General features: G+C 47.0%; 1 protein-coding gene and 1 long non-coding RNA gene across 4 annotated transcripts; both read left to right on the top strand.

The window, feature by feature from the left end:
• Positions 1-15,519: 15,519 nt before the first annotated feature.
• Positions 15,520-18,117, top strand: LOC136311025 (uncharacterized). Its single transcript, XR_010726654.1, has 3 exons — positions 15,520-15,579; positions 15,966-16,171; positions 17,712-18,117. It is a non-coding gene; the product is annotated as an uncharacterized lncRNA (long non-coding RNA).
• Positions 18,118-22,533: 4,416 nt separating this feature from the next.
• On the top strand, positions 22,534-46,575 carry HERPUD2 (HERPUD family member 2). 3 transcript variants are annotated; one of them, XM_066239294.1, is made up of 9 exons: positions 22,534-22,861; positions 23,041-23,454; positions 34,475-34,552; positions 38,073-38,186; positions 40,533-40,672; positions 41,065-41,187; positions 44,074-44,397; positions 45,232-45,340; positions 45,729-46,575. In XM_066239294.1, exons 2-9 carry the CDS (start codon positions 23,308-23,310, stop codon positions 45,888-45,890), a joined length of 1,197 nt encoding a protein of 398 aa, XP_066095391.1. In that variant the 5' UTR covers positions 22,534-22,861; positions 23,041-23,307; the 3' UTR covers positions 45,891-46,575. The 3 variants fall into 3 exon arrangements, with proteins under 3 accessions (XP_066095391.1, XP_066095390.1, XP_066095392.1); XM_066239293.1 differs by having other exon boundaries at positions 40,533-40,687; XM_066239295.1 differs by lacking the exon at positions 34,475-34,552 and having other exon boundaries at positions 40,533-40,687.
• The last annotated feature ends 24,395 nt before the right edge of the window (positions 46,576-70,970 follow it).

Raw genomic sequence — 70,970 nt, 5'->3', positions numbered from 1 at the left:
GTTTGGGGGTGGGAAAGAGCAGATACGACTGAGGCTAGCAGTTAGCCTGCTGGCTGGACAAGATCCCCCGGGCAGCTGTTACAGCTCAGCGGCACTTGGCTCTGTTGCTAGGATGGAGGACTAGAAATTTTGGGCAAATCCTGAGAAAATTATGCTCCTTTGATCACTGTTGAATATATCACGGATCCTCTCAAAGATTGAATGTTTGCTTATAGCATAAGAAGGAAGGCCAACGAGCCATTCATGAGCTCAGGTCGTGTTTACAACGTTCAGTTCCATTCTAAATAGCTTCCGTTTTCAGTAAAGTCATTCGTATCTGTTGGCAAAAATCTGATCTGACACAAGACTTATATAGTCTATCGCTACAACTGAGACATGGTTGTTGTTTTTTTTCAAATTATAAGAGGAAGTTTATTTAGAAAGTCACAGAGGTCGTAGAAGTGAGCCAGCTGGGCTGTGCAGGCTCAGGAAACAGGCACAGAAGCAAGAGGGCCGTTGGAGCTCAGGAGGGATGGTGGTAAAGGTAACATGTGGGGGGAGGGGGAGACACAGGTGTGCTCCAGAGAGGGAGAGCGTGCTGAGACAGGGTTATCGGTTTTTGTGTGTGTGTGTGTGTGTGTGTTTTTGTTTTTTTTTTTAAGGACAGAGAGAGAATCAGAGAGAGGGATAGTTAGGGACAGACAGACAGGAATGGAGAGAGATGAGAAGCATCAACCATCAGTCTTTCGTGGCGACACCTTAGTTGTTCACTGATTGCTTTCTCATTATGTGCCTTGACCGCGGGCCTTCAGCAGACCGAGTAACTCCTTGCTGAAGCCAGCGACCTTGGGTCCAAGCCGGTGAGCTTTTTGCTCAAGCCAGATGAGCCAGCGCTCAAGCTGGCGACCTTGGGGTCTCGAACCTGGGTCCTTCCGCATCCCAGTCCGACGCTCCATCCACTGCACCACCGCCTGGTCAGGGGGGCCTTCAGCAGACCGAGTAACTCCTTGCTGGAGCCAGCGACCTTGGGTCCAAGCCGGCGAGCTTTTTGCTCAAGCCAGATGAGCCCGCGCTCAAGCTGGCAACCTCGGGGTCTCGAACCTGGGTCCTTCCGCATCCCAGTCCAACGCCCCATCCACTGCTCCACCGCCTGGTCAGGCAGGGCTATTGTTTTTATGTGCTGACCGTCTTAGTTAAGCTAACAAGTTAGTTACATTCACAATGGAATTAATTAAATTCACAAATTCTTTTGTGAAAAAAATTTATTTAGAAATTAAATTTAATGGGGTGACATTGATCAATATGAGTACATAGGTTTCAGGTGAACATCTATTTAGCCTGTGAACCGTTGACTCTGTTGTGTACCCAGCACCCCAAGTCAGATCATTTTCCCATCACCTTATATTCGTCCTTCTTCACTCCCCTCCCTCAAACTCCTCCCCTCTGGTCACCACTGCACTTTTGTCTGTGTCCATGAGTCTCAGCTTTGTATCCCACCCATGTGTGAAATCATACAGTTCTCAGCTTTTCCTGATTTACTTATTTCACTCAGTATGATGTCCTCAGGGTCCATTCATGTTGTTGTAAATGGCAATAAAATTCACAAATTCTAACTTATGACTTTGCCCATTGTTTGTTCTCAGCTAAAGACTTTAACCTATGTTTACTCTTCAGTCTTGATGCATACATATATGCATACATAAAGCCTATTTTTTTTTGTATAAAGAAAAAGATTACATCAGTATTCAGTTGGTAGTTATTTATACTAAGTTAAATGTACACTTTAGTGGAAGATAAAAATGTGACTAATTGAAATGTTATTCCTAGAAAATGAAATCTCAACGAAAAGTTCTATGAATCGCAACACTATCTGTCAAATTTCCTTCAGATTCCCTGCACCTTATGAGTGAATATACATCAGTTCCTTTTGGTTGAACCTAGCCAGACTAATAATAACAGATACAATTGCCCCCACTTCAGAATGGAGTTAGCATGATTGATCCAGTTCACGAGCCTGTACCACCAGCAAAGCACAGAATTAAAATTGACCTTGGCTTAAAATGACTTACATTTTTTTTTTTTTTGTATTTTTCTGAAGCTGGAAACGGGGAGAGACAGTCAAATAGACTCCCGCATGCGCCCGACTGGGATCCACCCAGCACGCCCACCAGGGGCGACGCTCTGCCCACCAGGGGGCGATGCTCTGCCCCTCCGGGGCGTCGCTCTGCCGCGACCAGAGCCACTGTAGCGCCTGGGGCAGAGGCCAAGGAGCCATCCCCAGCGCCCGGGCCATCTTTGCTCCAATGGAGCCTCAGCTGCGGGAGGGGAAGAGAGAGACAGAGAGGAAGGAGGGGGGGGGTGGAGAAGCAAATGGGCGCTTCTCCTATGTGCCCTGGCCGGGAATCAAACCCGAGTCCCCCGCACACCAGGCCGACGCTCTACCGCTGAGCCAACCGGCCAGGGCAAATAAATGACTTACATTTTAATTCGGTGATTCAGTTGCGGCAGGAAAGTTGGACACACAGCCTCGGCCATCTGGCCTGCCCTGTCTCCGTTCACACTGACCCTTCACTACCTCGGCTTACCTACTGCGCCGCTTCTGCCTTCTCAAAATCGCCCCCACCACCCTGAGTCAAAGCCCAACATGACTTCAGCGGCGGTGCTGGCTGATCTGGTCATTCCGGGTGCCCAGCCGCTGACCGCTCACCTGTGCCAGCCGCCCCGTCATTCCGGGTGCCCAGCCGCTGACCGCTCACCTGTGCCAGCCGCCCCGTCATTCCGGGTGCCCAGCCGCTGACCGCTCACCTGTGCCACCCGCCCCGTCATTCCGGGTGCCCAGCCGCTGACACGCTCACCTGTGCCAGCCGCCCCGTCATTCCGGGTGCCCAGCCGCTGACCGCTCACCTGTGCCAGCCGCCCCGTCATTCCGGGTGCCCAGCCGCTGACCGCTCACCTGTGCCAGCCGCCCCGTCATTCCGGGTGCCCAGCCGCTGACACGCTCACCTGTGCCAGCCGCCCCGTCATTCCGGGTGCCCAGCCGCTGACCGCTCACCTGTGCCAGCCGCCCCGTCATTCCGGGTGCCCAGCCGCTGACCGCTCACCTGTGCCAGCCGCCCCGTCATTCCCGGCCCAGCCGCTGACCGCTCACCTGTGCCAGCCGCCCCGTCATTCCCGGCCCAGCCGCTGACCGCTCACCTGTGCCAGCCGCCCCGTCATTCCCGGCCCAGCCGCTGACACGCTCACCTGTGCCAGCCGCCCCATCATTCCGGGTGCCCAGCCGCTGACTGCTCACCTGTGCCAGCTGCCCCGTCATTCCCGGCCCAGCCGCTGACCGCTCACCTGTGCCAGCCGCCCCGTCATTCCCGGCCCAGCCGCTGACACGCTCACCTGTGCCAGCCGCCCCGTCATTCCCGGCCCAGCCGCTGACCGCTCACCTGTGCCAGCCGCCCCGTCATTCCCGGCCCAGCCGCTGACCGCTCACCTGTGCCAGCCGCCCCGTCATTCCAGGTGCCCAGCCGCTGACACGCTCACCTGTGCCAGCCGCCCCGTCATTCCGGGTGCCCAGCCGCTGACCGCTCACCTGTGCCAGCCGCCCCGTCATTCCCGGCCCAGCCGCTGACCGCTCACCTGTGCCAGCCACCCTGTCATTCCCGGGCCAGCCGCTGACACGCTCACCTGTGCCAGCCGCCCCGTCATTCCCGGCCCAGCCGCTGACACGCTCACCTGTGCCAGCCGCCCCGTCATTCCCGGCCCAGCCGCTGACCACTCACCTGTGCCAGCCGCCCCGTCATTCCCGGCCCAGCCGCTGACCGCTCACCTGTGCCAGCCACCCCGTCATTCCAGGTGCCCAGCCGCTGACACGCTCACCTGTGCCAGCCGCCCCGTCATTCCGGGTGCCCAGCCGCTGACCGCTCACCTGTGCCAGCCGCCCCGTCATTCCCGGCCCAGCCGCTGACCGCTCACCTGTGCCAGCCGCCCCGTCATTCCCGGCCCAGCCGCTGACACGCTCACCTGTGCCAGCCGCCCCGTCATTCCCGGCCCAGCCGCTGACCGCTCACCTGTGCCAGCCGCCCCGTCATTCCCGGCCCAGCCGCTGACACGCTCACCTGTGCCAGCCGCCCCGTCATTCCCGGCCCAGCCGCTGACCGCTCACCTGTGCCAGCCGCCCCGTCATTCCGGGTGCCCAGCCGCTGACACGCTCACCTGTGCCAGCCGCCCCGTCATTCCGGGTGCCCAGCCGCTGACACGCTCACCTGTGCCAGCCGCCCCGTCATTCCGGGTGCCCAGCCGCTGACACGCTCACCTGTGCCAGCCGCCCCGTCATTCCGGGTGCCCAGCCGCTGACACGCTCACCTGTGCCAGCCGCCCCGTCATTCCGGGTGCCCAGCCGCTGACACGCTCACCTGTGCCAGCCGCCCCGTCATTCCGGGTGCCCAGCCGCTGACACGCTCACCTGTGCCAGCCGCCCCGTCATTCCCGGCCCAGCCGCTGACACACTCACCTGTGCCAGCCGCCCCGTCATTCCGGGTGCCCAGCCGCTGACACGCTCACCTGTGCCAACCGCCCCATCATTCCGGGTGCCCAGCCGCTGACACGCTCACCTGTGCCAGCCGCCCCGTCATTCCCGGCCCAGCCGCTGACACACTCACCTGTGCCAGCCGCCCCGTCATTCCGGGTGCCCAGCCGCTGACACGCTCACCTGTGCCAGCCGCCCCGTCATTCCGGGTGCCCAGCCGCTGACACGCTCACCTGTGCCAGCCGCCCCGTCATTCCGGGTGCCCAGCCGCTGACACACTCACCTGTGCCAACCGCCCCATCATTCCGGGTGCCGGATCCCGCCCAGCAGTCTCTGCCAGATTTGCTGCTTACTGAGCCACGCCTCAACCGCTCCTGCCGCGTCCTCTTCTGCCACCGCGTGTTCTCTGATGGATGCTCTTGCCGTCTGCCTATATTGGCAGCTGTTGGCTCAGCGGGGGCCCTCACACGCCCCATGTACTGATGGAGCCAAAACACAAGGTAGACTTGGCCCTATCTCGGCTGATTCTGCTGCTCCCTCCAACCCCTTGGACGTGACATTGGCACTTGATCTTTTGTGGATTCCAGTCTTGGCTTTCTACTCTTCCTTGGAGAGTTCTTTCCTCCTTGATGCCTCCGGGGGGCGCACCTCTGAGAACTGACAGTGGCAGTGATGCATCTTGCTTCACACAGCTTTCTCCTTCCTGCTTCTGAGCCGGGCCAGCCCAGCTGGTCCCCATGGCTGGCCCAGATTCACTTGGATGCTCCTGTCACCGCCTGCTTATCTACCCCACACAGTTGCAGCGCTCTTTAGACAGGCTGATGATAGCGTTGCCTCTGTTCACTGCCTAGGGTTTGAGGCAAAATATGCCTCCAGATCAGGACGGATGTGACTGAATGTATGTGGGAAAGAAGAAACTTATGGTGAGGAGTGAGTTATGGGAAAGGAGATGGGGTCAGAGAATCGAAGTGGGGTTATGAGTAGGAGTAAGTAAGAATGAATATGATCCCGGCCAGGGCACACAGGAAAAGCAGTCATCTGCTTCTCCACCCCTCCCCTCTCCTTTCTCTCTATATCTCTCTTCCCCTCCTGCAGCCATGGCTCAGTTGGAGCAAGTTGGCCCATGCTCTAAGGATGGCTCCATGGCCTCCTCTCAGGTGTTAAAATAGTTTGGTTGCTGAGCAACAGAGCAATGCCCCACATGGGCAGAGCATTGCTGTGTAAGGGGCTTACCAGGTGGATCCCAATCAGGGCATATGTGGGAGTCTGTCTCTCTGCCTCCCTGCTTCTAACTTAATGGGAAAAAAAAAAGAATGAATATAAAAGAAACAAAAGACTTTAGTAGGGGGAATGTGAGGGATTGTAAATATTAAAGAGAGCTGTACTTGACCATGAGATCTTACCTACTCAGAGCCTGCCTTTTTGACTAGTACCATGCCTTCCACACTTAATGGAGGTGGTTTAACAACCCATCCTACTTAATGACTAGATGTCCTAGGAGAGTTAGAGTAAAATTAAGAAATGAAGTCCCCTGGTTTCTTAAGCCTAATTTGCAAAGTCTATGGAGGTATGGCTGTTCTACAGAGCAATAAAGGAAATCTATAGTTTTCAGGTGAGCTTTTAACATAATTTTAGCATATTCCCAAAAGGTAGCACGATTGGTGTCTAGGAATGCAAAAATCTTGAGAAACAACAGGCTAGAGTGTTCTATTATGAGGATGGTTTTCCACAAAAGCGGACAGTTTCTTTCTGAAATAAGGCAAAATAGAGCAACTTCTCATAGCAATAAACTAGGATTGTTCCTGCACTGAGAAAAAGAGCAAAACAACCTGTTTCATACCAAATCGTCCCAATAATCCATTATGCCCATGAACTTACAGGTGCCTGGACAATTATCAAAGTGCATTTTTGCAGCTTTAGCACCTATGTTGTTTCTGTCCCTGATCACACTTAAATTTACTTCAAGGTCAAGGATGCATTAAAAAGGGTTTTTGATTGTCACTTTTGAGACTGTGGACAGGAGTTGGTCAGAAGGGGAGGGTGAAGGATATCTTGGTGTTACTATACAACTTCCAAGGTTACAAGGAAGATTATATATTTGATTACACACAGCTATTTTCTACACTAGGGGTCGGGAACCTATGGCTCGCAAGCCAGATGTGGCTCTTTTGATGGCTGCATCTGGCTCGCAGACAAATCTTTAATAAAAAAAATAATAACGTTAAAAATATAAAACATTGTCATGTATTACAATCCATTCATTTCCTACCGCTCATGTTCATGGTTACGAGTGGCTGGAGCCAATCACAGCTGTCCTCCGGGACAACACCAAATTTTTATTGGATAATGCATAACGTACACGGGTTGTTGTATGGCTCTCACAGAATTACATTTTAAAATATGTGGCGTTCATGGCTCTCTCAGCCAAAATGTTTCCCAACCCCTGTTCTACACTGATAGGTATTTATATCTACAAGAGGAATTTGAAAATCCTCCAAAATGACTGATTGTATTTTTCTGACACAAGATTGAGGGAGGATGCTGAAGATTGTAGCTTTAATTACAGAGTCCTCTCCTTGTAGTTGAGTAGGGCCCAGGAGTACGTAGTAACTAAAACTGCCAAATATTCTGCAGGTTCTCATATCCAACACCCACGGCTACAGTCCTCAAAACAGGCCCACAGAGAGGCCCCACGATGTGAGCTGTGGAAAGGTGCATGATGAAATGCATTGTGGGAGAGGACCCTAGCTTCCCGTAAGAGCAATGTCATAATTGGAGCAAGGACCTACCGCTAAGGACTTGGAAGTAAGTAAGTTATAGAAGTGAACAACATGTGTGATGAAGCAAAATGATAACTATCCACCTAGGTATTAACTTCAATTGTTTACTATACCCTGTCCTTAAAAAAAAAAAAAAAAAGGCATTCATGCACTGTGCATCTTCCTTATCAAAGTATTGCAATAAAAATTTACTTCCTACCGAAAATGAAATTCCACTAAAGCATGTGACTTGAATGTTCAGGCTTTATCATTTTTATTTAAGTGCATTTCACAGATCACCAAAAATCAGCACCAAGAGGACCTGCTCCAATTGATTCATTTTATAGATGAGGAAAGTGAGAGGCCAGAGAAGTTTAATAAGTTACCAAAGAGCAGAGTCAGGACTAGACTGCAGACTCAATAGCTCTTAGGACAAGATTTCCCCTTGTTTTAGAGCCTACCTGCTCAGTGATGTGTTCATTGGTCTTCATAACACATTGAAGAACTTTTGGGGCATTACTTGAGTATCTCAGATCATCCTTAAAAACTATATGGGGCCTGACCTGTGGTGGCGCAGTGGATAAAGCGTCGACCTGGAAATGCTGAGGTCTCCGGTTCGAAACCCTGGGCTTGCCTGGTCAAGGCACATATGGGAGTTGATGCTTCCAGCTCCTCCCCCCCTTCTCTCTCTCTCCCTCTCTCTCTCTCCTCTCTAAAATGAATAAATAAAATAAAAATCCAGCCTTTAAAAAAAAAAAAACCTATATGGGAAAGACTGAAACTATACCTTTTCACTTTTTCATTTTTAATCAATTTTTCCATGATAAACAGATGGGATTAAAATTATGGCCGTTTCAAAAAAAATTAGCAATTCCTCATTCTCTGCTGCTCAGTGAATAAGCAAAAGCAGAGAAAACGGAGCTTCAGTTCTAAGTTAAAATAAATGAAGATCAATAGTGAATGTCGCAAAACAGATACATTTAAAAATACACTGTTAAGCAGAAAAAGCAAATTGCAGAAGGCTACATCCAGTATGGTGATATTTTACCAAAGGAAAACATCCATCTATATATATATTTTTTAGGAATCCGTGCCTTTGTTGTCCAAATATAGAAACCTGCCCAGGACGATAAACACGGAGCTCACGCACGCACATGGTTACTTCCAGGGAAGGCTGACGGGACTGGGTTTGGGAGAGGTGGCGGCACAGGGATCTCATCTGTATCTGAGATGTTTTTACAGCTTCGAAGTAAAGTGCTCAGGCAGATAAGGAAGATGTTAAAACCTGACTTGGCTAAATGATATGTACCTGGAAGCTCATTACAGAATTCCTTTCCGTTTTCTGCATTCTGGGAACACCTCATTATTCAAATAACAAGGAGGACAGAACAGTGGACTCAGGTTGCAGAAAGAAGGGACTTGACCTGCGCACAAACGCCTGAGGCATTTGGGAATAGTAAGATGCATTTTTGATCTAAATCTTTATCGACACTGTCTATTTATGGATGAAGAGGATTTTAGATTAAGCCCCATTCACGACTCAGATATAACTCAAATGCAACCTAAATAGATATTGGTATTCCATGGGGCCCAATCTCATTCAAAAAAAACCTCCAGCCTAACCCCAGAAACCTTGGGAGAGCAGGAAACCCCTGCAGCGAGGGTATTTGGATCCCACACTCTGGACACATCCCTGTACTTGACAGGGGGTATAGCACCATTGACTTATGTGAAGGCAGAACAGGGATTTGACCCACCCTAAGGATAGATGACCTGCCTGGGCTTCGAGGGTTTTGGGTGGATTAATCTTCTCTTGGTCAGATGACAGCTGAGATTTACCTTCCTCCCCGATCAGCAATCGTATTCTTTACCCACCTCCCCACTTCCGCAGAGAATGCCGTGGATTCTATGACTTTAAATCATTCCCAACTCTAGGATCCAAGATCCTGTATTACTTTTTCTTCCTCACTTATTTTAATATATTTAAAATGATTTATTCTCCAACTCATGACTGCATTTTTTTTTTTTCCTGATAAGGTGAACTTGATATTTTAATGCTATTTTCTCACTTGGAGTTCTGTCATCTACACCAAATTCTGGTTTTAGTTCCTCTATTTATAGTTGGTAGAATCAAAAATATGTTCTCTCTCTTATTTCACTGCTGTTTGAATTCAAATGTCTTTCATCTGATTCCACCATACACTAGTGTCCCCAGGCAGATAAATCAATCAGTCACACAGCTAATTTATTAAGTGACAGTGATTACCAGCTCAAGTGTTGAATTGTATTCACATTTAGGGGCGCCTCAAACTCTGAACCATTTATGCTAGATTTCTGGAATTCCTTTCCTCTGATGGAATGATTCAGGGCTAAACTGGAATTTTTAAAATAATGACTCGCATTCAAAAGTTAAACACTCAGCCTGACCTGGTGGTACAGTGGATAAAGCGTCGACCTGGAATGCTGAGGTCGCCAGTTCGAAACCCTGGGCTTACATGGTCAAGGCGTATGTGGGAGTTGATGCTTCCTGCTCCTCCCCCCTTCTTTCTCTCTCTCTCTCTCTCTCTCTCCCTTACTTAAATGAATAAATAAAATCTTAAAAAAAAGTATACACTCAACCTAGCAAATAAAAAGGGAGAGAGAGAAAAAAAAAGACTAGGAGGCCCTGGCCAATTGGCTCAGCGGTAGAGCGTCGGATTGGCGTGTAGAAGTCCTGGGTTCAATTCCTGGCCAGGGCACACAGCAGAAGCACCCATCTGCTTCTCCACCCTTCTCCCTCTCCTTTCTCTCTGTCTCTCTCTTCCCCTCCTGCAGCCAAGGCTCCATTGGAGCAAAGTTGGCCCCGGGTGCTGAGGACGGCTCCATGGCCTCTGTCTCAGGTGCTAGAATGGCTTCGGCTGTAAAGGAGTGACGGCCCAGATAGGCAGGGCATCGCCCCCTGGTGGGCATGCTGGGTGGATCCCGGTTGGGTGCATGCAGGAATCTGTCTGACTGCCTCCCCGCTTCTCACTTCAGAAAAAAAAAGGGATAGGAGATGGCAAAAGGAACCAAGAACAGAGAAGAAAGTCGTAAGTTGCAGGTAGAACAGTTACACTACAAGAAGGCAAGCTGGAGAAAACGCTGGTCAGAAAGGCACAGAATACAAGTGTAGCGACATCTAGAAAGAAGTCGAGGTCAAGTCTATATTATGAGCAGACCCAAGGTGAGCATCTGCGACCCCAGGGAGAGCAGCCCTAAGATCCCTTACCCAGAGGCCAAAGGTCAAGTCCATGTCCTTGCGGGTTACTCTGTCTCTCTCTTCTATTCACTAGTCCTTCCCAGAATACAGTGGCATTTCACAGAGGTAGCAGCCACCAGCAACACAGCTTTCTACATTTCCAAAAGGAGCACATGGTATAATCCTGTCTGGTGGTAATTTTTGCTTTGTTTTGTTTTTACCTGAGTTATTTTAGCACTCTGAAAATGATAGCTATAAAATCAGCCAAGATGTCACAAACGAAGACTTTTTGGCTCTGTTTTAAACATCAGAACAGGAAATGAGATGCTAAGGAAAAAATAAAGCTTCCTCCCACCTCTCCTTGGCAAATCGAATGCCCAGTTATTGAAGAACATAGGAAAATATGGCATACATGAGCAGAAGTACTTCTAAATAAAATGTCTAGGATGTAAATGCTACACCAGTTTCCAGTTAAGCAGTCTCTAAATAAAGCCTTGCTTTTCATCTGCCTTCATTGGAAACTTCCATCATCAGAGATGGAGTGAAGCAGTGGAGCCACCCAGTGGCCAATGTGGTTAACTGCAGCAGTAGTGCGTTTCCTGGTGCATTACATCCGTTTCCTGTTTTACAAACGTGTATATTTTCTCTTGCAAGTATGACACCAAGTACCTCTAATAAGAAATTTAATCATGTAATAGTAAACATGAGATCCATAATTTGACTATCACTCTCAAATTAGGTCTTCATGTAAAAGACTGAAGAATTTGTGAGCAAGCATCTTTTAAAATAGAATAAAAGGAAAATACCATTCAATCCTACCTGAATTAGTTTAAGAACTTTTTTTAGTTTTTTTTAAAACATAAAAGTAGGTTCCCTTTTTTCAAAACCAATTTTGGTTTCAGAAAAAATTCTTTAAGAAACTAAAACTTAAAACAAAATTAACGTAAAGACTGAAAATGTCTCTCTGACTCCACCCAAATTGTCAATAAACAAAATACAACAATATTTCAGAATAGAAGGGCTTAGGAAGCAAACTGGTTGTCCCTGTAAAAGGTCTTTTTTTATTTAAAAAAGAAAAAGGCAAAAAACTGAGAAGAATTTAAAGTTTGCTTTACTGAATAACTTAAAAAAATCAAAATTGCAAAACAAGTTCATTTAGAAAAGTTAGAAAATATAGATTAGAAAAGAAGTATAACCCTCACCACAATTCCACTACTAATACTTTGGTTAATATGTTTTCCAAAGTTGTGTTTTTATATAGATATATAATTTTTCAGAGAAAAGCGATATTTTACTGAACATAGTTTTTCTTTTTTTAAAAAATTAATTTTAATGGGGTGACATTAATCAATCAGGGTACATAGGTTCAGAGAAAACATCTCCAGCTTATTTTGACATTTGATTATGTTGCATACCCATCACCCAAAGTCATATAGTCTTCTGTCACCTTCTATTTGGTTTTCTTTGTGCCTCTCCTCTCCCTCCACCCACCCCCCAAACATAGTTTTTCTAATCTGTTTTTCACTTCATGTCATAAACAACTATCTCACACAGCAGTAGGCATCTGGCCCATTGTGACTGAGAAGGGAAGCCCCACCCACCCAGGTAGGAGTTAACACAAGTGGGTTAATTTTGGGGATACTAGTTGGGTCTCAGTACAGGAACGGGCTGTAGTTCACATATGTTTTTGTAGTTTCTTGTCCCTTTCCTTGGGCCAACCGCTTCTCAGTGTCAGGCTGATGCAGTGCTGAGCCTTGATGTGAGTCTAAGAGGAAAGGAGCTTATGTAGAAATAAAGTTGTCAAGTAGAAATAAAAACAGCTCACAAAAAAAATCCACTTGGGATTGAACAAAGAAACTTCTTAAGTTGTATAATCGGACTATTGTTACAATGTTATAAAACTATATATATGAATTTATTATAAATGTGCATGAAAATAAGACATTATAAAAATAATAATAGTTGCTACCTTAAGATGATGAAGTTATAAAAATTAGACATTAATTTCTTATAAAGTTCAAAAAATAAGTTTTAAAAATATATATTTTTACAAATTTTATTTATTGATTTCTAGAGAGAAGAGAGAGAGAGAGAGAGAGAGAAGGAGGGAGCAGGAAGCATCAACTTATAGTAGTTGCCTCTTGTATGTTGACCAGGCAAGCCCAGGGTTTCGAACTGGTGACCTCAGCATTCCAAGTCGACGTTCTAGCCACTGTGCCACCACAGGTCAGGCAAAAAAAAAAAAGTTTTAAATAAAAGAAAATCATAGCTTAAGAAAAAGTTCTGTGAAGTAGCAATCTAGAAATGGTTTCCATTGATAATAAGTCAAAAGGAGACCATGTGTCCAAACTGGACATTTCTACAGAGATTTTAGAAAAAAACAAAACAAAACTGGAGAACCAATACATAAATGGTGGGAGCAAAGAAGACCATCTCTCGTATGAATCTGAGGAAAAAAGTACCAGTGTGTGCTGAGCCTTCTCTTCCTTCTTTAAGCTCATTTACTTCCCTACGTCCCTCGGCATCCTCCCAATGTGGGGGCTTTATAACGAGAGTGCCTCAGAACCCCCTTCCTGTAGTGTGACTCTGTAAGCTGCGACCCGGACAGGAGTGAATAAAACGGGGTTACGCTGACCAGAGGATGCCTTTCCCAGACCAAATAAAAAGCTACAGGCACATAATAATTGCAGAGGAGTCCTGTCGCGTGTGCACTAACAAATAATAGATGAAAATGCGGAGTTTGGCGGAGGAGTGAGCAGGAAAATGCCTGTGGTGCGGCCAATTATGAAATGACAGAAGAAGAAAATGGACAAGAGATAAGAATCAGGTACAACGCTGAAATTCTTGTGGTTGTTTTTCTGGGGAGATAACAAGCGAGGTGCAGAGGGACCCTGCTTTTAGCTACCGGAGATTCCTAGCAGATGTCTGAAGAATGACATGTCCCCTGCCCGTGATGATTCTGTAGCTTTTTTTTTTTGTATTTTTCTGAAGCTGGAAACGGGGAGAGACAGTCAGACAGACTCCCGCATGCGCCCGACCGGGATCCACCCGGCACGCCCACCAGGGGCGACGCTCTGCCCACCAGGGGGCGATGCTCTGCCCATCCGGGGCATCGCTCTGTCGCGACCAGAGCCACTCTAGCGCCTGGGGCAGAGGCCAAGGAGCCATCCCCAGCACCTGGGCCATCTTTTTGCTCCAATGGAGCCTTGGCTGCGGGAGGGGAAGAGAGAGACAGAGAGGAAGGAGGGGGTGGGGGTGGAGAAGCAAATGGGCGCTTCTTCTATGTGCCCTGGCCGGGAATCGAACCCAGGTCCCCCGCACACCAGTCCGACGCTCTACCGCTGAGCCAACCAGCCAGGGCGATTCTGTAGTTTTTTGCTAGCCCGGTGACACATCCCCAATGCAAGCCAGGTTCCTATCCTGGAGTTCTCTCAGACACTCCACTGTCTAAGATTGCACCACGAGGGAGGACGTACCCTGTTTCCCCGAAAATAAGACCTAGTGCAATTTTTTAAAGCTTAGAAATATAAGGCCTCCCCTGAAAAGAAGACCTAGTGCGTCTTTAGGAGCAAAAATTTTTGCTACTGTCTTATTTTCGGGGGAAAAGGGTAGATTGTTGTACATGTGGGAAGAGAGTCACCAGAAATTCTTGATGGAATTCAGAGTTTGGCTGGTTGTGCTGGTGTTTGTGATGACGTGACTACAGTATATTAATAAATGTTGATTTTTTTTGTTCAACAATAAATGTGAATTTTTGTTCATGGAAAAATGAGACGTCCTCTGAAAATAAGACCTAGTGCGTCTTTAGGAGCAAACATTAATATAAGACACTGTCTTATTTTCGGGGAAACACGGTAGATAGTAATACAAAAACCCTATAGAAAGGGAAGCTAGAAGCAAGGCTAAGTAGACCAAACAGGAAATGTCATAAAACCCATGGGTTTTTGTCTCAACAGCTCTGTCGGTTATTAACTGGGTGACCTTGGGCGCGTTATGTGATGACTTCTCTATCGCCCATTTCCCTTCTTGGTGACATGAGCATTATCGTTTAGTCGAGAGTATTTATTGTTATTAGACAGCAGGAATTGTGCTGGGCAATCGTAATGAAAAATGGTGAAGGCATAATGCCCCACCACAGGGAGTACCCAGTGAGCCAGGCCCACCGGTCCAGGGTGGTTCTCCCACGGTGAATGCAGCAGGCTCCTCTTGGAAGCGCCAAGAACACAGCTAAGGATGGGCGGGGCAGGGGGAGTTCAAAAGTGGGGGCTTAGGTTTCATCTGGAGGGGATGCAAAGAGCTGACTGTGAAAGCACCTCGCATGCTCCACATTTGTAACGGTCACCCCGATGGCCGACTAATGTTAACTTGCTTTGCTTTGGGAATCTGGAGTGATCTTCGTTACAACTTCTTGCAACAAACGGAGCATTCTGCACTGGGCAACATCAAGGTTGTGAAACATAACCCCCTTCAGGGAGATAAAATCCTGCATGCTTTAACAATGAGTATTACTCAAGAAGCTGTCCCATGACTCTCCAACGCCTGGAATTTAACAAATTTTCTCAGCCCGGGATAGCTCCTCACGGCTGCAAAGACTCAACGTGGTTTGGACCCCGAGGGAGTCCCCAGGGTGAGTAATATATGAAGGAAGAAACTAAGAAGGGGAAAGAAATGTGAAGTCAGCCACGATTTTTCTCAAGAACTTTGGCCTTTTTCTCTTGAGTAGTTATGTAACTATTTAAAAATTGTTAGGCATGTTTTTTTTGGGGGTGGGGTGGGGCGGATATTTTTCAATAAAAGATTCAAAGCACAAAACCGCTGGAGAGCAGAAAGCTTTGAATGAACGAGTGAAACGGGATTCTCTCGTCAGGTATTCGGAGTACCCGACTCAGGTGCCATTCCCTCTCTCCTTTCCCTTGGCCGTCAAACCAAGCCGTTTCTCTGCTGACCCCAGATCCAGCCTCAGAGTCTCAGCGCGGTTAGCGAGGAAGGAGCTACCAACGTCAGGAAATCGTTGTGGTTACTGGGGGTGAACCGGGCGGGGTGGTGCAGAGCGGAGAAGGACGGGGCTGTCTCTGAGAAGGGCACAGTGAAAGACGGGCATTCAGAAGGTGGGCACGCATGCTGGCAGTGTGGGGTCCATCCTCTCTCCTTAGCACAGCGAGACCTCTCCCGAGTGGCTGCATCCTGCGTGTCAGCAGGGCCCGAGGAGAGGCAGTGGATGGGCGGGGTTTTAATGAACGTCTACTCTGGGGGGTCGGGGGAAGGTGGGGGAACGTTGGAAAAGGCCCAGGAAAGGAAGACTCAGGTCCAATGACTTTGCCATTTTTGCAAACCGCCGCAGCAGCCCACCTTGACCTGGCAGGTCCCACGCGCGCTTTCTCGCTCTCCTCCTCTGCTTTTGGCTGAGACTAGCTGGGTGGCAGCAGGACCCGGGCACTTCTCTTCCCCCACTGTGTCTCGTAGTCACGTCTGTGCCTGTTTCCTCCCACTGCAGTGCACCCTCCCTGACGGCCGAGTGCAGCTTGCTGTTCTTCCTGTTCTCTGTAACAGTGAAGAGCACACACATCATTGACGCCAATGGCGGGGCATTATGTGTTTTCACGGTGGAGTTAAGCGTCCACACGCCTCTCTGCACATCATGGTGTCTGATCCAGAGCGTATGCAGACAGCATCCTACAAAACAGAGTCCCACCCATTGGGGTATGTCTGTCTCCCAACGGGCACTTTAACCGGTGTGTGTGTGTGGGGGGGTGTTCATCTCAGTGGCAGCGTCCCCTTCATCAATTCCTGGTCTGCACCCGAGAGCCACCCCAGGCTCCACAAGTATGTGGGTGCACTCTCGCGACGTATTTTTCAGTGCCTCAGGGAACTGACGGTCTTCTGATGGAATGTCAGAGGGGGCCAGGGCTGGGCGTGCAGGAAACACATGATAGAGTTTAACATTCCGTCCGCGTGGGGCCTGGGATGCCTTTCTCCACATCACGCCGGGAGGGGGCTGGTGTCCTAGCTGTGCTACATGGAGGCCACCAGTCCCGGTCTCAGGTCTCAGTCAGCCGGTTGGTAAATGGTGCGAGTCCCCTGCAGCTTCCCGTACTAACACGTTAAATCTGGACCCTCTAGCACTGGTAGTCAACCTGGTCCCTACCGCCCACTAGGGGGCGTTCCAGCTTTCATGGTGGGCGGTAGTGGAGCAACCGAACTATAAATAAAAAGATAGTTAACTACAGTAAGTTGTTTTTATAAAGATTTATTCTGCCAAACTTAGCGAAAATCTGACCTAAAGTACTTGGGAAGTAATTATTTTTTTTTAATTTTTTTTTTTTTTTTTACAGAGGCAGAGAGACAGGAACGGAGAGAGATGAGAAGCATCATTCATCAGTTTCTCATTGCGCGTTGGGACTTCTTAGTTGTTCATTGATTGCTTTCTCACATGTGCCTTGACCACGGGCCTTCAGCAGACCGAGTAACCCCCTGCTGGAGCCAGGGACCTTGGGTCTAAGCTGGTGAGCTCTTTGCTCAAGCCAGATGAGCCTGCGCTCAAGCTGGCGACCTCGGGGTCTCGAACCTGGGTCCTCCCGCATCCCAGTCCGATGCTCTATCCACTGCACCACCGCCTGGTCAGGCAGTAATTATTATTATATGCTTTAACTTGCTGTAACTCTGCTTTATAAATTTTATAAAGTAAAGTTACTTCCCTACTTTATAAATCATCATGACTGTGGAACCAGTGGGCGGTTAGAAAATTTTACTACCAACAGAGATACAAAAGTGGGCGGTAGGTATAAAAAGGTTGACTACCCCTGCTCTAGTGAGTGTACTCATGTCACTTAATTTCCCCAGCGTAGTGTCGCACGTCCCCTGCTCAGTCTAACACTCTTGAACATACTCCCAGGCTGATACACATAAGCAAAGTCTTGCAATTACTTTGGTGTATAGACGATTTCTTCCTGGGTCATCGGGTGTCCTTGTCCCTGCAGCTTGCTGACAGTCAGCCCTAGTTATAGGGCTGGTGGCAACAGAGTGGTTCAGGTAGATCTTGAGGGGAATGAAGAGCCCCTGGCCCCAGATGAGATGATCACAAAGTTTGTCAGCTTAGAAAGGCTAGCCTTATCGCCGAGTTTTTAAGCAAAGGGCCAACTACATTCACTAATGGAGGATGCTTAGAGTGTCCTTTCAAGATTGTCAGCTTCATCTGGGCCCAAGCAATGTCCCCATTCCAATTCCATTCTTTCCCATTCAGGACCCTCGCACACTGAGTCAGGGCTGGTCTTTGTGACCCACAGAGCGCTGTGTAGGTGACAGAGGGTGATTTCTGAGACTGAGCCATGAGTGGCATCGCGGCGTTTGCCTTGGATTCTCGGAGGCCTCACTCTGGGGGAGTCCAGCCACCACGTTGTGAGGCGCTCCAGCAGGTGTGTGGCGACATCCCCATGCGGAGGGACTGAGGCTTCGCGCTGATCGCCAGCTCAACCGGCCAGCTGCGTGGGTGAGCCACCGTGGACGTCCACCTCCCAGTCCCAACCAGGCTGACTGGTAACTAACTGACTGCCATCTGCAGTCCTGACTGCGGCGTCACGAGAGACTCCAGCCAGCACCATCAGCTAAGCGGCTCCCAATATGATGACCCACAGTTCTGGGGTAATTTGTTTTATAGCGATAGACAATGAATGCATATATTTAGGTCAACATTTTCTAAATGGTAAAAAATAAATGAGGGATGAGTCCCTCTTTCTCTTCTCTGGTCACTGAAAAGAGAAGTCAGTATAGCTATTTTGCTATAATTTTCTTTAGGCATTACCATAAATAAGTCACTAGAATGAATCATCAGAGAAAGTACGAACTTCTGTGTTAACCAAATGGTCACACTAAGTACCAACTAGACACGTAGGTTCTGAAAAGCAGGAAATCTCCATGCTAAACCAACTGATGAAGATTTCTATTAATATAGCAATTAATAAAAATAACAGATGTAACTTATGAAGACTATTCTAGAGAAGTCACAATGTTATTTAAATGCTCATCACAACCCCTAATTGATGAAAGAGATACAAAATAGCATGTGCAGAGGTGAGTCAGTATGCTGAGGGACCTGCGGACTATTCTTGAGGATGGTGGAAGGGTTTGGGCTGTTTAGTTCGGAGAAGACACAGAGAGAGAGCATTTAATATTTATACTTACACGTTTCAAGGGCCGGCATGCAGAATAAGAGTGATAGTTTGGGTTGATCAAGAGGAGAAAAGTGGCTTAATGAGAAATTGTAGGAACGCAGATTCTAATTCACTTGTAACAGCCGCAGCTGTTAACAGGTTGTGCTGCAGTGGAAACTATTGCATGACCCTCTCCTTGGAAGACGGGTTTAATCTGAAACTGGCCGGCTGCCCTTCGGAGACGTGCTAAGAGTGATTCTGGCAGTACTTGGGAGACTGATCTACTGGATCTCTGAGAGGTTGTTCCTGAGAGCCTTTTCCTCATACATGTGTCTTGTCATGCATGACTATCTTTAAGTGGGAAGTGTGCACTTGACAGAGGAGTCAGAATTCTATTTGGAAGTTACTAGCTGTGTGACTTTGTGCAAGATACTTGCCATTTCCAAGTATCACTGTCCTTCCCACCTTTCAGGGTTGTTCTGAGAATTCATTCCATGACACATCACTCAAATCACCCATTTGCCATTTGATGCATGTGGTTTTCTTCCATTTTCTATGATATGCTTTATAACCAAAACATCTGGGACCAATTAAAACCTTGAGAGTGCAATGTTGAAACGAGCTAATTTTCTTAGGCATCAAGTGTAGGATTTCATTTGTTTTTCAACAATAAACTTGATTAATATTTGATTAGATGCTTTGTACCACAGCATCTTTTTTTTTTTTAAAGGAAAAGACAAATTTGGTGTAAGAAATAGAAGGAATCAAAATCCAGATGGCCAACATCGTCTTTGAAATTTGCAACTGCAAGATCATCACTTGACTGAAGTCTTTCCTCCCAACAGTTATCAATCCCCCAAAACAAAAAAATCCCCAAACACCACAAACTAGATTATTCAACAGCAATAAAGTTATTTTATCTTCCTGAAAGGTATTCCAAATTTCAGTTAGAAAAACTTAGGAACAAGCACTTTATTTTTTTTTAAATATTAAAAGAAATTAGAATCGAATAAAATGTCTTTTCTAGTTGTCCTTCCCACCCCAAGGAATAAAGTAATTGGAAGTAAACAAATATCCCATAAATACAAGAAATTGATTATTATTTACAAGTACTTTTTATTTATTTTATTTTATTTTTTGTATTTTTCTGAAGTGAGATGTGGGGAGGCAGTCAGACAGACTCCCGCATGCGCCCAACCAGTATCCACCTGGCATGCCCACCAGGGGGCGTTGCTCTGCCCATCTGGGGCATTGCTCCGCTGCAACCAGAGCCATTCTAGCACCTGAGGTGGAGGCCATGGAGCCATCCTCAGCACCTGGGCCAACTTTGCTCAATGGGAGCCTTGGCTGCTGGAGGGGAAGAGAGAGGTAGAGAGAAAGGAGAAGGGGAGGGGTGAAGAAGCAGATGGGTGCTTCTCCTGTGTGCCCCGACTGGGAATTGTACCTGGAACATCCACACGCCAGGCCAACGCTCTACTACTGAGCCAACCAGCCAGGGCCTACAAGTAATTTTTTAAAAATTTCTTTCATTTTAACAGAGAAAGCTACGGTAATGGCAGATCAACCTGAATACCTGATCTATCCACTAAGATTGTTATGTGTACTGAATAGTTAACAAAGGAGATTTAGTCTTAACAGCCACAAGTCCTTTATTACTGATTAGCACCATCCCCTGAAGCAGTCTCATTCCAGACTGTCCTTAGGTAACAAATGGTAACTGAGATGTTCTTTCACATTTTCATTTCTTATCTGTGACATGTCCGATGACTGGTGAGGCGGCTCAAGGCTCCCAGCAGCCTCTGAGCTACTGCTATCTTGCATCCCCTCAATGCTCTTTTCCTACCTTAAATCCCAAGTAAACACTATCAGCATTCTGGGGGCCGCTATTTCATACCTCACTGTATACACACACGGACATAACTTAACAAACACGGGATCATATTTATGTACTGTTTTTATTGTGGTCAAGTTGAAGAATATCAAAAGCATTTCTAGGTACATAGTTCAGGTGGTTGTAAAGTAAAAAACCATCATTTTTCAGACTCTATCATTGTTATATTCATATTTTTATCTCTTAACTGTTTGTTACATTTTAAAATGTTTTTGTCCATGCTAGTGAAACTTTGATGGACTCTGTTTTAAATAGTGCTTATCATAGTGTTTTGTTTTAATTTTAGTAATAATTATTAATAATTATTCATGTATATCTCATTAATAATGTACCTATCACAGTGCCAAGTAAGAAGACTCCATTACTCTAAAGCAGGGGTCCCCAAACTTTTTACACAGGGAGCCAGTTCACTGTCCCTCAGACTGTCGGAGGGCCGCCACATACAGTGCTCCTATCACCACCAATGAAAGAGGTGCCCCTTCCGGAAGTGAGGTGGGGGGCTGCATGTGGCCCGCAGACCGTAGTTTGGGGACGCCTGCTTTAAAGGATTCCTGGAAGTCTGAGTCACAAGCATAAGTGACAAGATCTGCAGGTTTGGGTGGTTGTGGAGACTTCCTGGCTTAAACAGGTATTAGACCAAAAAAAAAAAAAAAGTCATAGAGGTGACAGCTTAGGACTTAGATGGTGGCACGATGGTGCCATAAAGGATCCAGCCTCTTTTAATTGCTCTGCTCTGCGCTCACTGGAATGTAGGGCTTTGTTCTCCCGTTTGTTGCTTTATGACTGAACTGTGGCTGTGGCATCTCGGTTCATCCGGGAGGAAAAGCAGGTGCAGAGCAAGGATGAGCTCTGCTCTGCAGAACAGGTCCGCCTAAAAGCTTTCCCAGAAGCCCCTGTGGCAACTTCAAGGTCTAAAAATGTACCTTTTTTTTAAGCTAGAAAAAAGGTTCCATTACGACTAGGCACTAGGCAGAAAAAGACCAGGATACTTCTGCAGAAAACCTGAGCAAGCTGTCCTTGTTCCATGACAAGAAATAAAGCGGACTTCCTCTGACTCCAGAAGAGCACTGATGGCTGGCGTGGCAGGTGTCCTACCACAAAGAACCAGGTGTGCGGGATCCTGCTGCATGAGCTGCTGAGAGAAACCACTTCCCCTTGGTCACTAACCTTCACGACCCTTCCTGACACCCACTTTCCAGAGTCCCCGGTATTATCGGCCTGCACCCTCCTTTAAGTGGAGCCCTAGAGCTGTGAAAACGCACATCTAGCAAACTTGAAGTTGCTGTGCTGAATCCCCAGGTCGCACAGAATATGGGGGAATAAGTCAGCTTTGGGCAGAACACTTCACCTTCGCCTTCCCACGTCTAAGCCATCAATATCACTGCCATCTCTCTTCATCTCCCACTGCTGCTGAACACACAATAGGTGCTCAGGACACACCTGTCAACTTTTGGGTAGATTAAGAGAAAAGACACGGAAACTAACACTTATTTGAGATTGCCACACGCCAGAACTCTACAGATAGCTCCCACAAATGCTCAGGGGCTCATCAGCACGCAGAGCGGTAAACTGAGGCTCAGAAAGGCTCACCAGAGTCACACACAGAGGCAGACTTCAGGTTTATCTGAAAGCCTTCGTGCCTTCTGCAATGGACCCCGTGGTCTCTTCTTTCCAGAGCTGCTGGTACCGTGATTTGCAGACGACAAAAAGAATTTTTGAGCAGAAGTTTGATTGGGTCAAAGGAAGGGAATTAACTTTTGCAGAGACAAATCCTAGGATGGAGGAACCCCTCCCAAATCTGCAGTGGTCAAAACAGGATGCACTAACGCCAGCTAAGCTGGTGGTGAGGCCCGAGCGCGGCCAGGGGTAGGGGACAAACGGATGGCGAAGCCCGCCAGGCCCGGCCACGGTCTCGGGTGACCGGAACTCCACCCGGGGTGTCCCAGAGGAACCCCGGAGCGGCGCGTCAAGAGAGCCGCGCGTGACGCACTTCCGGCCCGCGTCTTCCGGCTTAAAGGGGCCCGGGACCTGCCTTACAACAACACCACCACCGGCGCACTGGGGGCCGGCGCCTTGCCTTGCGTCCCCGCCCTCCCGCCACCTGCCGCCGTCCGGGCCGCGCGGCCCGGCCCTGCTCCCGCCCCGCTCCGGCCCTACCTGGGGCAGCCGGCGGGCGGCCGCGCCCTTTGGCCGGCTTTCCCCGCCGCCTCGCGAGAGCCGGGGCTGGCCGCGCCGCCGCGGAGCAGCAGGAAGGGAGCGGCCGCCGCGGAGGACGCTCGGCCGGTGCGTGCGACCGGCGGCCCTGCCCGGGCGCGGAGGGCGGTGGCGGCGCGCCCCGCGGCCTTCTCTCAGGTACCCGCGCCCGCCCAGAGCCGCCCGGCCCCTTCTCCAGCCCGCGCGGCGGGGCGGCCGCGTAGGGGCCTTGTTGCGTGTCCGCTGGGGGGTCGCGGCGGGCGGGGCGGGGACCCGGGCGGCCCCCACCTTCCCCTCCTCCCTGCTCATCGATCTCTGTCCCCCGCCTCCCTCCGCAGCCCGGAGTCCCGGCGGAGCCCCGCGGAGCCCGGACCTGGCGGGGAGCGCTGCACCGCGGCCGGGCCCCCGACCCCACCGCCGCTGCCTGTCACCCTCGGTCCCGGCAATGGCCTTGGCATCGCCCGATGCGCTTGTGACCGACTTGGACACGGAGTATTAACAACCCACCAGCTTCTCTGTCCCTACCCTGTCGCACCGGGCGTGCCCCACCACCTCCGGCCTCTTAACTGCTGCTCCTCTCGACTCCTGTCAGCTTTGGGGGCACCATGGACCAAAGGGGGATGGAGATCCCCGTGACTCTCATCATTAAATCTCCGAATAAGAAATACAGTGACCAGACTGTTAGCTGCTTCTTGAACTGGACCGTGGGGAAACTAAAATCGCATTTATCTAACGTGTACCCTTGCAAACCAGTAAGTGTCCTCAACCTGGGCGCAGCTGCTCAGACCCTCAGCCTTCCGGCCCTGCACTGGCCTTCTCCCTGCTGCCCTCCTTGAAACAAATTGGTCTCTTTTGGTCAACTGCAAAGTATTTTGAGTTCCGAAGTTGTGTGTGTCTCTGGAGTGCCCAAGCCATTATTAATAGCTTCCTGATGAGGTTCAGTTAATTAGTAAGAGTATGCAGAAATATCAAGGGACATAAGAATTGGCAGGCCTAGAAAAAGGCCATATTCCTTGGACTTAAAATCATCAACCTAGTAGAGAATGACAGATACATCCTTAAGAAAAAAGAGAGAAAAGATAAGTAGTAAAACCCATATTACAGCTTTTATTGCTTATGAGACAGAAATCCCTTTTGACTATCAAGACCTGACCCAGAAATGTGCTCACTATTGAATAGCAGGGTTTTTTCCTCTTTGAAATAAGTATGTAACCTTATACAGATTACACTTTCAAAACTAGTATCTATGCTGTGAGATTTAGAGTCACAGTCCTCTGACCCTCCCTCCCACATTTTCCTCCTGCCCAGGATGCAGGCATTTCACTCCTTTGGAAGAGAACAGTCCTGTTGGTCACTCTGGTCTCCACCACTTGGTACATCGTTTTATTCCTTGCAGAAGGCCATTTGTAAGTCAGTGTGGCAGTCTTTTCCATTCTGAATCTCATCTGGATATTGTAAGGATGAGATACAAAGAGTGTCGCTCCCTCTGTCCCCAAAGGTAGATTTGAAAGTATGTCATTGATAATTAAGAAGTCTTGTTAAGGCATTTAATCTATATTCAGATATGGATGAGACAGGACTGTTGCAGTGTTACAGTATTAAGTTAGTTTAGATTTCTAGAATAACTACAGAAATACGGTTAACACAAACATTCAGGAGGGTTAGAAAAACACTTCTTAGTTGGCACTAGCTATGTGTGTCAGTACCTTGTGATACAAATCTTTTTAGTAGAGGAAATAAAAACCCTGTGGTATTTAAGTACCTGGAACAGACTAGCTGGGACTTGCATGTATTTAACTCTTGTTTGAAGGTTAAAATTTACACCGGGGCTAACAATTTGTTTTAAAACTCTTCTTTACAAAGGATTTCCAATTGTATATGATTCGTTTTGCACATCTTCAAAGTGGAAAATAGCTTGTCAGAATAGTGAGAATTTAAAATCATAGACTAACAGTCCAAGTACCATTCCTAAGTAGCACACGACTCAGTGTATACGATCAAGTGTACTTATAGGGATCTTTATATTTATTATAGGATGAAACTGAAAGAGACTTGGTTTGCACTGATACACCAACAGTTACCACTTTTCTAAGACTTTCTCTTGTTGTAAAAACTCGTAAGAGAGCGAAGTAAAACCTGCTTGCCTTATCTGCACCCTCAAAGCACTGATCTCCAGCGCAGGCTGCCACTGCGCATGTGCGGTGTCCTCTGCTGAGACAGATCAGTTGCAAACTTCTTTACACCCCACTCCACTAACCTGCCTGCTGCTTGCGCATGTTTTGGCATTCTGTACCGATAATACGCAGCCTATTAATTACCTAACCACCTAACTTTGTGGCATACCTGACTTTTCTCTCTCCTCCAGCAAGTCGTCTCCAAGTGAACTGTAATATGGGAAGGTCACTTCTATGTTAATGAGAGTGGGTGGACTTGGGGGCGGGGCACGTGCTCAGTTTCAGAGAACTACACTGAAAACTTGGGTGATTAGATTTGACAGGCATGCATTCTAACTTAGAATTTGAAGTATCACAGTTGTTAAACAGACCAGCTGTTTAATGATACCCTAAAGCTGTAAGTAGTTCTCAGTATAGAAGTTGGAGTCCTAAAAATGTTTTCTTTGTAAGGTTGTTATTTAAAACTGAGAACATTTTGCAATATAAGCAATGTTACATGATTAATATAATTCATTATAAAGGAAGTTACATGACTAATCTGAATTGTTATAAAGGAAGTTTAGGTTCTTATGACCACCCACAATGACCACTTAACATTGATTCTGTGTTAAGTGTCTCAAGTGCTGTGTTGGTATTTAATGGAGATCCTTTTGAATTCCTGATTCTCTGTACGTCAGCCTGGCCTTGGAAGCAGAGTAGGGTTGCAGTGCGTGTGGAAGCGCTTGTCCCGAGTAAGAAGTAGAGAAGTTGATGGCTGTGGTCAACACTGCTCTTAACTGGGTCTGATAGGTCAGGGGTAGGCGGAGTGCTTTGGTCCTTGTGGGCATTGGCTTCTAGGAAAAGAAGATGGCGCTGCTGGGGGGAGAAGAAGGGAGATTTAAAGTTGTCCTGTTAGGATCTCTACAAGGATAGGTCATGTATCTACGTGCTATTAATGAAATTCAGCAAGAGAGTGTAAAATTTTAAGATTCTAGTTTTCAGGTCAGATACCGACTTGACTTAATCACAGGTGCTGTCCACATGGCAGTTTTAAATTCAACTCCCCTCAATAAACTCACAGCAAATATGCTACCCCCGCCCAAGCGCCCTTTCTTGGGCTTCATTTATCTATTTAATTTGGATTTGGTTGACCTGGCATTTGAATGTCTGTATGCCAGGCCTGGATGAAGGTGTTGGAAAGAGCCCTTAGCTCTTATGGAGCGCAGGTCTAGAGCGGAGTGCAGAGGAGGAAGTGAGTGACTGTAAAAGCTGTGGACACTGTCACAGAGAGACGCGCTGAGGCTGCAGGAGAACGTAGGACTGCCAGCTCTCGAGTCGGGGCAAGGGCATGTGTGGCTGTTTTAAGAAAAGGTTCACAGGGACATTTGATAATTTTAAGCAGACAGGATGAGAGCTTTTTTCCCCTTAAAACTCAGAGGGAATGTTGCACTGATTCTAAGTGCTTTCTATTACTATATTACTTAGTGCTATAGTACTATCTAGGAAGATTATAGGTCCATAATGAGCTACGAAGGGGAAGGTGTTTTCCAGGTAGGAAGTGAGGCGGTCCCCACATTTATGCAGAAGTTTACAAAATCATTATTAAAAACCTCAGCTGTGGAATTGAGCTCTTGGGGAGTTTTGTTTAAGTTTGAACGGTAGTGATTGTTGATTTAGAAAGTGGGAAATGTGCCAGTTCATGTTGATAGTATGTACAGATAGTTGTGAATCTATTCTAATATGACATTTGTCGTCATTCACAACTTTAGATTTTAAGGTCTCTGTTACCTTATTTAGGCAGGTCATTTAAAAAACCTATCTGCTTAACTACTTACAAATTGTTGATTTAAAGAGGCTATAATCCATATGTAAAACTTTTTTTTTTTTTTTAGGTTTTCCCATTGATTTGAGAGGAGAGAGGGAGAAAAAGAGGGAGAGAGAAAGAGGAGCATCAGCTCGCTGTTCTGCTTAGTTGTTCCGTTTTGAGTTGTGCGCTCACTGATTTCTTCTATGTGCCCTGGACTGGGGTCCAACCCATGACCTCTGTGCTCTGAGCTGTCCAGCCAGGGCCATAAACATTTTTTTTATAAGGCTATTGTTATAAAATTTTAGTGCATACGTTTAGCAAGGTTTATGTCATATATCAGTTTAGTCCAAGTTTTTAAAACATTTTCAGCAAAGGGTTTATTAAATTGAATGTGAAGGTTGATGATAAGGTAAAAGTTGAAAGAATCTGGGTTAACATTTGTTTTATTTAACTCCTTTGTAGCCTTTTTTAAGTGTCTTTTTGGGAAAATAACATACTTTGAAGTTTGTTTAATAATGCATCAGAACGTCTTAAAATTGGGTTTTCCAGACTTTTAGTTTATGATTCTCTCCTTTACATAATATATACTGATTTGATGCTCTCAAATGCTTTTATTTGACTATTACATTTGTGTAACTAAATAATACTTAACTTTTATTTATGTCAACCATTCTGTTTTAAATTGCCATTCACTAAGTGGCTGCTAGGTGTACCAGCATTCTGCTAAGCACTGTGTGTGGTGGGTTTTTATTTTTCTTGTGACAGAGACAGAGAGAGGGACAGATAGGGACAGACCGACAGGAAGGGAGAGAGATGAGAAGCATCAATTCTTTGTTGTGGCCCCTTAGTTCACTGATTGCTCTCTCATATGTGCCTTGATGGGGGGTGGGGAGTGGGGGGCTACAGCAGAACGAGTGACCCCATGCTCAAGCCGGTGACCTTGGGGTTTTGAACCTGGATCCTCTGCGTACCAGTCAGGTGCTCTATCCACTGCACCACCACTTGGTCAGGCAGTACTTCATATGTTTTATCACATTTATTCCTCATGGACACCTTATGATGTTATATTTAGTATTAGCTCTTTTTTTCACTCAAGTTCACAGAACTCTGCAGGTGGTGCTGTTGAAGTTTGAACCCAGGGTTGTCTGACTTGCAGGCCTCAGCGCTCAGCATGACAGTCCACGTTCTGTGTGACGGCTCAGCGCAGTGCCACTGAATTACATTAGCATTACAGTCCACGTTCTGTGTGACGGCTCAGCGCAGTGCCACTGAATTACATTAGCATTACAGTCCACGTTCTGTGTGACGGCTCAGCGCAATGCCATTGAATTACATTAGCATGACAGTCCACGTTCTGTGTGACGGCTCAGCGCAGTGCCACTGAATTACATTAGCAGTACAGCTCACGTTCTGTGTGACGGCTCAGCGCGATGCCATTGAATTAAGGAAGGCCTTTAGGAACTTGGCCATCTCAGTTGTATACTTGCAAATTAAGAGAATTATAAAAAGAGGTGTATGAGTTGAGATGGTTTTTCATCCAAAAGCTACAGATGAATTGGTAACATAGCCTCATACTGTTCTAGTGCATATCAACTTAGTATGTGGTTATTTCTGTTTGTTTTATAAACTCTAGGGAAGATACAGGAACACAATACCTGAGATCTTGGAGCACGCTGCTTTGCCCTTTCTTTCCATATCCCTGCTCGTTCTTATAAACATGGCACTCATGTATTTTGACATTGTCTGTTGTACGTCTGCCTGATTTGTGACTGGGAATGGCTAAGCAGGGAAGGTCCTTTTGGACTTGGAATCTAGAGGAAATTCTTCTCTAAGCTCTGTGTGCTGGTTTGCTTACAGTTGTTGCCGGAGATAAGGGGTAGAGACAGTTAGGGTAAACTGTGCGTCCACTGACAGAGTTCCTGAATTTCCTGGGGCTTTGGTTGGGCTGCATTTAGTGGGAGTGTGAGATACGCTCCAGTCCAAACCCAGAGTTCGTTTCCCACAGAAGGGATTTTGTGCATGTCCTGGGAACCAACTCTTTTAAGCTCTTTGACACTTGTGGCAGCTCTGTGTAGGTACTTGCTACTTTCAAAGGACTTGGATCATAGTTCTTTGAATTAACACACAGGGTACGGCAAAAGTAGGTTTACAGTTGTTTGTATGGAAGATAATGCAATAATTAGTAAATAATTACACAGGAATAAACTCTGTTTTGTGTACTCACAACTAGAAACCTTCTTTTGCCCCACCCAGTATAAGTTGCAGATTGCTTTTACTGAGTTATTTGGTTATGTTGAAGTTGGATATACTAAGAACATAATTTTTAAGCCATATGTAATTATGAGAGGACCATTTAGTCCTTCACATAAAAAAATTTGATCTTTTGATACCAACTAGTTGAGTTCTAGAAATATAAAGTATTGTTGGCTTTGTAAAACTCAACTACCAGACTATTGTATTTAAAATGCCCAGTATTTTATCTGTTCTTGATATCTGATTAAATATTGAAAAGTCATACGCTTTAGATATTAATATATATAAGCATTCTAGAAAGAAAAAAAAGTCCCCAGTTTAGGGTTGATTTTTGCCTATTATACCAGCGGGTAGGCCTTCCTAACCTGGGTGTTGAGCAGTGTCTGCTTCGTGGGCACAGAGTTTCTTGGGCCAGCTGGTTACGCAGCTGCTGCTTTGGCGTGGTGCAGTTCTGTCTCGGGGCTACTTGGACTACCATCAGGAGGCTTCCAGCCGGGTCATTTAGCTGCCTCTGCTGTACCGTGTATCACTGGGCTTGGAGTAGGACGGAGCCGCGCAGGCTGTGAAAGTGGTTCACCCGCTAGGATTTGCTGACTATTGGATGTAGGGTGCGGGCAGCAGGAGGAATGGCAGTGCTCTTAACAGATATGGTCAAGTCTATTTATGTCAGTCTGTGTAGCTGGTCTCTTAACAATAAAAACTTTTAACAATTAGTACTTTAAATTTTAGATTTACCAGTCCTGAGTCTTCTGAAAAAAAATTTTTTTTTTTTTAAATTCAGTGAGAGAAGAGGAGGCAGAGACAGACTCCCGCATGCGCCCTGACCAGGATCTGTCTCCTGGCAAGCCCACTAGAGGGCGATTCTCTGCCCATCTGGGGCCACTGCTCCATTGCTCAGCAACTGAGCTCTTCTTCACACCTGAGGCTGAGGCCATGGAGCCATCCATCCTCAAGGCCTGGGGCCACCTTGCTCCAAGTGAGCCATGGCTGGCTGCAGGAGGGGGGAGGAGAGAGAGAGAAAGAGAGAGAGAGAGAGAAAGAGAGAAGGGGAAAAGGGAGGGGTGGAGAAGCAGATGGGTACTTCTCCTGTGTGCCCTGACCAGGAATTGAACCTGGGATATCCACATGCTGGGCTGACACTCTACCAGCATCCAGTCCACTGAGCCAACTGTCCAGGGCCCTGAATTCTTATATTTAAAAGGTGCCATACCTTTTTTTTTTTGAGTCAAAAATGAACTTTTATTGTGTTAAGCTACTGAGATAGTGGGGTTTGCCATAGCAGCTTGCGTTACTTACCCTTACTAATACAGAAATGGTTTTTCAATCAAGGGGAAAGATATTGCTATCGGCAGGTCTTGATGAATAGAACTGTCACTTTTACAAGTAAAGCTAATTTGAATTGAGATCTCAAAATCTGTACCTTTCTTACTACTCAGAATCTAAAATAACTGGATGAAAATTCAGTTGATTTTAGGCCCTGGCTGGTTGGCTCAGTGGTAGAGCGTCGGCCTGGCGTGCAGGAGTCCCGGGTTCGATTCCCGGCCAGGGCACACAGGAGAAGTGCCCATCTGCTTCTTCACCCCTCCCCCTCTCCTTCCTCTCTGTCTCTCTCTTCCCCTCCCACAGCCGAGTCTCCATTGGAGCAAAGTTGGCCCGGGCGCTGAGGATGGCTCCATGGCCTCTGCCTCAGGCTCTAGAATGGCCCTGGTTGCAACAGAGCAATGCCCCAGATGGACAGAGCGTCGCCCCTGGTGGGCGTGCCGGGTGGATCCCGGTCGGGCGCATGTGGGAGTCTGACTATCTCCTGGTTTCCAACTTCAGAAAAATACAAAAAAAAAAAAAGAAAGAAAATTCACTTGATTTTGTGTTGTTATATCTAACCATTGGTTTTTCAGCTATTTAAATTAAATTCATTGATATTTAAACTGAAGAGGCAGTTTTTTTAGTGACATAGAAAAATTTTTAAATCTTACCTAATTTAGGCACATGAAAATTTCTTTTCCTGTTTTCAACCACAGTAAAATTAAAGAACTCCTTTTCCTTCTAAAACTTCTGCTTATCTGAAGAATATTTAACTTAATATTTTTTTATGGATTTAAAATTCACGTACTATAAAATTTGCCCTTTAACATGTACAACTCAGTGGATTTTAGTAGTTCACAAAGTTGCATAATCAACACCACTATCTAATTCCAGGACATTTTTGTCACCCCACAAGGAAACCTTATACCCCAGCAGTCACTCCCCATTCTCTGTCCCCACAGGCCTTGGTAACCACTAATCTACTTTCTGTCTCTGGCCTTGCCTGTTCCGGAACTTTCTTGGAAATGGAATCAGAGTATGTGCATGGCCTTTTGTCTGGCTCCCTACACTTAGGCTAATGCTTACAGGTTCATCCATGGTACGGTGCATGTCACTTCTTCATTACCTCATGCGGCTGAAAGTCCATGGTATGTAATAATCACATTTTGTTTAGTCATTTATCAGTTGGTAGACATTTGGTTGTTTCAGCTTTTTTGGCATTAAGAACTATGCTGCTATGAGCATTGTTCTACATGTTTTGTTTTCCGTTCTCTTTGGTATATAGCCAGGAATGGAATTGGGTATCTACAGAATCATCAGGTGACTCTCGGTGTAACTCTCTGAGGAAATGCCACACTTCCCCACCAGCTCTGGTCCCTCTTACATTCCCACCGGCCATGGAGGAGGAGTCCAGTTTCTTTGCATTTGGTCCAGACTTGTGTTTGTTTCATGTATTTTTTAGGGGTGGATGTACCGTTATTTTTGTTACGTCATTGTAGTCTGCTTTTTTGAAAAGCGATATCCCCTTGCTGTGGAAAGGTAATAGTTTATTTGAGGTTGACTGCTAATGTAGAACAAAGGTAATAGGATAGATTGCTCCTTCATAGTAACCTGCTAATATCAATGCCGTTTGTAGAAATAAGCCAGCCGGAGTTAGCACCAGCAAGTGTTTTCACACAGTATTGTGATTCACAGACTAAATATTTTGTTTTCATTCTTAAAGATTACATGTGAAGTAACTGATATAATGAACTTCAAATGAGCTCTATATTCCAAATCTGTGAACACTTTTGAACTCAACACTTTAGTTAACAAACTGGCATTTAGCGTCTAACCTGTCAGGCACAGCTAGGTTCTGGGAACAAAGCGATGAACTAAGACACGACCCCTTTGTTCTGGGCACTCCTGTCCCACTTAGGGAAGCGAGCATGTGAACTCAATTACAGATTGTGGTTTGTGTTAGGAGGGAAATAAACAGGGTGTGTGGAGGGATACTGTTAGGTTTGTAAATCAGGGATAAGAGCTCTGAGGAGGTCGTTTAGATCTAAAGGATGACTGAGGCTAGCCATGTGAGAGCTGGCAGAGAAGATGGCAGGTAGGGGGGGCGCTTGGCAATCAGGAGACCTCAGTGAATGCCAGTTTGGCTAGTGAGGAGGAAAACATCTATCAGCGGAGGTTGGAGAGAGACAGAAACCAGATCTGCTGAGGCTGGTGGTGGTAAGGAATTAGATTTAAATTTAGTGTGTGGAATTCGTCAGAGAGTGACAGGCTTGATTTATGTTTTTAAAGGATTACTCTAGCTATGGACTCTGGAATGAAAGTTAAGAAGCTATTGCAGACACTCAGGCAAGCGAGGATGGGTGAGATTAGGGTGACTCTGTGGAGACAGAATCAATGGACTGACCTGCGAGGGTCCTGGGAGATGTAGTTCGAAGGGTTTGCTCCAGTTAGGTATGGGAGGCAAACGGACTTCTTTTTTACCAGCATCAGAATGTTTTTCTTTGTGTAGATAGGCAAAATTTAAAAGCTTTCCTTTTGTTATTTACAAATGTCATTTAAAACTGATACTTTTAAGCTGTTCTGATGAGGATTAGGGTTTTCTTTTTCAGTTATTGAAAGTGGTAACCATTGCAGCTTTAACCAACCTGTGTAGCAATGTCCTAATCATGTTCTTCTGCGTAATGTTACATAGTCTGCTCTTAATCATACCAATTTTACTGTACTCTGACATGATCTCTCAGTAGATCCTCGTGAAATTTCATGTCAGAGGAGCAGGCGTCAGAAATTAGCATCAAATGCTCATGGAATGCTCACTAGGTATTGCGCTCCATTCTAAGAGGCTTGTGTGCATTTTCATTTCTGTTGAATAGATACTGCGATTGCCCGTATTTCACAGATGAGGAGACGGAGGCAGAGTGTGGTAGTGGGGTCTCGTACAGGTTTCTTGTAGTCCTTCCCTGTCTCACCATCTTCGTGTGTACGTCCCATCCTCCACCCTTGTCAGCAACGCTAGGACATCGCTCCTGAAGGAGTCTTTTTCTCTTCTGCATCGTCAGTTTTTATACTTCACTGGATTTTTCCTATTGGCATACAAACATGTTTTTTCTCTATTTAAAAAAAACACAAAACAGTAAAACAAAGACACAGGAGACAACTTGGGCTTCTGTTGACCAACGATGGTACAATTTGAGGGCTTAAAAAAAAAAGTACATTGTAAAACATAAAATTCCACAAGTTCATAATGATACTTAAACCAAAACCCTTTATCCTTGGTACCTAAGAACTGCTGAACCATAGCTCTTACTTTAATATGACAGTTTCTATCATGATTATTTTAAATATAAGAACCTCTTTTACCCGCCATGTTGAATATATACCCCATTTTAAAACTGCTATAGTTTTGCTTAGATTTAACGTATATAAGAGTTGTTCGCTATAGCTACTATTTAATTGTTTTAATAGAATTTAAGGAACATTGGCCTGTTTCTCAGTTATGAAATAGGAGGTCTTATGGGGACTGTACATTAAGGCTTTCACTTTAAATACTTCAGTGCTAGCAGAGGGAGCGCTTAGCAGATTTACAGTAAGTACAAACTAGAGCAAGGACAACCGGAACATCGTTCCTTTTGGGTTGCAGATAGAGATTCCACTAAATCTCCATGCAGTTGAGTTATTTTTCTTTATTCTTGTGTTTCTGAAAAATGTACAAAGCTATTCGTGAAAGTGGTAGGAATGATAGAGTAGAACTAGTTACCTAAAGTTATAATTCAATCCACATGGCTGTTGAATTAAGCCAGTGAATTGTTCTGCACGATGTTAGTAAAGAAGAAAATAAATCTGACATAAACTCACAGATAAAAGTACTGACAAAACAATGCAAAATAACTGGTGACTTTGAAGTTTTATCCTATTGTTGACTTTTAATAGAAGGTTGGCCACCTTCTCATTTATAGTTTGAAGGTTTTGAATGATAGTCACATATACATTGCATTATGGCTGAAAGGACAAATTTCTGATTTACCTTTTCTGTTTTTAAAAAAACATTCTCTATATTTTATAATTTCCATAATAAAAATGCTACCATTTGTTGAGCTCTTAAATGTTTTAAGTGGAATTTGGGAAAACAAAATTCTTAAAATATGTCAGTTTTTTGTGCCTAAAGGGAGTTTACTTGACTCATATTTAGGCATGCCATTTCCAACCTTTATTTTGTGTAATTAGAAAAAGTTGAATTCTTTTCTTTGTCCCATTTCTTAGTTGACGACGAATCAGAGATTGGTGTATGCGGGCAGACTGCTTCCCGATCATCTGCAGCTGAAAGACATTCTCAGAAAAGTAAGCAGATTTCTACCACCACTTGGTACTCGACGCAGAGTGTGAGAGGGGACATGTTCTGAAGTTTCACTGATACCTGACCAGTTCAGTGTTTAGATGCTTAAAATGAACCCTTCTAGGTAGCATGGCAGAGAGACATGAAGTAGAGTGTAAAGACCATAATAAGAGATTCCAACTAGTTTAGGCCGTGGTTTTGTACTAAATCTGAAATAGGATCATATATCTGTGTTCAGGTATTTGGCCTTTCGTATAAGAAACATCTATCAACTTACCAGTAGTGCAGGAGCCGAGTGTTCAAGGTGCAGTGAGGGATTTTCCCTGATAGCAGTCTCCTGTCTTGTGTCCCCCTTTTGACCAAAATGCATGACATTTTAATGTAAGTTGCTTGGGTTAGAAGTTTAATTTCAAGTCAAGAAATAGAAGAAGCTCAATTGGTCCACCAGTTAGCACCCTTTGAGTGTTGGTGTGTAGAACTAAAATGTATTTCAATAATTTTTGGATAATCAACAGGAATGTTGTCTTTTCTCTTTTTAAAAATGGCAACTTTTAACCCATGTTCATTTGTGGAATTTATACTTTTACAACTTCTCTGCATTTGTGATGCTGCTTTTTTGTTTGTGAATGTAGCAAAATTGAATATATAGCCTTGATATTTTGTCTTAGCTCCTTGGCTGTCCCTGGTCTGATTTAGGACATCTGTATCCTCTCCTTTCGGATTGTGGTCACTGTGGGAAACTTTAAGAACTCTTATAGTAGTACATTTCTTCTGTTTAGATAGTTGACATTTTAACTTTGCCAGTATGACTTCTTGCTGTCATTTTCATTTTAATCATGTAGTTTCAGGTTGCCAAAGTAGTCTAATAACTTCTTTCTCTCGCAAAAATAGTTTATTTCCATCTCTCTCTGTGTGTTTCTTTCTTCTGAATAGTTTATTTTTTAGAGCAGTTCTAGGCTGAGCAGAAAGTACAGAGATTTCCTATACCCCGCCCCCACATGCGCACTGGCTCCACAGTAACGTTCCGTATCAGAAGGCACGTTTGTTACAATTGATGAACCTACATTATTGACATACCATTGTCACCCAAAGCCCATAGTTTACATTAGGGTTCCCTTTTGGTGTTGTACATTCTGTGGGTTGGGACAAATGTCTAACGACATGTATTCACCATTATAGTATACAGAATAGTTTCACTACCCTAAAACCCTCTGTGCCTTACCTGTTCAGTTTTCTCCCTGTTTTTATGCTTACAAACATTGCTCTTTGGAATAGAGATTTATTTTATTATTTTAACCCAAAGATAGCTAGTTTGCACATGAGTACTTTTTAAAAGGTTCTTGCTGCCAGAAATGGTTTCTGACCACAAGACTTAGAATAAAATGCTTCAGTGAAAGAACTGTTGGCCTCTTACATAAGACATTTTGAATAATGTGTTTATATAATGAATAGATCTTTGAACTGGATTTGTTAAAGTCAATTAAATGCTGGCATTAGCTTTACCTGTTTAGTTATGAGATGTTTTATAGAAACATTCCCCAAAGGTGAATGAATACTATGAATTAATTTGATTAATATGACTTTTGAATTACGTTTCTTTCTTTCTTTTTTTTTTAAAGTGAGAGGAGGGGAGATAGTGAGTCAGATTCCTGCATTCGCCCTGACCAGGATCCACTTGGCAACCACCAGGCCCTGTTTAGGGCTGATGCTTGAACCAGCAGAGCTATTTTTAGCACCTGAGGCCTATGCTGTACTCAACCAAGCTATCCTCAGCAGCCGGGACCAATGCTTGAACCAGTCAAGCGCCTGGCTACAAGAGGGGAAAAGAGAGAGAAGGAGGAGAGGGAGGAGAGAGAAGCAGATGGTTGCTGCTCCTGTGTGCCCTGATCAGGAATTGAACATAGGGTGTTCACACACCAGGCCGATGCCCTATCCACTGAGCCAGCCAGCCAGGGCAAAACTAGGTTTCTAAGGGTAAACATCTTAAACTTGGATGCTTTTTAATGTTCTGTATTCTGAAGCTGAGGGGACGTTGTAATCAGGAGTGCCTTCTGGCCACCTTGGTAGACACATCTCATGTCCTACTATCTCTGGAAATGCCTCTTCTTAGCATTCTAACCCCATTAACTTTTTTCTTTAAACAACTTAAAACAACTATAGTTTGTGTTTCTCAGTTCTGTGCAAAATACTTTTATCTATTTCTCTAATCATGCTCTAATGTGCTAGTCTGATCTTTTAACCATGTCATGAGCCTCTCTAGGGGAGAGGCTGACTCTTACCTTTCTGGAATTCATCTCCTGGTTCAGCACAAGTCTAGGTATATGGTCGGCAGTTGATCAAGTCTTCGTTTCTAGTGGCATTATTGCTGTTTCTCACAACTGGGCATCTTCCTTATCTTCCTGCCCCCTTTCCTTTCTCATACGCCTTTTTTTTTTTTTCTTTTTCTACAGAGACAGAGACAAAGTCAGAGAGAGGGACAGATAGGGACAGACAGGAACAGAGAGAGATGAGAAGCATCAATCTTCAGTTTTTTGTTGCGACACCTTAGTTGTTCACTGATTGCTTTCTCATATGTGCCTTGACCGCGGGCCTTCAGCAGACCGAGTAACCCCTTGCTCAAACCAGCGACCCTGAGTCCAAGCTGGTGAGCCTTGCTCAAACCAGATGAGCCCGCACTCAAGCTGGCGACCTCGGGGTCTCGAACCTGGGTCCTCCCCATCCCAGTCCGACGCTCTATCCACTGTGCCACCGCCTGGTTAGGCTCATACTCTATTTTTTAATTTAATTTTCTTTTTAAGTTGCTGAGCTATCCCATGTCCTTCTCTGCCCTTTCTTCTCTTTCCTTTTTCTGCCTTGTTTACTTACTTCATGCCTAAGAATATCCTCATGTAATCACTGAGCTAAAATGTCAATCCTAATTATTATTAGAATATTTTTCGTCAGTCATAGTTATAGGTTTATGGAAACATCTGAAATATTTATAGAATATAGTTCAATATATATACTTGATATAAATATAAGTGTTATAGGTAAAACCAGTATTTGACTTAAAAAATAAACTATACGCATTACCTTGCTAAAATAAAGGCAAATGAGATTATGATGAAATTGAGTTTCTTTATATTATTATAGCTGCAAAGTCTTAAGTAATGGAAATACTTTTACTACTCCTAGTTACAGATCTAAGCTTCACTATGACTTACAGTTCTGATAAGATGCTCAACGTTTTTATATTGAAATAATAGATTGTAGTGATACAACTTTATAGCACTGTTTGCTTCGAGATGTGTATACAAAGTAATTATTTTTTTTTAATATAGCAATTACTGAGTATTTAGACCATTTTCCAAGCATGGAGAAAACACTGAATTCAAAAATGGTAAATTTACCTTAAAAGACTACAATTTCTTACTAATAAATGGCTGTGGTAGAAAGGAACTTTACTATTTTCGCTTAGCTGCTACTGACTTTTTGACTGTCCATTTTCCAGTACTGCCCTTTAAATGTCATCTTCTTTAATTTTAGCAAGATGCGCGTCACATGGTCCACCTCGTATGTATTTCCCGGACTCTTCCCAGTTCTCCAAAGTCCTGCACCAGTAGAGAGAGTCATGAAACAGTGGCACCTGGCAGCAATTCTGTGAGTGGTTTTGAGAGGAGTAAATGTCAAGTTTTCTCATTATCCTTTATTTCCCCTCTAAAAACTTAGGGAAAAACAGACCAGTTGGAGCTTGTGGGTTGTGAGGTTGTGTTTTGAATGGCTTGAGTTAGGCATTTAAACTTTGTTTTTAGAAATCCAACATGCAGTGTCACCCTTTGAAGCCTCTTCCGTGGGTTATAATTTGCTATATGTGGGTCAGTAACAGATCCGGTCGTCAGGGTTTGAGTTACTGAAATACCAAGGAGACCGAGTGGCGATGTGGTTGTATAAACCACACGCCTAGGCCCGCAAAGTTCCGGAAATATTTACGGTGTTTAATATAGTGTATTTTATTCAGGGTGGATTAAATTATTGGAGTTTTTAGTATGCTAAATCTTGAAGTAGGTTGCTTAGTCAAGAACTTTGTTTTTTTAAATGACCGGATGTGGGCATACATTCCAACGACCGACTTGGGTATTCATTTCTCTTGCCTTATTTTTTCCACTTACCTAAAATAGTTTTGGAAATTTTTCTTAATAGTTTAACTTTTCAGTTTAGACATTCTGTACAAGTTTTAAAGACACCATCCCAAAGCCTTTTACGTTAAATTATATTTGGTTTCCCTTAAAAGGTTTATGTGCCACCTTTGCAGGTGAGAGACAAGGACTGGATGGGTGGAAGCTTGCTCTACACTCTTGGGTAGGGACACTTGACTCGTCAAGAATCTAGTGGCAAAGGGGATAACTGGAGGAAAGAGCTTCCAGTCGATGCTATTTCACTGCTTCTTAGGAACTCCGGGTCTGTCTTTAAGGAGGCTACCTCAGTGTCAGGCGCTCCCTAGGAGCAGTCATGGGAAGTTAGCCTGCACTAAACTGAAATAGGTTTGGCCAGTAAACCCAGGGCCCTGATGTGTGTCCCGCCTTGCAGAAGGAGGGACAGAACATGGGCATTAAGTCCTGTAGAGTCTCTGGACACAGTTGTATCCCTCTAGTGTTTGTTGAGAAAGAATCCTCTGACTTGTCGTGGTTTTTCAGCCATGATTTCCTGTCATTAGTCTATATATTCAGCTTTTCATGGTGTATTATGAAAATCTAAAATGTATCAAAGGAAAATTAGGTTGGATTCCCCTTCATGTTTTATGACTGAGAAGTTTCAGTGGGATTTGAAAATATCTAGTCATGAAAGAGTCATCTAATAGGGTCAGAAATCCTTAGTTCTCGAGAAATGAGTCTGGGCTGCCAGGTGCCCCGCCAGAGGCAACATCTGCCGGAGAGAAGCCTGTCCGAGTTCTGTCCCCGAGAGTCAGACTCGAGTGAGATGTGTGGGATCTATTTTGTGTGGAGTAATATCTTAAAGAAAGCTTTTGTTAGTTTTGCAAAAGACCATTGTCCTTGGGACCTTTTCCCCGGCGGGACATAGGAAGGTGGACACGCTGAAAAGATGTCTGTTGGCAGGAAGGCGGTGCAGCTGAAACGCAATTCAGCCAGCCTGGCTGGGTGGGTGGTCAGCTTATAGTGTGTCCAGGTTTCGTAAGTGGAAGAATTATTATAATTTATATAAAACATAATTGTGCTTTAAATTTACCTAAGACACTTGATAAACTATTTTCAGATAAATTGGGGTGGTCTTCAAGGGTTGTATTGTTTAAGGTGGTAGACTGGTGAGTTCCTCACTGGAACATGCAAATTTTAAAATCCTGATTGGTATCTTGTTCATTTAAAAAATTTTTGTTGGTGATATCTATAAACTAACAGAAGTATAGAAGTCAAAAGAATCTTGAAAATCTAGTTCAATCTTATTTTTTGTAGGAAAGCTGAGACTCGGAGGTTAAGTGAAATTTTAAGGTTATGTTCCTTGTTAATGTCGAAGATAACATCAGATTCTAGATCTTCTGATTCCTAGCATGTTCCTCATAATTTACACCAACATGTTACTAATGCATGATACACAGTACCTGCATATAGAGCTGTTTAAGCGACACAGTAATGAGTACTGTTAGCGAGCACTTTCTATGTTTTAGGCATCATGAACAGAACTTCGCATGCGTTCATTTAATCCTCACAATTTTGGATGCTTTTTGTATACAATTACTCCCCTACTTAGCCTTTCCTAGTTGATAAATGAACTGTTGTATAATTAAGCAATTTTGATTTTTCTGAACTCTTTAGTCTCATCAGAATTAAAGTATCTACTTACTATGCCAGGCACAAGATTCAAATTAGTAAATTCCTCCACTTCACTCTTTGCAGAGGGATTTCATAAATACATTTTTAGCAATTTGTCTATAATCTCATGATTGTAATTAATTAAATCTTCTTGAAAAAACAATTACATTTCTGTTCGTAGAGTTCAGATCAGTCAGGATCCACAACGCCATCATCCAGTTCAGAGACCATGTCGTTAGCGGTCAGCTCTTCCTCTGAAGGACTGCGGCAGCGCACCCTCGCGCAGGCGCAGACCAACCCCGCGCAGAGCCATCAGTTCCCGTACGTCCTGCAAGCGTGAGTGAGGTCACGGGGGCCCTGGCCCCCTAACAGTCGGCAGCTCCTGACACGCATGGGGGCCCTCTGCAGAAATCAGAGTGCGTTTGGGAGTCCTCCCTGTGCCTGACGACAGATTCGGAGAGTTAGAGGGCTAAGGGGCGCGGTGCGTTTGAAGGCCGCAGTGAGAGGGTTAAGAGGAGCAGTACTTTTCAAGGCTGCAGTTAGACATCAGAACCGAGCGCTTCGGTGTTTAGCGCTTGTGCCAGTCACCCGGAGATCGTGGCAAGACGCAGGCTCTGATTCAGGAGGGTGACTTGTAGCTCAGAAGTGAAAACCTAGAGAAATGCTCGCAACTGGTCAAGCGTTAGCAGGCGTGTCTTGATCTCTGTCTGCAGGAACGTGGAGAACCCGCTCCCTGGCCAGGCCGCCGCGGCCGCGTTCCCCGTGTACCCCGCCCTGAGCCCGCTGCAGGCGCTGTGGTGGCAGCAGCTGTACGCGCAGCAGTACTACCTGCAGTAGTAAGTGAGCCCGCCTGGGCCCGCGGGCTGTCTGTGGACTCTCCTGTTTTTATCTAAGCAACTTGGGTTGGGATTGCATTTCCGGATGCATTTCATTAGCTTTAAAAACTAGTCTGAGGAGTTCATACGTATCTCAGCCGACACTTTAAAAATGTCATTTGTCTAGCCTGACCTCTGGTGGCGCAGTGGATAAAGAGTCAACCTGGGAACACTGAGGTCGCGGGTTCAAAACCCTGCACTTTTCTGGTCAAGGCACATATGGGAGTTGATACTTCCTGCTCCTCCCCCCCTTTACCCCTCCCTCCTCTCTAAAATGAATAAATAAAATAAATTAAAAAAAATCATTTGGCTAAAGGAAAAAGGGTGTATCTCAACTAAACCTACTCTCCACTTCCTCCTTTCTCCCCTAGTTATATTGAGATGCTTTAATACTGTACAACATTTTATCTGTTTAAGAGAGAACTTAGAAAGTTTCACCGGAAGCAGCAAATCTACGTGAGGAGATTGGAGTTGAATAGAAAGTAGAGTCATCTGTCAGAGAGGCCATGCTGCTGTAGGACTCCCTGGGGCGACTGCTTGCTGGACAGTCTGTATCTTAGCTCAGTCTGCTCATGGGCAGCACGGAGCACACTTGCTCAGAGTGCTTCTGGACTCAATAGGTGTTCCTTAACATTTCCGGCTTCTCTGTCATGTTCTCTGCCCGTTTCTCTGATTCTGTTCTCCTCTTCATTTTTTTTTACCTTTCTGATCACTCATTTTGTGTCCTTTGTCCTCTGTGTGGTAGCAGTCCTTGTTCAAGTAGACATCTGTGTGTACTGAGCTCTGTCTGCCATCCTCCCTCTGGTAGGCGGACGGGGTTGAGCCCTGGCCGGGCCTCCGTCTCTTCCGTGGCTTTATTGCTCGCTCTCTGTGGGTGGTCCTGTGCTTCCTTGCCTGTGCCTCCCCTGTCCCTCCACTCACTGCTGGAAGCGTTCCACGGGGAAGTCCGCCTTTCCCCTACATTCACTGTTTCTAAAACTGGATTCTATCATCCTAAGTGCATTCTCCTTCCTGACTTCTGGTCAGTGGGACTGTCTTCCTAATCACCCTCCGAACTCTTGGTCAGCTCTGATTCTGGCTTCTGTGGTCCCCGCCCCAGCACATTCCCGAGCTGAGAGAAGATGCTGTTCCTAGTTCTGCCCTGCCCTGTCTTCCTTTCAGGTTCTGCCCCATCTGTTCTCATATTAGACCTGCTTCCCCGCCGGCGCTGCTGCTCCTACAGGGTCTCCACTTGTTCTATTCGTCCGCCCACTGCCAGGGCGCCTTGCTCAGCAAAGAACTGAGTCAGTCATTTCCTGTCTCCCGAGTGTTTGCTGGCTCTTGTCTGCAGTGTGAAGTCTGTTTCCTTATCCTGCCTGCAGACCTTCCCCCATATAGCTAACTGGCTTTTGAACCGAGTTTTCTAACGTTCTCTTGCATAACCCCAGGCAGGCTGTTTGTACCGTAGCTGTTGCCATGGTAGTAGTTATCATTTTAGTAACTGTTTTGTGTGTAGTATCCTAGTGGATATTACACTCTGTCTCATTTATACTCTGACAAGAACTGCAAGAGCATTGAGGCTGTGGTAGCTGCTTCTACATCATATCATCTTGTGTATCCATTTTTGAGCCTCACGTTTTCACATTCAATGAAATAACAACTCACCTCTGAATCAGAATAACTACGAGGTAGCAAGTGTTTTGGAACTAAAAAACCTTATATAGATACAAGGTATCAGCATACAGGCTTAAATAAATAGTCTTTTGTAGCCTAGGAAACTTCTATTTCATTTTATTTTGCTTTCTTGATTCTTAAACTTTGGACTGTAGAAGAATTTCAACATACACAAAGATAGAATAGTAACATGGACTCTACTCACCAGCCAGCCTCAGCGTTTGTCAGATCATGGCCAACTTGTGCCACAACCTCCTCGTACTGGGCAGTTTTAAGGCAAATTCCAGGTATGCTATATCATTTTATAGGACACCATTTTCTGATTTTCAAGCAATTAAATTATAAGCAAACTTCCGGACCACAATTCTTTATAAATACACAAAGGACCTGTGCCAGGGTCCCAGATGGCATTCCCAAAAGTCAGGATTGGGGTTGAGCGGGGTTCTCTGGAATCTAGTTAATAACTTTATTTTTTTGAGAGAGAGAGAGAGAGTGCGGAAGGAAGAGAGACAGTACGGGAGAGAGATAAGAAGAATCAGCCTGTAGTTGTGTCGCTGTAGTTGCTCATTGATTGCTTCTCATATGTGCCTTGACTGGAGGGTGGGGCTCAAGCCAAGCCAGCGACCTTGGGCTCAAAGCAGCGCCTCTGCACTAATCATCAACGTGACTCACACTCAGGCTGGATACACCCCTGCTCAGGCCAGTGGTCTCAGCATCCCAGGTCCGTGCTCCATCCGTGTGCCACCACCGGTCAGGCTGGGGTCTCGTTAATGTCTTAAAATACTAATATAAATCATTTATACACACAGGTTAGTGAGCAGTGTACATCCAGACGAATCTTTTGAAACCTGGGTTTGCGGGGGGTGAGTTGGGAGTGGGAGGTACACGTTTAATGTAGAATGACAGAGGGGCTGTTAGTGAAAAGGTTGGTCACTACTTTCTAAAGTGTTAGTGCAAGGGAGAGAAGTGTGACTCACGGGGCTGTTTCACCCTCAGCCCTCCCCCCCCTTCCACCACCTGAGCGATCCCTGCATGGTCTGTCCCTCTGTGATTGCCGGGGAAACGGGGGCAGGGGCAGCGGCCCCAGTGTCTGGCTCACCGGACGACGCAGTGGGCTCCCCCAGCAGGGTTTGAGACATAGCGAGTGTGAGAAAGTGTCTTCTCCTTTAACATTTCCTGTGGTGCCTCTTCCAGTCAGGCTGCAGTGTCGGCTCAGGCCACCCCTAATGCCATACCCACCCAGCCTGCGCCCTCACAGCCCCTCAATGTGCCACCTGTTCCGGGGGAAGAACCGCCCCCAGCTCCAAACCTGGTGGCCCAGGAGAACCGCCCCATGAACGAGAACGTTCAGATGAATGCACAGGGAGGCCCGGTGCTGAACGAGGAAGACTTCAACCGGGACTGGCTGGACTGGATGTACACCTTCTCGCGGGCGGCCATTCTCCTTAGCATCGTCTACTTCTACTCTTCCTTCAGCCGCTTCGTCATGGTGATGGGCGCCATGCTGCTGGTGTACCTGTGAGTGCTGCTCGTCCCTGTCCCCGCTGTATTCTCCCTCTGGGCTCTCGGGCTGCTCGCACAGCGCCCCCTGTGGCCGCCTCTGTGAATGCAGGTGGGCAGCACAGCGTCCCCTGTGGCTGCCTCTGTGAATGCGGAGGTGGGCAGCACAGCGCCCCCTGTGGCCGCTTCTGTGAATGCAGGGTGGGCTGTCATCACCTCTGTGAATGTGGGGGTGGGCAGCACAGCACCCCCTGTGGCCGCCTCTGTGAATGTGGGATGGTAACTGGGCCTGCTTGATTTCCCAGGCCTGGCATCAGAAGCAGAGCCGGTTATGCCGAGGGAGAACATCTGTCAGAATTGTCTAGAAGCAAGTTTTTCTTGTCATTTGTAAAAATTATTAATTCAGCTTCACGTGCTCTATCAGTTATTTAGAACTGATTCATTCTTGTACAGGATTTTTTTTTTTTAATTATAGTTGTCCATAGTAAGTTCTGTAGCTACAGGCCAGATATTAGTCTTCATAGATAGACTAACTTTGCCTTGTCCCTTGGTTCCCCAAATATCTACTTGAATTTCATTTTAAAAAATAGCAAAAAAGATCTGATGACTCCTGATACGTGTCTCAGTATCGAGCATAGAGCCAGTTATGTCCATGACAGACGTTTAGACTGACGTTGATGCGTTTGCTCCAGTTGCTTTGAGAGGGAGGGAGTCCTCGGCTTCAAGTAGGCAGTGTGGTCTTTTCGTGTATTATACCGCAGTCATTTTCTCTTGTAGGACACCAAAGTGTCAGAGTTTTACAAGTAAAAACAGTTGTGACTGACTTTCTCCTCTCTGTGTTTTTCCTAACAGACACCAAGCTGGGTGGTTTCCTTTTCGGCAGGAAGGTCAGCCGGCTCCCAACAACCACGCTGCAGTGGCCGAGGAGCAGAACGCAGACCACCTGGAGCTTGAGGAGATGGTATGCTCAGGAGGGTGTGCCCTGAGTGGGTGTGTCCTCAGCGCTGCGTGAGGCCAGCCTGATGAGAGAGTCTGGGGCGACCCATAAGTATTTGTGGGGTAACAGGTGAAGAAAAACTACCACATAAATTGTGAGGTTTTATTGGGAAGCACTTAGTCCTGTGTTAGAATGAATTGTGAGAATTTATTGTATTACATTTGGCACTTATCCCCTTGAACGCGAACACCAAGGGATTCTCAGTTGGGGATTTCACAGCCGTCTCTGCGGAGGTGCCCGTCCTGTTCATTCTCACGCCCCTCCCTGCAGGGAGGCCCCGCCACGCTCCTTTTCTGCCGTGAGCTCGTGCCGGCTGGGGGGTCACTTAGGTGCGTGTCTCTCGGTTTGCCAGGAGCGGCTCATGGATGACGGGCTGGACGACGAGGGCGGGGAGGACCCCGGCGCCGATGCTGGCGCGCTCCGGAGGCCTGGCCTGGTGGCGTCGGCGTGGTCCTTCGTCACCGCCTTCTTCACGTCCCTGATCCCAGAGGGGCCTCCCCAGGTTGCCAATTAGACCCGAAGACTCTGCTGGCTGCCAGGGGGTCTGGTTGGAGGAACGTGTTTAAATAACAGTGCAATTTCAGAAATGTATTACTTTCTTCTCATCATCATGTACAGAGGTGACTGTTTCTTTAAGCTTCTCGTGCATTTGTATATTTTAAGCACAAATGGACTACTAAGTGTTTGAATATTTTTAAAACTATCCTAACTGAACATAGTGTAACAATATTGGTCTTCCAAGTTTTATTAATTTCAGTTTCGTCTGTAATACCAGACAGACCTGTCTGTGCATCTTCTTTAAAGAGCTGCTTCCTGTATGTGTCTATAATAGCCCAGCCCTTCAGTGTGTCATTTGAATAAATATCTATTTTCTGTGAATTATCCTAAAAGTTTTAAACAGAATGATCTCCTAGTTTTTAAAAAGATTATTATTTACCTAAAATGTGCTAGTAGCATCTTACCCAGCCATAAAGCAATAAACTTCTCAATATTCTTAATTTTGACATTTGAATAAATAGTGGGAACTTCCTATTTTAAGGGCGTGTGTCCCATCAATTGGAATTAGTACCTTCAAAAAGGCAGCTCGTCAGTGAAATTAATAGTGATATAAAAATGTTTGATATAGTCAGTGCTTTTATAAAATAAGATATACTGGAAATCATTCCCTGTAATTTTTTTGAAATAAAAGGTCAATTATGGTAAACTGTCTTACGGGATATTTGTTTAAACTCTTCAGTAATGTACTCATTATATGCAAACATCTATCTAAATCTAAGTTGTTGCTGAAGCCTTCAAGGTCATTTTGACCTCAGTCCATTCCAGGTGGAGGCTCTCCTACTTCTCACGTGGTCTGAAGCCTCAGTAGTTTTTAGAAAAACTACTGTAAGTTGATTCAGTATTTCATATGGAAGGAATAAGTTTTTTATGGGGCAGCTAAGTAAAACTGAACAATGAGGATGGGAGGACTTAGCATGGAAGAACTCGATCCCATAGTTATGACAGGACAAAATAGTAGAAGATTAAGAAAGCATCCATGATATATTCTAAGTTGTTTACTTATGATGATGAAGGTGCGTTTCGGGGGATAACTGGTTTCCCTTTGGAAAGGAAAATGAACTTTCTATTTAGAGATGTCAGTCAGGATATCATGATTGAATGAGCAGCTGAACCATGCAAATTCTAATAGGAAATATAAATGAATTCCTATATAATATTGGGGTGAGAAGATACTTTTATCACTGAAATAAAGTTTGCTGTGTGTGTAATAATTTGGCATACACAGGCAAAAGGCCAACAATTAGGAAAAGAAGATTAAAGGAAAGGTTTAGGTCAGGGGTCTCAAACTCGCGGGCCGCATGCAGCCCACCGAAAAATTTTGTGCGGCCCGCAGACTAATCCACGAAGTTCAAAATATTTTGGATAAAATTAAGTAAGCCTAGGGGCCTACTTGTATTTTTCATTTCTCTAGCATCCTAGCTAGATATTAGCTTAGTTAACAGCAGTTGTGATGCGAACTACAGTTTCTGGTCGTTTTGTGACACTGAGTAAACTGCATGTACGATTGTGCTTGTTGTACTGATTTTTTTTTGTTTTCAACTGCAGTGAGAAAAGTGTTGCGTAACAGTTGCCTTTTGTAGACCTAGTGCGGCCCGCCGAACGGCTGTGATCTTGCTCTGCGGCCCACATGCTGAGTTGAGTTTGAGACCCCTGGTTTAGGTAATTTAGCTTAACCATGACCCACCACCTTCGGACCAACCAGGTTTAGGTAATTCAGTTAAACAAAAACAGTGCCCCAGTAGGAAAGGGACAAGGGTACTCTCATAGCTCTTGAGGCTGGGAAGTCCAAGACCAGGGTGCTGGCAGATCAGTGTCTGGTGAAGGCCCATGTTCTCCTGGTTTGCACAGAGCTAAAGCAGGATCTCTCCTGTCTCTTTTTATAAGGGCACTAATCCTGTTCATAGGGGCTCCACCCTCATGCCCTAATTACCTCCCAAAGACCCCACCCCCTAATACTATCCCATTGGATGTTAGGATTTCGGGGGAAGGTCACAAGCATTAACTACATGACAGACACAAGCATGGAGAATAAACATGAAAGAGTAGTAAGTGAAAACCATCCAGTTGGTGAGATAAAACTCAGCGCTGGTGAAGCTACAGGGAATATACAGTGAAACAGTGTAGCCTGTCTGTCAGCGTCAGATCTTCAGATTGCACAGACTCGTCCAGTGCCGTCCTGCTGTTCCTCCAGTCCACTCAGACCGCTCAGCACGGCTTCCAGAGTCCTGAGGGGGCAGGCCCTTGCACCCCTGCTCTGTGCTCCCCTCGATACAGCGAACTCCAGCAGTCATCTTCAGCTCCAGGATTTAAGCTGCTGTTCTTTCTTCTAGAACTCACTAACACTCAGCCATGTATCAGCTCTCAGCCGATCGAGGGCTGGTCCCTTAGGGAAGCTTTTCCGGGGAGGTACTACGTTTTGCATTTAACATTGTTGCAGTTTATTTTTGTTGTTGTTGCAGTTTATTTCCTTGTCTTTCCCGCAAGATATGAGGGCTGTGAGGTTGGGGAGGGTGTTTATACTCGTCATTATATTGTATGATGCCCAGGAGTTAATTCAGTACTGAGTGGGTAATCGAAAACATGCCCTCTTTGAATCAGCAGAAGTTCGAAAGGGTATATCGCACAGGTGTGAGAATTAGCTTCTAGGACATTCATTGTACTGTTTGTAATAGGAGGACATTAGAGCCGACCGATGGTCAGCAGGGTGAGCTCTGTGCAAACATTTGAGTCCAGTCTGGGTCCATGGTTATGGATGGCCCGTTCCAGGGCTGGTGCGGCCATTGCACCCAGAGGGAGCATCTGGCTCTAACCCGGGAGCCAAATAAACAGACTGTCAGAGCTGGAGGAAATACTCCATCGGTCAGACCCTAAGACGGTGGGTGGGGCAGGAAGAATGCAGAGATCATTACAAGCGTAGTCTGTTGGGGGTCAGGGAGGGGAGAATCGGGGCCCCAGGATTCACAGAGGGGAGCAGCCTGTGGGGGACACCCCCTGGAGGAGCAGGAGTCTGCACCCTAACTGCGGGCTGGGCCCTACGGAAAGCACGACGCTAGTCACAGGGCCCGGTGAGGCCATGCGGCTAAGGGTTCTGAGGACACCGCAGTGTGTTCCTGATGTTAATACCTTTCTCTGCACTGCTGGTTCCCGCATCTTAGTCTCACTTTCGGTAATCTTTTGGGTCAAAACTATAGTGTCACCAGTGTTTCGGACAATTAAAGGGGGAGCTGTGTCCATCCTGGGGCCAGAAGGTGCCTGGAGGGCAGCGGGGGCTTGGAGGTGGTTTCCGGGGGGCAGGGAGGCACCCAGACGCCAGGGCCAGGGGGCAGCTGGCACCGCCAGGCTGGGTCTGCGGCACGTCCGCACTCCCCAGGGCCGCGCCCCTCCCGTCAGGAGGAAGACCAGGCTCTGCAGCGGGGCGGACGGCTGGGGGTCAGTGGCTGGGGGTCAGCCTGTTCGGCGGGGAGAAGTAAGGATGACCCCGCGGGCCGGACCGCGGGGGACGTCGCACCAGATGGGTGGCGTGGTTTCCAGCTGTCTGCCCCCTTGTTCTGGCTGGTGTCTCTGGCCCCGAATCCCACGTCACCGTGGGAAGTTGGCTCTTCACGGGGGGCGGGGGGAGGCCACGTGTGGGGCTGCATCTGCGCAGCCCCTGCGGCAGATTTGGCTTCACTGTGCAACGGCTACGGTGTGCTGATTTATACGCCAGCTTTCTGTGTGTGGGGTGAGTCAGACCCCAGGGCCTGCTGTGTCTGCTACTTGTTGCTGCATCTGCAAAACTGCAGCAGGCCCTGGAATGTGCTGTGCTCTGGCCCGAGACTGCCCTGCCCGGAGCCCCGAGGGGCTGGCTGACCCACACGCTCTAACTGCAGCCCGGGAGCCCCGAGGCGCTGGCTGACCCACACGCTCTAACTGCAGCCCGGGAGCCCCGAGGCGCTGGCTGACCCACACGCTCTAACTGCAGCCCGGGCCATACGAGAGGGGGCACCGTGCCGGGTGCAAGCATGTTTATTGTGTTTTATATCTTGCATAAATAACATTGTGGACGTTTCAGTACTTAAACATTTTAAAATCCTTGATACAATTTTTATTTTAAATTTTTAAAATGGTGGTAAGAATGTTTAACATGAGATCCACCTTAACCGATTTTAAAGTGTATATAATACAGCAGCATTTAAAAACATTTAAACAAAGAGATAAACGATGATACTTCCTGAACTTGTGGGGCAATGCAAGCCTTTATATTAAACAAACATTCCATTAAAATACTATTCGCTCTGTGGAATTCAGGTTCTGCTGTTTAGAAACAGAGCCCAGGCTAGGTAGCATTCCTGCTTCAAAGCACCAGGCGCTTCCCTCCTGTCCCGGAGCCTCAGTAGGTGGGAAGGACTCCCAGCCCATGAGGCCTCAGCCCCGGTGTGTGTGTGGGGGGACAGCCACAGATTGGTGTCGCTTTCCGGAGCAAACCTCTGTGGTTCTCTCTGGCATTCGTCTTGGGGATTAAGGCCTCTAGGCCCAGGGGACCAGTGTCATGAGTTTTCTTGCCAAAGCTTACTTCCTTGATCCTGCTGCTAAATTCTCTTTTGCTGCAACTGACCTACTTTGCAAAAGTAGGAAACCATGCCTGGCCAGCATAAACCATTTCATGTGGCACAGGAGGCCACGCGTCCCACTGTTCCAGAGCCCCGGGGGGCTGGCAGCACGCGGAGGCTGCACACACACCCAGCTCTGCCGACTGTCGCCGCCGCTGACACTCCTCACAGAGGGAGTAAGAGAGAGGCTGTTGGTACGTATTAATTTATAGCATTAATAATAAAAATTATTATAATGCTTTAAAAAGTACTACTAACATTTGAGCATTTGCTATATTCTTGGGTTTGGGCTAAGTGCTACACCTGCATTAAAAAAAAAATCTTTTAAACAACTCAAGGTAGGTGCTGTTGTTACTTCCATTTTCCAGATGAGGACACTGAGTCAAAGAGGTTTGATAGCTGACCTCAGTCACATAGCGAGGAAGTGTCGGAATCGAGGTTTGAACTCGTCTGTTTTAACTTTGGAAATTGAACTCTAAGATTAATTACTCAAATAAGGCGTGTGGACAGTTCGGGTTGGGTGGTTGGCGTGTTTTGCACCAACCTTTCTGCTGAGCAACCTAGAAAAATTAATACATAGATTAAGGCAGGGGTCCCCAAACTTTTTACACAGGGAGCCAGTTCACTGTCCCTCAGACTGTTGGAGGGCCGCCACATACAGTGCTCCTCTCACTGACCACCAATGAAAGAGGTGCCCCTTCCAGAAGTGCGGCGGGGGCCGGATAAATGGCCTCAGGGGGCCGCATGCGGCCCACGGGCTGTAGTTTGGGGACGCCTGGATTAAGGCATCAGAGGGCTACCAAGAAAGCAAGGGCATTCCAGACAAAAAGACCTACTCTACCGTTGGTGCCATTGTACCGCTGCCCCCTTCAAAGTAGCAGCTAATTCAAGGGCAGTGGCTGAGAAGCTGAGTAAAAGTTTTGGAAGACTCAAAGGGAACAAAAATTAAGAGTTCAGATGCACTGAGTAGAAGTGGCCTTTAAATACCGGAGGCTTTCTATTGGGACCCAGAAAGGTTAACCCTAGAGTAACAGTGAACCGGGGACGGCCCTGTCCTTAAAGGGACTGAAGCCAACCCTCAAATCTTCTCCACCCCTAATTGTATGAGGCAATTTCTCCAAAGCTGGTGGACAGCCAGAAGCAAAAATAAATCTCTGAAGGAAGACATCATGCGATTCCTCAAAGTGTCTCAGTGGGTTTTTTTTCAAAGTCTGTTAATAAAAAAGTAACACAATAAGATCTGATTAAAAATGAGAACATGACTAGAAACAGACCCTCAGGAAGTTCAGATATTTAGCATTATCTGACAGAGACCTTGCACTGTGATTAAAATGTTCAAGGAATTGAATGACAAGAGGGAGAAATTTCAGCAGAGGACTGGAAACTATAAGAGGAAATCCTGGAATGGAAAAGGAATGTAGCTGAAATTAAATGAGTAGATGGTCTTGACAGGCAGAGCTTAAGAGAGATTAGTTACCTGGAAGGTCAGAAAATATCCCGTGAATCTGGGGGAGAGCAGGGGAGATAATATTTGAAGAGAGAATGACTAAGGATTTCCCAGGACTGATGAAAGACATCGAGCCACAGGTGTAAGAAATGCTATTGACCTCCACGCAGGCCTGACCTGTGGTGGCACAGTGGATAAAGCGTCAACATGGAAATGCTGAGGTCGCTGGTTCAAAACCCTGGGCTTGCCTGGTCAAGGCACATATGGGAGTTGATGCTTCCAGCTCCTCCCCCCTTCTCTCTCTCTGTCTCTCCTCTCTCTCTCTCTCTCTCTCTCCTTCTCCTCTCTAAAATGAATAAATAAATAAATCAATTAAAAAAAAAGCCTGATCTGTGGTGGCACAGTGGATAAAGCGTCGACCTGGAAATGCTGAGGTCGCTGGTTCAAAACCCTGGGCTTGCCTGGTCAAGGCACATATGGGAGTTGATGCTTCCAGCTCCTCCCCACCTTCTCTCTCTGTCTCTCTCTTCTCTCTCTCTCCCACTCTGTCTCTCTCCCTTTCTCTTTCCTCTCTAAAATGAATAAAAATAAATAAATAAATAAATAAAAGTTGACCTCCACGCAGGATAAATACAAAGAAAATGACATCATAGTAAAACTTCTGGAAAACAAAGGCGTTTTGAAAGTAGCCAGAGGAAAATATTGATCCCTTTCCAAGGTCTGATAGGTAAATATATGCAAAGAATTAAAAAATAACAGCCAACTTGGAATACACCCCCCCCACACACACACACACAGCAAAAATCTCCTACAAGATGACATTTTCGGGCAAATGAAAACAATTTGTCAGCATTGGAAAGAACTGAAAGTACCAAAGGAAAATGCTACCAGAGTTTGAACAGATGGGAAATGATCATATTGTAGATCACAGCCTGGAGGGTGCAGAAAGTAATTGAAAAGCAACGGAAAGTGTAAATATGTGCATAAATCTAAAAGAATATTGACAGAATAGTTTTGTACTTTGTGGGGTCTTACATGTATAAACAAGCTACAAGACAACAACAGCACAACAGCTTGAGAGGAGGAAATGGAACACATTATTCTGAGGTTCCTAATTGTCTTGGAAATGGAAACGAAGGCACAAATTTACATGAGAGACTAATAAAGCAGGGTGCAGACTTGAATTTCTCTGGTGTGTTCTGATGGAATAATAAAAGTGGAAAGCTAACACGATAATAGAAGGGTAATACGAAACTTGAAATCCAAAAGAAGGGCAGAAAGGAGAAAAAAAGGAGCATGCAACATATGGGAACAAACAGTAGGAAGGTAGATATAAACCCAAATGCATCAGTATCTACAGCAGTGGTCGTCAACGTGGTCCCTGCCGCCCACTAGGGGGCGCTCCAGCTTTCATGATGGGCGGTAGCGGAGCAACCAAAGTATAAATAAAAAGATAGATTTAACTATAGTAAGTTGTTTTATAAAGATTAATTTTGCCAAACAGCGAAAATCCGACATAAAGTACTTGGTAAGTAATTATGATTATATGCTTTAACTTGCTGTAACTCTGCTTTATAAATTTTATAAAGTAAAGTTAGTTCCCTACTTAATAAATCACCATGACTGTGGAACTGGTGGGCGGTTAGAAAATTTTACTACTAACAGAGATACAAAAGTGGGCGCTAGGTATAAAAAAGTTGACTACCCCTGATCTAGCTCAAGCATAAGTTGACGAAATATTACAATTTAAAGACAGTATGGTCAGCCTGGATAAAAAACGAAATTTAATTCTGTGAAACTTAAAAACAATATATTTTAAGGACAGTTGTCCCTCGGTATCCCTAGGAGACTGGTTCCAGGACCCCTCTGCCCACGGATACCAAAACCCACGTGCTCAAGCCCCTTTCTATCACGCGGCACAGTATTTGCTGTAACCTGTTCACATCCTCGTGTATTGAAAGCATCTCTCGGTTACTTGTAATACCCAATACAATGCAAGTTCTCTGTACGTGTGACTGTATTGTTCAGGAAACAATGACAAGAAAAAACCAGTTTGTTCACGGTAAGTACTGACCCAGCCACCGGAGGCCTAACTACATTGTCAGATCAGCAACAGCATACAGTTTTTTCCTCCGCGAATATTTTCGCTCTGCGGTTGGTTCGTGGAATCTGCGGATGGGGAACCCGCGCTAGCAGGGCCGACTGCAGAACCACGCGGAGCAGGTGGAAAGCGAGGAGACGGAGAAGACGGCTCGTGTGTGTGCGGGGCTTCAGCCATAGGCGCTGTGTATTTAGTATCCAGTGCAGACTTGAAGGTGAGGAGCATGTCCAGTGTGCGAGGACCAGATCACAAAGCTCAGGGGTCGCTTTGCCTGGAATGTGCAGCTCGCCCAGGTGTGCAGCTCTTTATCGGAGCTCGTCAGCTGCCCGGGGCCACAGTCAAGAGGCCCAGACTCAAGTTTTAGGGGAGTAGACAAGTGGCGGAGAAGCAGCATTCAAAAGGACAAGAAATGTAGCATTTTATAAGTCAAATGAATGCTGGCTCTGAACCTCCACTGGGTCCGCTGGCCCCCACCCCTATTTGGGTCATCATTAGGAACTGTTATTAATAATAGATCCCACTCAGCAACCGCTTACTGTTCTCATTGCTCCGCAGGGATTCATTTGCTTAATCCTCGGGACATCCCTAGGATTAGGTGTCTATTACCATTTATGTTTTATAGCCGGAGAAACCAGCTGCTGGCAGGGCTGGTGTTCAAAGCAAGGTGGTCTCCTGCCAGAACCCCTGGTCTGAACACCGTGGGGTGGTCTCTGGGCTGTGCGGGGTGGCCTCCGGGTTGTCCAGCGTTTCCAACTTTCCAGATAAACATTACCGTGTCTCTTGTGAACCATGCCTTCCGTCTGGATGACTCTAGGTTGTCAGGGAAATTCTCTGCGTACAAGGGTTAGAGAGAGCATGAGAGGGGGTGCGTGTTTACTGGGAGCCTCACGTGAATCCAGGACTCACCTAGGAACATGAGAACAACCTTCAATGCAGTGATTTTAATACGAGGAAAAGGTCCGGAGACTGAACCAGTCAGGCTGAATAAAAACAGAGGAGGCGCTCTCTCCTGCTCCATCTGACTCCAGTGCCTCTTCCCAACAAACCACAATGGCTTGTCACCGGCGAAATTAGGAGTAAACTGATCAAATCTTGGCATGTTGCTTCTTCAAGGTTGTAGACCTCTGCTAAATTATTAGTTGCAACAGCTGTGGCTGGAGCCGGGGATGGAGCGGTTGCACTTTATTATTCGAAGCACTAGATGGCGGTGCAGCACCACATAGCTCTGCTGCTGTGGGCCGTGGAGGGTTAGTTTAGCTTGGGGGCCCTGAAGGACAGGATGCTGGCCCTGAGATTCTGGCCCTTGAAAGCTAGAGATGGTGGCCCCTGGTCAGTTCCAGGATGTGCAGTCTGGCATCCCGGGCTTCTCGCCGACCGTCTAGGGGTGAAGTGTCCCCACCGAGTCCTGGGGGGGTGCACTTGGCACCCTCCCACTGTAGAAGTTCCTGCTAGTGGGGTGAGATGTCTAGGCATCCAGGAGTTGGCACTGAGGTTAGATGCTCAGGAGACCTGAGATTTAAAAACTTGGTTTGTCGTAAACCTGGACGTGGGTAGAGCCCTGGTCCTGCTGAACCACGTTTCTGTCTTCCTCGTGCCCCTTCTGGGGACCTGCTCGAGGTCATGGAGGCGTCTGGGGTTAGAACCCTTCGGGGACCTTCCCCGATGTGCTGGCCACCGCCTGAAGGCTGCTTTTAATCAAACTGCTAAAAATTAATAACGCTCTTTGGGGCGGGGAGTATTGTCATAAACTTGATGGGTTTAACTGTTTTACTTTGACTCCCGGCAGTGTGGAGGGGAAGAAGACAGAACCAGGGAAACGTCCCCAGGCTGGAGACAGGACACCTAAGTGCAATGCACTGCGAGCCTGGACCGGAGACAGGACTCGGGTGGGCCAGCTGGTGACATCTGAATATAATCTGTCCGTCAGTTAACAGTTTGCTTCCGAGGTAGTGCCCTGGTTTAAACCCTTGGTCGGCAAACCGCGGCTCGCAAGCCACATGTGGCTCTTTGGCCCCTTGAGTGTGGCTCTTCCACAAAATACTACGTGCGGGAGCTACCTCGATAAGGAATGTACCTACCTATATAGTTTAAGTTTAAAAGATTTGGCTCTTAAAAGAAATTTCAATCGTTGTACTGTTGATGTTTGGCTCTGTTGACTGATGAGTTTGCCGATCACTGGTTAGATTGCACGGTGGCTGTGTTCACGGTTTACCTTTGGAGAGGCTGGGGGAAGCCTGAACAGGATTTGTATTGTTTTTGCTACTTTCTTTTTTTTTGGTTATCTGAAATGGTTTCAAAATTGAAAGTTGATCAGGAAACTAGTATTTTATGGAAAGATTGCCTGCACATTATTATGGAATATTTCAAACATACAGAAAAATAGAATGGGAATCACTATCTTGCTATGCCGAGTTGCCTTCTGGTGGTTGAATGACACCATTATTGTTTAGGGAAAGGCCAGTTTAATTTTTGACAGCCTCTGCTTCAGGGCACATGTGCAGACAACCCACCCCTGAGGCCACAGTTTCTGGCAATGCGACAGCTCCTTCCTCAGCAGTTGCTCACTGCGGCCTTGCTAATAGTAGTGAAGGGAGGAAAACAATACCACTTTCTAAAGGAAAAGACTCGCTTTGGTCAGGAAGGGTGTGTCCACTCGGTGGAATGTCGCACCGCCTCTCTAAATGGGGGTTGTTGCAAAGCCTACCTAGGCTGTCGCCTCAAGAATGCTATGATTGCATTTTTGCATATTTTTGGATTTCCTGAAAAAAAAAAAAAAAAGATGGACCTCTCATGTATCTTTTCTTAGGAAGCTGCTGGGGAATGTGTTTTAGGCAGAGAAAAACACAGCAGACTAACCTCGGGGCTCCAGACACTGGAGTTAAGGGTTACAGACTTTAAGATAACTGTACTTACTGTGTTTGAGGAATAAAAAATAGAGAGTAAACCAAAAGAAAAAAAAGGCGGGGGGGGGAGGAGCTTTGGGATAATGGGAATAAGGAGGCTCAACAGCAGAGAGGTGAGGAGAGTCCCCAGGATGGTGACGAGGGAGATGGCAGATGGCAGCCGTCTGCAGAGAGAAGGCGGCCACTGTGTGTTGAGAACTGTGAATTCCAAGACCCCTGTGGCCTCAGTACCACCCCTGTGACTTGGGACCGTATGTTCGGGCAAGACGGGCCCAGGTTCTGCTCAGCACTGGTCTCGTGTTGATGACGTACCGTGCAGGTTTTTGCGTGCTCTCTCTGCCTTGATTCTCAGGTTGGCTTACAAGGACTCCCAAGGGCCGACAGAAGGTCATCGTGAATTCAGAAGGAATTCAGAGCAGCCTCCTTCCTCTGAAGCCATTTCTGATGGACATCCAATGTAGGGTCCAAATTGGAGTTCTGTCAAACGCTCCAAAACTGTCAATCCTTGGGGTCCCTAAGACTTGCTCATGACCTTGCCTGTTGACACCCCCAGAAAGCTCAGTTGCAAATTCTTAGGGAAGCTAAAGCCAGACTGTGACTCAGACACTTTGTTGTCCTGTCTTCTTCCAGGAGCCTTTATATAACAGTGTCAATATTATCCTTCTCTCTCCCCATTAGCTTAGTGCTTCCTAGTCAGGTTTCTTTTTTAACTATAAAGAAAAGCAAGGGAGTGAATAACACAAAAGTCAGGAAGGGGCTGTCTCTTGGGGAAGGGCACTGTGGCAGAGCCTGTGTGTGGGGGGCAGGTCTGTTTGGGAGTAAAGAAGGCCACCTCTGCCCTCCTCCTGTGTAGTCAGGTGGAAGCCACGGGGCAGTTGTCACCAAAGAAAGTAGACATGTGTTACTTCTTGAGAAAAGCAGTTTAGAAGCAGGCATGAGTTCTACACGCCCTTACTTTTACCTGGTATACTTGACTAGAAGCAGGAAACTCCGAGATGGTGGAATTATAGATGGTGGAATTAAGATGGTGGAATTATAGATGGTGGAATTAAGATGGTGGAATTAAGATGGAAGCCACCTAGTCTTAAGTTACTGTTGGTTTGTCATGGAGCGTTATGGATTGTGATGTGAATGAGATGTGTGTGTGTTTGTGTGTGTGTATTTTAAGCTAATAAGATGATGAGATCTATACATAGTTGCTACTATATTCTAAGGGAATGTCTACAGTATTTTTTTAAATTTAATTTAATTTAATATTTTTTTTTGTATTTTTCTGAAGTTGGAAATGGGGAGGCAGTCAGACAGACTCCCATATGTGCCCGACTGGGATCCACCTGGCATGCCCACCAGGGGGCAGTGCTCTGCTCATCTGGGGCGTTGCTCTGTTGCAACCAGGGCCATTCTAGCGCCTGAGGCAGAGGCCATGGAGCCATCCTCAGTGCCGGGGCCAACTTTGCTCCAATGAAGCCTTGGCTGCAGGAGAGGAAGAGAGAGACAGAAAGGAAAGAGAAGGGGAGGGGTGGAGAAGCAGATGGGTGCTTCTCCTGTGTGCCCTGGCTGGGAATCAAACCCGGGACTCCTGCACACCAGGCTGACGCTCTACCACTGAGCCAACCGGCCAGGGCCTCTACAGTATTTTTAATATCCTATTTCTTAAACTCGGTGATGGGTTGCATGAGTGTTAATTTTATTGTTCTTTTATCGACGTATCTTTTATACATGATAGTATTTCACGATAAACATTTAAAGTCACCCTCCTCTGTACATTATGGCCATTTTAAATGGAAGGCTAATTGAGGCTGTTAATTGAACAGGATATGTAGAAGTTTAAATTGGAGCAGTGTTTTGGGGAAGTTTTTACCATATATCTCAGCGACCCAAATGGTATCCTTTTTTTTTTTTTTTGTATATTTCTGAAGCTGGAAACGGGGAGAGACAGTCAGACAGACTCCCGCATGCGCCCGACCGGGATCCACCCAGCATGCCCACCAGGGGCGACGCTCTGCCCACCAGGGGGCGATGTTCTGCCCCTCCGGGGCGTCGCTCTGCCACAACCAGAGCCACTCTAGCGCCTGGGGCAGAGGCCAAGGAGCCATCCCCAGCGCCCGGGCCATCTTCGCTCCAATGGAGCCTTGGCTGCAGGAGGGGAAGAGAGAGACAGAGAGGAAGGAGGGGGGGGTGGAGAAGCAAATGGGCGCTTCTCCTATGTGCCCTGGCCGGGAATCGAACCCGGGTCCCCTGCACGCCAGGCCGATGCTCTACCGCTGAGCCAACCGGCCAGGGCCCAAATGGTATCCTTTGATGCTGTAGTTCCATTTCTAAGAGTTGAATCTATGGAAAGAATTCTAAGTATTGGAAAAGTTTCATGCAGAAAGGTGCTGCTTACAGTGTTATTGCTAGTCATGAAAAATAGAAAGGAAAGAGCAGGGTTCATTCAAGTGGAGCGTGTCCACTCGGTGGCATGTCATGTGGCTTTTCTCAATGACAGTCGAAAGACTATCTTGTAACCTCAAAAATGCATATGGCAGGCTAGGTGAAAAAAGGACAGAATATCGTATTTTGTTCATTGGAGGAGTAGAGCTATGTAAACAACTGAGAAACAAAAGGCTCTGTGCCCAACATCTGCCAAGCTCATCCTATGCCGAAGTGTTCTTCGGACTACTACTTTGAAAAACAACAGTAACGTAGGCATAATCCAACTTTATGTTCAGGAGGAAAGCAGGAAACATGTTTGAAGGTATAGATGAGCTCCTGTTCTTCTTCTAGATTCATTTTAAACATTGGAACACAGGTTTCGTAAATCTGGTGCAGTTCAGCGAGGAGTAGAGTTGGGAGACTGGGACACTTTTCTGTGGAGGCTGGAGCAGGGAAGACTGAGTAGGCGGGCCCTGAGGGAGAGAGTCACCAGGGTCACCACGGTCCAGTGGCTGGCACTGCAACAGTCAGCAGTGTTCAGCTCTTTGTCAAGTGACTGGGAGACGACCTCTAAGGATCCCCCCATGGTGACTAAGATCTTGCATTTCACTGTCTGAATATATAAGTAACAAGATGTTCTTCTGTTATAATAATGTTCCTTTCCCTTCAAGGCTTTGCGGTCATCAAGACTTTCTCATGAAGTTGGAGACTCGGGGATGAGAAGTCAGGGGGTGCCATGCCACATGCAGACCGCCCCTCCTGTCTTCCTTTCCCACTGAAAGACCCAGGCACCCCTCCTGGACCGGGCGACTTCGGTCCTCCACTGTCTGGTGTTGACTCCTTCAGGGCGGCCGGGAGGTTTTGCAGCAGGAAGGGCTGTTTGCCACCTCCCGAAGGTCTTTGCATTGCCTTACGACTGTTTCTTTTTGGAAGGCTGCCAAGGTGATGGAATCCCAGATCACAGACATAGATGAGATGGACCGAGAAAGGAAGACACAAGGAGGAGGCAGAAAATGTCCATAATGAACTCACATATCTGGAGGAACCCTTTAATCTAATGAGAATGGATTTTGTTGAGAAGATTGTACACGAACAATTAATTATTCATGGCAGAGACATCATTAGGATTTCATTTTGTTTAAAGGCCTCTAAGTGGCTTCGGCAATTGGGTTAAGTTGGAGAAGAATTTCAAGAAAGGGACAAGGGAAAGCTTTTCACTGTATTGACTTTTTCTAATATTTTCCAGATAGTTATTGGGACTTGGGGCATCAATTGCGCTCTATCTAAGGACCTCCGGTGGTTTGCCTGAGCGAGAGCCACCACCTGGGTGGGTCGTGGACCCGTGTGGTCAGATGGCAGTAGAGGGACAGAGATTCCTGAAAGGATTAAGATATGGATTCCAAGATTTTGTAAGAGTTCAACTGGCTTTTTTGGTTACTTTTTTTGGGAGCGTGAGGTGTCTCGTTGAAGTGACAGTGGGATTTGTGCAGCCTGTGACATTTGCACTCAGTGATCCTTTTCCTGGGGCCCTCTGGGAGGTGAGCACCTGTTCACTGACACTAAGTGTAAAGTCAGATAGTCTAATAAAACCCCTAGAGTTCTCCATAGGGCGGGTCCTGTTGCCTGCATACCTTAAAGGCGAACATCGAAACCGGAGCTGATTGAGGTGTCCGTGTGGGATGGATTCTAAACATAGGGTTAGAGATACGAGGTAAGTGTGTAGAGAGGCATTGCCTGCAGGACCAACTGCCGTGGCCCTTGAGAAATGTTAGTTGAATTAATCCATTGAGGAGCTTTTGTCTCTTGTGTCTATGTTTGTGTCCCAAGCAAACAGGACGGTGCCTGGCACGTCGTAGCCGTTCAATAAGATTAGCTGCTGAGAATTTTAAGGTTGAAATGGTAAATCGAGGCACATGTGGGAAGCATCGTGCCAACCGGCGATCACAGTGGGTGGAGGGCTTGGTAAAAAGGAGCGCCTTTCCCCTGTTTGGGGACTTAGAGAGCCCTGTGACGCCTTTCGGAGAATCTCCTGTTAGGACCAGCACCCCAGGCCTGCAGAGCAGGGGGGCAGAGAGGAAAGGGCTGACGACCTGGAGTGGGGAGCCCCAGAGATGAGCTTTGAGCTGGGCCCTGGGCCAGCGACCACTGCCGCAGCGGCAGCCGCAATATGCAAAGAGTCGGTAAGCAATAAATGCCAGAAATACGTAAGTTCTGCGCCACGGTGGTAGGTGCTATAGAAAACGTTTTTCAAATAGTGGTATGCCTAGCGTGGTTTCATGTACGAAAGTCCACGCCTTTTCAGAATGCCGTCTCATGGAAAAGTTAGATCTTCCCTTGTCTTTGTACATTCCCAGCAACAGATTTTTATGACTATGGCTTAACTGATGATGATATTGAGCCAAAATTTACACGGCCCTTTTATTCCCTTTTCTTTGGTTAAATTTTTTTTTTTTAAGATTTAATTTATTGATTTTAGAGAGAGGAGAGAGAGAGAGAGAGAGAGAGAGAGAGAGAGAAAGGTGGGGACAGGGGGAGGAGCTGGAGGCATCAACTCATAGCAGTTCTCATATGTGCCTTTACCCGGCAAGCCCAGGGTTTCGAACCAGCGGCCTCAGCATTCCAGGTCGATGTTTTCATTTATCCTCTGTGCCTCCACCAGTCAGGCTACACGGCTTTTATATACTGGTAGCTCTAGTTAACCAGCAGCAGAGCAATAGTCCCCGCAGCTCCTGGAGTGAGGTGTCCCAGGCAATGACACGTGTGCATGTTCGTCTGTCTCAGCTCTCTGTGGCTCTGTGCTCCATGCACGGGTGAGATGGCATGACGTTTCCTTAGCGTGACACGTGACCACAGCCGGTTTACACGTTTCACAGCTAAATGTCCAGGCCTTGAGAACAGGCCTTACCTGTCTTGAAATCAAACACTCAGCTTTAACACTGCTTCCTTCACGAGGGGTGAGGAGGAGACCGGCCCTGCCGTGGGCTTCAGGGCTCTGGCCCCGAGGGTGAGGCACACAGGCCCAGGGATGGAGCCCAGACAGCGGGCAGGAGGAAGTGTTTCTCCTGTTGGCTCAGCTTGCGGCCAGATGGAGAGTTTGTCTTCCTACCAAGTAGACGCGTTCGCGCGTATGCGGAGGGAGACTCCTGTGTGTGACGGAATCTCAAGATTAGTTCCACCCTGGCCTGGTTTTCCGTTAGCTTCTTAGTGACGTGTGCGTCTTGTCTCGCTAGTCCTGAGAACTTGAGGATTCCAGTACTCAGGGCTAGTTCACCATAAAGATTTGGGCTTTTGGTGTATGGACCTTCTTTTGGGAATAATACAGTGTGTCCGTAAAGTCATGGTGCACTTTTGACTGGTCACAGGAAAGCAACAAAAGACTACAGAAATGTGAAATCTGCACCAAATAAAAGGAAAACCCTCCTGGTTTCTGTAGGATGATATGGCAGCATGTGTGCATGCACAGATGATGACATAACACCGTGTATACAGTGGAGCAGCCTACGGCCATGCCAGTCGAGATGTGGACAGTACAGAGGAAAGTTCAGTGTGTTCTGTGGCTCACTAAATTCGAATCCGTGACCAAAGTGCAACGTGAATATCAGCGTGTTTATAACAAAGCGCCACCACATAGGAATAACATTACTCGGTGGGATAAGCAGTTGAAGGAAACCGGCAATTTGGTGGAGAAACCCCGTTCTGGTAGGCCATCAGTCAGTGACGAGTCTGTAGAGGCTATACGGGATAGCTACCTAAGGAGCCCTAAAAACTCTGTGCGTGAGCCCACATCGAACTGCACTGAATAGGTATGAAACTGGGAGAGTTTTCCTTTTATTTGGTGCAGATTTCACATTTCTATCATCTTTTGTTGCTTTCCTGTGACTGGTCAAAAGTGCACCATGACTTTACGGACACACTGTAGAACGAGCAGAGGTGCGTTCTTCCATGTCATCCTTCCCACCTTCCACGCTGGGCAGGATGAAGTTAACTGGAATCTATATATTTTTTTCTCCTTTCCTCATTCAAATCAATGAAGTACATTAGTCAGAAGGCTGAACACCAAAGCTCTGTTCCCTGAGCCACAGCAGAATAAACCAGGATTTTGTGAGTCACCCTGATAGTGCCCTGTGTCCGTCACCAATGCCACGTCATTACTGCCAGAAAGAAAATGATGATGGTTCCTGGATGGAAGGCGGATGGGTGCAATACAATATCTGTGGAAATGTGCGAGTGGCGTGTGTCTAGATGCCTGGTTTCCAACTCGCCTTTACATTATATACGTTTCAGGGAAGTAACCTGCCGAGATGCGGGTACTTCTCAATGCTGACTTCTGTCTGCATTGGGATTACTGTTAGGCACGCGGCCAAAGTTTTCTCTTCTAACTACTGAGATTCTTTAATCTGTGGGAGAAATTCAAAATAAATCAACACAACGGTGCGGTTTTAAGGTCTCTTCTGTGATAAAACGATGTCAGCCACACCTGTCCCTGTAAGCCAGGCTGACCTTCCTGGTTTCCATGACAGCAAGTGCCTAACAGGCACACAGTTGGGTGCTCTAGCTTCACGGGCTCAGTCTGTGGATGTGAAATTCCAGTTCCATCCAGTTACATTTGGCTTCTGCCGCTGGCTTGGTCTCCCAGCATCAGCCCAACGTGTGCCGCATGGGTTTTGAGTTCGAACTTTGTTTTCCCAACTTAGACTCTAAGCTGGCTCGAGAACTCACGCCTGGCCTTTCCCCCTCCTGATTGCTTCAGGCAGACTCAGCCTCAGGTTTGAGGATCAAGGATCCATCCCGGCTCTGGTTAGGATACTTTCCAGTTGCCTGAATACTTGGACTTCAAGCCGTAAGAGCGACGGTGATTCCCAGCCATCTTGACTGTGGTCCGCACGCCGGGACTCTGAAGGTGTGAGCGGTTTTTTCTCTATCTTTGGCCTGTGTTCACAGCCTCCCTCAAGCCTTCTTTTGAAGTTTGAAGACCCACCTGTAGGTGGGAAGGGTCATCATTTGCTTAGGAGTGAGACCAAAACTTTCACGCTCCCCCACCCCCGTGGTAGGCAGAATAGTGGCCCTCCAAAAAAATGTCCACGTTCAAATCCCAAGAGCCTCTGACTATGGTACGGTACAGGGCCAGCGGGAGTTACGGTGGCAGAAAGAATTACGTTGCTTCTCAGATGGCCTTAAAATGGGAAATTATTCTGGGTTGTTGGGTAAGCCTTATGGGTTGTTTAAAGTGGAAGAGGGAGGTGGATGAGGAGGCCAGCATTGGAGAGAGGTTTGAAGATGGAGGAAGAGGCCACAAGCCAAGCAATGTAGGCCTTCCGTCTGTGAGGGGGCCTCTGGCAAGGAAATAGATTCTCCCCTCGAGTCTCCGGAAGGGGCACAGCCCTGCGGACACCTTGAAGGTCGTCCTATTTCTGACTCCCACTCTCCAGAACCCTAAGGGAATAAGCGGGTGTTGTTTTAGGCATTCGTTTGTGGTGGAGGGTCACAGTAGCTTTAGGGAATAAATACGCCCCTTGACAACACACAGCCCCCTTCTAGCCCATCATTAATTTTTTATAACCTAAAGAAAGTCCATTGTTAAACACAATGAGGTTACACGGCTACTTACAATGCTGGATTGCTAAATATAAACACAGCCTTGTGCACATCCTGAATTAAATCTGTAAATCAAACATGCAAACGTGTAAGTGCTTGCTCAGAGAATATGGCCACTTCAGAGACTTTTGAGATGAATTTCCTGGTAGGATGCACGCTCTCTCCCGAAGTGCAGACAGTGGCATTTCTGTGAGTCCTTGCCAATACTGTGAATTAATATTTTTAAACTCTTTGCCAACAGTGAGGTGAAAAATTGTTTTTCGTGTATCTAGTGTTTGTTCATTGAGCCATCCCTCTGTGCCAAGCACTGCGCTGAGCAATGTGTCACTTTAATTTGAAAATGTTTAGTTGCTTGTTGAGATTGAACGTCTGTTCATAAACTCAGGATTCCACGTGCATATATGTATTTCTTACTGGTAAAGCTTACTCTGGGTGTCATGAGATGAATGGACCATGGGACAGGAATGGAGGGCCAGGACTGAGGTGGAGAGAGCCTTCCAGAAGCGATGGCTATAGTGTGGTGGCAGCCCCGGGTGGCTGGGCTTGGTGGGCACAGGGGAGGTGCTGGGATGCGGTCAGGTTTGGGATGGTCCATGAAGGTAGAGCCAAGGGGACTGGCCGATGGATTGCATGAGGCCGCGGGGGGTGGGGGGGGTGGGGGGGGCGGACACGGGCTGGGCGTGTGAGTTACAGTAATCGCGTGACAGTGTTTTCCGGCGCATGCCTGGCGAGTGAGCATTGTTATTTCCATTTCTGCTTTCTTCGGTTTTTCCGGGCTTTTGACCTTTTTTTTTTAGATCGGTGACTCGGTTCACCTATTGGGTCAACACTGGCCTCAGCAAAAGTCCCCAACAGCACATCGGTAGCGGAACACATTTGCCTGGGTTTCTTGTCACCACGCAGGTGACCCCACCAGGGAGCAACTCGCGATTTGAGCTTTTGCTAGCAGGTGACTGTGGATGGGGTGGTGGACAGGGTGGGGGACGCTTCTGGATTGCACACCGTCACGAAGAGAACTTCAGTCCTTGCTTGGACAACGTAGGAGGTGGGGGGCGATGGACTGGCGCTACCCACGTGATGGGCAGAAAGGCAGCGGCACGCGGGTTAGCTGGGGAAAATCACTTCCCTTGGGAGAACATGTTTTATCCACAGCCTCAGTGAATGAGGGCCACTGACAGATTAATTATGTGGGCATCCTTAAGGATAACCAAATCAGCTTTAGTTTGCTGAGACAGAGACATTTTAGAGGTTCACAGCAAAACGTAGCAAAGCGAATAGCTGTGGGCTTCAGTGTCATCTCACACAATCCTATTACGTCCCAATTACTTTTTTTACCTTGGTAGGACAGTTCTTGCCTTAAAAACACACACGACCTATAGTCTGAGTGTCCCTTTTCTGTGCTACGCCCAATGACGCGGCCCCAGGAAAGGTGAAATGTGTGACTTGCGGGCGTAATCACTGTTTCCTGAGCATTCTTTGTGACGAGCTCCTTGTTTTTCATTCTCGTGAGTTTTGCGGCCTTTGTAACATCGTTTATGTTCTTAAAATTAATAAACAAGTTCAGGATCCATCTTATTGTTACAGCAGAAAAGGTGAGGGGTGGCCAACTTAGGCGTAGATTGGACGCTGGGAAGAAACTCCTCTCGAACGTGTTTATAGCGTGTTCAGAGGCACACGGCAGGGTCGGCTCTGCAGCCCAGATAGAGCTATTCCCGATTCCGCAGTCTCTTTACAGGATGATTGACGCGTAGCCCTGTTGTCCCCATCCACTTCCACGCAGCGGCGAGTTTGTCTGATAATTACGATGTTAATAAACCAATGCACTCATTCAAAATTAAATAGCTGAACTACCATCGACTGAACATCTGTTATTATGTACCCGGTTCAGAGCTATGCTCGGGATAAACAAAGCCGCATCAGACATGCTGGATGAACTCTGGAGACTTCTGTGTGGTAAGGATGGAAGCGAGACCAAGTAAATCCCCATACAGAGAGATAGGGACAGAGACAGAGGACAGAGACAGAGGACAGCATCAGGTTTGGAGGGCACAGAGAAGGCTGTGATGGGCTCTCCTGTAAAAGAGTTAGGGAGTGCTTCATGGGGGATGGGGGAGGATGAGCAGGACCGGGAACGCTGAGGCCGTGGAGAAGCTTTAAATAAAGGCAAAGGGAAGTCATCTCCGAGTGGAACCTGACTCCTGGGAAGAGGATTAATTCTACAGTGTACTGAAGTATGTTCTGATAGCATTGCTACACAGGAAAGATCATTTCTTTTCCTAAGTGAGAGGGCTGGGAAGCAGAGACAGGCTTCTGCAAGCATCCCAACCAGGATCCACCCAGCAAGCCCTGTACCGGGCGATGCTCTGCCCATCTGGGGCACTGCTCCGTTGCAACTGGAGCCATTCTAGTGCCTGTGGCGGAGGCCATGGAGCCGTCCTCAGTGCCTAGGCCAATTTTGCTCCAATGGAGCCTTGGCTGCGGGAGGGGAAGAGAGAGAGAGATAGAGAAAAAAAAAGAGGGGGAAATGTGGAGAAGCAGATGGGCACGTCTCCTGTGTGCCCTGGCCGGGAATCGAACCTGGGATTTCCACATGCCTGGCTGATGCTCTACCACTGAGCCAACCAGCCAGGGCTGGCAAGGTCATTTTTAAGGCTTATGAAGGCTGCATTCATTTCCAGCTAAAGGAACCCAGTTAACGGAGCACATCCCTAGTTACATCCGTAAATCAAACATTCGACTGTGTCAGTGCTTGCCCACCAGGCTCTCCACGTCTTTCTCCTGCACTGGCACAGCGTGCAGCCTCCGTCCTCGTCTCGTGCCTCACGGTCACCTGCTGCAGTTTCCGGCTCATGGCGGCATCCAAGCGGGAGGACAGGAGAGGGGGTGAAAGGGCGAAGGGGCAATTGTCGCTGAGCGTGTCCTTTTAAAAATAGCTTCTCTGGAAGTTTCTCCTAGGTATTTAAACTAACATGACTGGCCAGAACTTGCTCACATGGCCATGCCTTCTTAGTGCAAGGGCGGCTGAGGATCAAGAGTGCCCGCTTCCCAGCCCAGGACCAAGGAGGTCGAGAGGGCCTGGGGCAGTGGGTGTGCTGTGAATAGCCAGTGCATGAAGGCCAGCCCCAGGGGCGTGCAGGCAACACAGTGCTAAGCCCAAATCATCTCATTTTAGCACGAAAGGACGTCTAAACAACTAAAGGAGGAAAAAACGTATTTCCTCTGAGCTCTTCGTTTTGTAGCTGAGACACGTCAGGTGCAGAGGGGCGGAGGAGCGACTTGCTCTAACACTCAGGCCGCCTGGTTCCCAACCCCGGGCCTGGTCTCACGCGTGCAGAATGGAGGGGCTGCACCTTCCTGGTGGTTTACCTTGGTCTCGAGTGGAACTGTCACTGCACGATAGGATTGAACGTTTCCATGATGATTCCATCAGGACAGAAAACAGCCGTCGGAAATAAAGACTAAAAGAAACCGAAAGCTGGAGCCTACGTGAGCGACCGATTGAGAAGATGGCTCGGGGTGTGGTTGGCACCTCCCTTCTCCCCGGAAGGGGGTGAGGGTGATGGGCAGGGATTAGGTTGGGCAAGAAGGAAGCCGCCCGTCTCACTGAGAAACAAAGCTCTCCAATCAAATCGGTGCTTTGCAGCAGAATTCCTCTAGCCTAGGAAGGGATCATTCCACCTTGGAACCCGCCTTCAGATCTTAAAAAGCAGGTAGATATGCCCGCCCAAGAGAGCTGTTTCGTAGTCCCGGGGAACCCGCCTCTGACGACAGCACCCCTGCTCACCACAGAGCGTCCGAGGGCTTGTGGCAGGGTCGTGTGCAGAGGGCAGGATGATGGATGGGAAAGCTTCCCACAAAGACATTTTCTTCTCTTCGCCGTGAGAAAGGCCTGTTGTCCAGTCATGGCCTCTGACCTAAAGGACGGTCGCCGCCCATCCACACGACAATTTCAGTCATGGAGGACTCAGGCTCAGTTTTATTAAAACGCATGTAAGTACATATTGATTTGGAAAGAAAATCGTATGATAATATTGTAATGACTTGACAAGGGAGCAAAAATGCAAGTTCTTTTTCCCTTCTAAACCTTTTTTGTCTTCTTTTCCAAGTGAGAGGAGGGGAGATAGAGAGAGAGACTCCCGCATGCACCCTGACTGGGATCCACCCGGTGACCCTTGTTTGGGGTCAATGTTCTGCCCATTTGAAGCCATGCTCCAAACTGAGCTATTTTTAGTGCCTGAGGCAGAGGCTGCTTGGAACCAGTGCCTGGGGCTGATGCACTCGAACTGACTGAGCCGTGGCTGCGGGAGGGGAAGAGAGAGAGAGAGAGAGAAGCGAGAGGAGGTGGGGTGTTGCTAGATGGGGGTGTGTAACCACAGCAGGAGGAAGCCTGTCGCTTCCTGAGTTACAGGAACGGAGGTCAGTGAGCCATTGCTGTGGCTGAAGGAGTCTGGCATCCTCCCGGGGGCTCTAGTCTGTCACCGAGGCTGGCCCCTGGCTCAGATCTGTCACCGCTGGTAATTGGCTGGTTTGCGCTGGTATCTCCATCCTCCGCCGTTCAGCGGCCTCATACGGGCAGATTGAATCTAGCAACAGAGTACCAAGTCGGGTCAGGGGAGGCAGGGACACTTCGTCAGCTGCTTCTGCTCGTTATTATTCTGGGGTACGCAGGGAAAGTCACAGCACCGTGTTGTGGTCTTAAGGGGCCGTCGTTCTAACCTGCCAAGGGGAAGGTAGCTGCGGTCGAGGACAGGGGCTAAGGTATTGGCACCATGGTCTGCCTGTTCTCTGGTCTCCTGGCAATGATGGTCTGCCTGTTCTCTGGTCTCCTGGCAACGATGGTCTGCCCGTTCTCTGGTCTCCTGGCAACGATGGTCTGCCCGTTCTCTGGTCTCCTGGCAACGAGGGTCTGCCCGTTCTCTGGTCTCCTGGCAACGAGGGTCTGCCCGTTCTCTGGTCTCCTGGCAACGAGGGTCTGCCTGTTCTCTGGTCTCCTGGCAATGAGGGTCTGCCTGTTCTCTGGTCTCCTGGCAATGATGGTCTGCCTGTTCTCTGGTCTCCTGGCAACGAGGGGGCTCTGAACTAAGTTGGCTGAGCAGTGTCCCAGGAGCAGGGTGGGTGTTGCCGATGGGCAAGCCGGGTGTAGCCCCCCAGTTCTGTGTGTGGTAGACCAGATAGCCTCTCCGAGCTTCCCCTCCCTCTCCTGTCATGAAGTGAGAGGGTCCGTCGTTGGTTCCTGGGCCTCTGGGCGGAGGAAGGAGGGGGCCATGCACACACCCAGCTTTGTGTCTGCTACACAGTTGGGGCTCAAATGTGAGTTCCTGTCTCCAGCCCTGAGCTGCACCTGCATTTCTTCTTTCCAGACCCTATGTCAGCATATATTTAGAGAACAAGTTTTTTGCTTGACCCTCCAAAAAAATATTTACTCTCTAAACTCAGTCAGGCCCACCAAGGGGGGGCGTGTTGAGCTCAGGAGGGGGGATTAAGTGCATGATCCTCCTTGCTCAGAGAGGCTCTGGTCCTGCGTTTTTCCCCTGGGAAAGTTCTGGCTAAAATCAACACGCAGCAGCTCCCTGTCCCCCGCTGAGAGGGCCTCGCTGTTTGTGGAATGGAAGAACTGGACAGCAGGGCGAGTCTGTGTCTTCAGGGCAGAGCTGCCTCCCCCGCACCGCTGGGCCTGGCTGCCTCCCCCGCACCGCTGGGCCTGGCTGCCTCCCCCGCACCGCTGGGCCCGGCTGGGGGGGGGGCGTGCCGCCAGCCCCGTGTCCCCAGCCAGGCCGCTCCAGGCCGGAGGGGAGGTAACCGCCAGACCAGGAGTCACTCCTCATCCCACGTGTGTGTTTTAGGACCGTAATGACCGCAGTCACGTGAGTTCTAATCCCTTGCGTCTTGCATCGCCTTTGAATTTCCAGATGATCTCAGCCTGCCCCGTTTTCACGACCATCTCGCCAAATCCTCACCACCTTCCGAGCCAGGGAAATATTAACAT

Source organism: Saccopteryx bilineata, chromosome 7 (assembly GCF_036850765.1).
Source record: "Saccopteryx bilineata isolate mSacBil1 chromosome 7, mSacBil1_pri_phased_curated, whole genome shotgun sequence".
NCBI classification, from domain to species: Eukaryota; Metazoa; Chordata; class Mammalia; order Chiroptera; family Emballonuridae; genus Saccopteryx; species Saccopteryx bilineata.
Note: the sequence above shows the minus strand (reverse complement) of the source record. Positions and strands in the feature narration are given on the sequence as shown.

Excerpts from the sequence above, each read along its gene's own strand:
- HERPUD2 (XM_066239293.1), top strand. The coding sequence starts at position 23,308 with ATGGACCAAAGGGGGATGGAGATCCCCGTGACTCTCATCATTAAATCT. Across the intron at positions 38,187-40,532 it reads TGGCACCTGGCAGCAATTCT|AGTTCAGATCAGTCAGGATC; the intron begins GTGAGTGGTTTT and ends TTCTGTTCGTAG. Across the intron at positions 40,688-41,064 it reads TTCCCGTACGTCCTGCAAGC|GAACGTGGAGAACCCGCTCC; the intron begins GTGAGTGAGGTC and ends CTCTGTCTGCAG.